Source organism: Mesoplodon bidens (assembly GCF_964165515.1).
Source record: "Mesoplodon bidens genome assembly, chromosome: 12".
Lineage (NCBI taxonomy): Eukaryota > Metazoa > Chordata > Mammalia > Artiodactyla > Ziphiidae > Mesoplodon > Mesoplodon bidens.
The window spans coordinates 7,297,262-7,369,350 of NC_138168.1; the positions used below are offsets into that span (position 1 = coordinate 7,297,262).

General features: G+C 40.9%; 2 protein-coding genes across 3 annotated transcripts; one reads left to right on the forward strand and one right to left on the reverse strand.

Annotated features, from left to right (window-relative positions):
• Positions 1 to 9,132: 9,132 nt before the first annotated feature.
• On the reverse strand, positions 9,133 to 10,212 carry LOC308626203 (protein tyrosine phosphatase type IVA 1-like). Its single transcript, XM_081251065.1, is given in 2 exon segments — positions 9,133 to 9,502; positions 9,504 to 10,212. Coding segments are annotated over 2 exon segments (519 nt in total). The 5' UTR covers positions 9,758 to 10,212; the 3' UTR covers positions 9,133 to 9,237.
• A 7,394-nt stretch (positions 10,213 to 17,606) lies between these two features.
• On the forward strand, positions 17,607 to 47,412 carry HMGN3 (high mobility group nucleosomal binding domain 3). Of its 2 annotated transcripts, none has more exons than XM_081251220.1 (6): positions 17,607 to 17,797; positions 35,065 to 35,115; positions 41,436 to 41,465; positions 44,840 to 44,890; positions 46,174 to 46,287; positions 46,830 to 47,412. In XM_081251220.1, exons 1-6 carry the CDS (start codon positions 17,783 to 17,785, stop codon positions 46,863 to 46,865), a joined length of 297 nt encoding a protein of 98 aa, XP_081107346.1. In that variant the 5' UTR covers positions 17,607 to 17,782; the 3' UTR covers positions 46,866 to 47,412. The 2 variants fall into 2 exon arrangements, with proteins under 2 accessions (XP_081107346.1, XP_081107347.1); XM_081251221.1 differs by having other exon boundaries at positions 46,174 to 46,246.
• Positions 47,413 to 72,089: the final 24,677 nt, after the last annotated feature.

Here is a 72,089-nt window from a genome sequence, read left to right on the forward strand (position 1 = left end):
CCTTCTTGCCTCTCTGATCTATTCCTCACAATGTTGTCAGAATGATTTTCTAAAACAAATCTTGATCACCCCACCTCGTTCAATGCTTTCAACAGCCCTCAGAATAAAGCCAAAATGCCTAACACTCTACAAATCATTCATGACCTGGTCCTAGTTCCCATCACCTCATGTAACAACTTTCAACTCTGTCTGCACTTCAGCAATACTGGCCTTCATGTCACTGAACCACCCTCTCACCACAGGGACTTTGCACATGCCGTTCTGCCTGGAAGCCTCTTCTCTGCCTTCTTCGCTTGTTTAAATGTTATTTCTTCAGACTTTTGTTTAGTCATTCCTTCCTCAAAGAATCCTTTTCTGTTATCCCCAGTTTCATCAAATCTGCCTTTAATAAACTGTGATATCACCATACCCTCCCTTCAATGGCACTCATCACAGTGGTAATTTTATATTTATTTGTGCTATAAGTTCTATAGTCTCTAAGTTTTATGTCTATTTTTTCACCAGTGTCTCCCAAGTATCTAGCATAAATCTGGCCCATAGTAAGTGCTCAATGAACATATTAAATGAATGCATAATTGATAAATTAATTATTTTAAAGAACTCAAAAGATAGAGTAGTTCAAAGAAGTAAAAAAAAAAATCAGTGACAACCATACCATAATAGTGGGCAAAGGCTTGATGAGGCAAAATTAAGACTACATATATACAGTACCAAATGTAAGGTAGATAGATAGTGGGAAGCAGCCACATAGCACAGGGAGATCAGCTCGGTGCTTTGTGACCACCTAGAGGTGTGGGATAGGGAGGGTGGGAGGGAGGGAGGTGCAAGAGGGAAGGGATGTGGGAACAGATGTATATGTATGACTGATTCACTTTGTTATAAAGCAGAAACTAATAAAAAAATTAAATTAATGAAGAAAAAAAAGACTACTATAACAAGTATAAACTATAAAAACAAGCATTATGACTCAAGACCTTGAGTTTTCTATTAAATTGTATTCCAGTGATCTTATTTTAAAGTCCAATTAAACAACTGTGTTTGCTTCAGAGTTGCCATATTGTGGCCTTAGAATGCTATCATGTGTAGTAAGTGCTACAACTGTTCCAACTATAGTAACTCTTTGGTACTACGCATCACATCCTAGGGACCTGCAGTGCCTTGGGGACATCATTGTGAACCACAATCATCACAGCACAACTCGGCGGTCACGGACAACATGAGCTTGCTTTCAGGGATCAGTGAAAAATGCTGCAGCAGTATTTTGCCTCCCAGCCTTCTGCTGTGTCTGGGCTGACGACAGAGCCCTGTCGTACAAGCAGGCATGCAGAAGTAGCTCTCACAGCCTTAGGGGGTGAAGGCAGCCACTAACCTCCACCCACATAAAACGGCCTTCGTGGCACTTACAGCACAAGCGTTTAACGCTGTCCACTCTGAGGACAGCACTAATTAATGAAAAGCATGACAGGTTTTAGTCAGAAGTTTGAGACTTCGTCCTGCCTCCGTCTTTAACCAGTTGCATGACCTTGGAAAATGAATTTGACCTCTTTAGACCTCTGTAGAATGTTAAACCAGATAAGTAGTTGAACAATTTTCACTACTAAGCTCTCCCGCTAATAATTTTTAACCATGGACCTTGTGCTCCAAAATATTCTGTCTAGAAAAATCACTTAGTGAGCAATAATTAAGCATTTCATTTTTTTTGTTTTTTTAAACATTCTGACAAACCTCTAACGGGGATTAGAAACTGTGGTAACACAAACGTGTGAAGCAGTGGAAGGCAGAGGGCAAGGTAGGTGATTGGGCTAGAAGGACATGTCAATTTCATCAGGTAATTAAGCGACAATTTGATGCCCTGTTTTCATGGAACAAAGACCTCTAAAACTGTGTACATTAGCAGGAAAAAAGCCCAGCAAGAGTATGATTTCGTCCAGGTATTTTGAAATATTGAAAATAGCTCACGACACCCATAACTACTTTTCTAATTATTTAAAGATCCCAGGCTGGACCTCACTGCCCAGGGTGATCTCTGAAGTCTCCAGGAAAAGTGTGCTCCAAAATGAATTTTTACTAAATGTGATTTGGGATCGCTGACTTCTGTAATCAACTTAGGGAAAATTTTTTTATAGGGGGACATTTATCCCTTGTACATATACTATTACATATAAGAAGTCAAAATATTTTAAATTATACAATTCAAGGGGAAATATGTCTTTCTTGCAAATATTCATTTTATAAATATTTTCTATCAGCGGTGTAAATTCATTTACATTGTGCATTCTCAGTGGGAGCACTATTGCACCAAACAGGACAAAACTCGTTCCTTGGGGAATGTTAAAAAAAAATCTTAATATTAAAATGGCATGTGGCCCTCCAAAGCTCAGCCCTACCTAACAAAACCTTATTCTTAATATTTAATTCCTCTTGTTGCGTTTTTGGTTTTTAGGAGTATCACATAAGCAGCATTGACATTGAACTCGTGGAAGGTATACAAAATGTATGATGAATCAGTGCTACAAAACTATGGCTAATGGAAGGCTGTGAATTGAGGACTTTCTCTTGTTCCACTGTTCAGTCTCACATTATGAGAGGTGGTCTCTGCATGACCATGGGCTGCTGATGGCATGGTGAATGTCATTTATGTTTGTTCCTCATGGTTTTGTATGTGAGTTGGACTTTGAGAATTAAATAAAAATAGTCTCTCTTTTATTATTTAACTTGACAAAAATTATATGATACACTTTTAGTTATGTCAAGTGCTAGAAAGAAAAATATGAACAATATTGGATGAATATCTAGCAGCTAAAATTAAAAGTTATATTCTCATATCAAGCAAGAGTCTGAAGTTAATTTTACACAGCACAGAGAAAGATAGCCATTATTTTATAATAACTTTGAATGGAGTATAATCTATAAAAACATTGGATCACTATGCTGTACACCTGAAATTAATACAATATTGTAAATCAACTATACTTCAATTTAAAAAACCTTAAATATAAAAAAATATAAAGTTTACTAGATAAGAAATTAATTTTTTCAATAGTTTTACTTCTGCTGGAAAAATAACGCTTTTGAGTGATTTTTTAAAATAGTCAGTTACATTGTTATTATTATATATATAATATATTATGTATATATATTTATTTATATACTTAAGTAAAATTTTTATATTTTATATTTATTTATATATTTATGTATATAATTAGGATTTGCCCCCCTCTCTGGAATTTAGTTCCTTTAGACGTCTTTGCACTCAGCAACGATTTGTCTTTTTAAAATGATTTTCTTAGCTTATCTAATTTTTTTCTATTTAAAGATGGAAGTGATTGTTTGTCACAACTTTCTACATCCTATCTGGAGCAGAATGCCATTTATTTTAATTTTGCCATTTTGATAAAGGGAAAAACAATAGTATCCAGGGATTTTATGTTCGATTTAAACCTTTAAGGCAGGAGGGGAATGCCAGTGTCTGACATGAGGATTACTTCTCCAGCCTAAAGATGGAGACACACTAGTCAGGTTACTCTGAAGGGGGTCTCAGGGCAGGGAAGTAGCCAAAATGAAATACTTAGAAATGGGTCACAACACTGGGGACAGTGCTAGTGCTCAGATTGTGGACCAAAAGCTCTTCAAATCCTTCTTATGTAAAGTCACTTGATCCTCACCTTCTAACTAAAATTTCACATGGTTTCCTTTTAGGGCCAAAAGCAGATGTGAAGCCTCTTTAGAGCCTTTTCTCTTTGGTCTAGCAAGAGATGTTAGTCAAAAGAGTATAAAATGCCACACTAGATTAAAGATCTAGAAAGGGGTTTCTAATGTCCTTGTAGAGATGCCCTGTGTAGAGCACAGGTTATAAAGGCCCAGAGTTAGACAGAGGAGGTATCTTTCTGAAGTTGTGGGTTCTGATATGTGATCATTTCCCTGAAGTGAGGGGTTCTTGTAGAACAAGTAAAGAAAGTGACAAGTTAGCCAAAAACTGAGTTAAAAAAAATCTGAATAGAAAAAAATATATAATAATTTTGCCATATAAATAAGATTTGATTTATTTATAACCTCATTCATCCTAACTCTTTAAAATACTTCTTTGGAAACCACTGATCAGTGCTCAAAGCTTCCCTTCAAGTACAAAAGCATAAGTAAATCTCTCTAAGCTCCTTTCCCTTGTCTTTTGGGAAACAGAAGCCAAATGAAACTCACAATTTGTTCAGGGTCTGAAATACAAAAAGTGTTTCTGAACTTAACCAAAATGTTCAAGGCTTTCCCCATCATTAAGAGAAGCCTAAAAGCTTGTTTTACTGTATCTAGTATTATATGGTTGGACCTGAGATTAAGGAACTGTCCTGGCATCTTGTCCCCCTGACAGCCAAAGTGATGTATGGTGTGTGACAGCTGGCCATGGTGAAGGTCACTCTGGCTCTGGTACCTCAGTTTTGCAGAACTTTGTAAGTTAGGATGCACAGTATCCAGTCTTCATGAGGTAGACAGTTAAAGCAAAACCCATTGGGGTCTTTGGGAAGCTGCCAGGCATAGCCCAACACCTCTATGTTTCAATTTGCCCATTAATTAATAATCTCAAGGCTTAACGAATAATCTTAAGGCCTAATAATTATATCTAGACAACATCTGGCTATTGTTAATTGCCAATGGAATTAACTGAAAGTAAATAAATGGGAAGCCTACCAAGCACTTGGGAGAAGTATGTTGTCAAAGAAACTGCAAACTGTTTAATCTCCAAAGCAATCATTGGGCACTCCAACCCATACCAGGAAGAAGCGGGATACCAAAGTTTAGCAGCTCCTAAACAGTATGAACTCTTCAGTGCCACTTCATACTGGCCCTGGAGGACGTAGCACAAGGAAGACCTTTCCAGAGGGCAGAGTAGGGGAACAGCTTGGGAAAGTGGGCATGGGAGATCGTCCTGGAGGAGACCCTGCCATCCAGGTTGCCAGATAAGCTCATCAAGGAACTTAGTGCTAGAGAATGAGCCTTGTCTACACAGTCTCAGTGTATCAGGTGTTGGGGGAGCAGGTAACTTGGCTACATCAGGACCTGATGGAGAGGACTGAATAGCTCCTGGAGGTCCTGGACTTTCAGCTGGACATTGTAAATGGAAGAGATGGATGGGATTTGAGAAGTTTCTCCCTTGGCCAGAAGGTGAATCTGTTCTATGTATGAAAAAAAAAGATTGGGCACGGATATTTGGGTGGCCAAAGGAGGGCACTGTGGCTGAGAAGCCAGTGTATTAGTTTTCTTTTTTTATTTTTATTGGAATATAGTTGCTTTGCAATATTGTGTTAGTTTCTGCTGTACAGCAAAGTGAATCAGTTACATGTATACATATAACTACTATTTTTTAGATTTCCTTCCCATTTGGGTCACCACAGATCATTGAGTAGAGTTCCCTGTGTTATACAGTAGTTTCTCATTATTTAACTATTTTATACATAGGAGAGTATATGTCAATCCCAATCTACCAATTTGTCCCACCCTGCCCCCCTCTCCCCCCTTCTGCCCTTGGTAACCATACGTTTGTTTTCTACATCTGTGACTCAGTTTCTGGTTTGCAAATAAGTTCATCTGTACCATTTTTCTAGATTCCATGTATAAGCAATATTATATGATATTTGTTTTTCTCTTTCTGACTTACTTTACTCTGTATGACAATCTCTAGGTCCATCCGCATCTCTGCAAATGGCACTATTTCGTTCCTTTTTATGGCTGCTATAACAAATTACCATAAATTTAGTGGCTTAAGACAACAAGAAATTATGATCTTATATTTCTACAGGTCAGAAGTTGAACATGTCTCGCTACTGGGCTAAGGTGTTCCCTTGTCTTTTCCAGTTTCTAGAAGCCAACTGCATTCCCTGGCTCATGGTCCCCTTTTCTTCAAAGCCAGAAGTGGTGGGTTGAGTCTTTTTTTATATGGAATCTCTCTGACCTGCCTTCTGACCACAGCCAGGAAAAGTCCTCTGCTTTTAAGAGTCAATGTGATTAGATTGGGCCCACTTGGATAATCCAGGAGAATCTCCCCAACTCAAGGTTCTTACTGCAAAGTCTTTTTTCCACGAAAAATAACATATGCACAGGAATACTCTGAGAATTAGGATGTGGATATGTCTGGGGGACAATTATTCTGCCTGCCATAGGCATATCCCTCAATGTCTGCTTTCCACTTCTTCAGAAGTAGCACCTCCATGTTATTCCCTGAAAGCAGGGAACATCTCTGCCCAGAGTGAAGACCACGCTGCCCAGTTTCCTCTGATATGTTTGATGTGACTGAATCTACCACGGGATGGAAGTGGAAGTGGTATATGCTGCTTCCTGAAGTTGCCTTAAAGAAAGAGGGCCTGTCTTTCCCTTTCTCTTTTTCCTTCCTGCTGGGCAAAATGCACACATGAGGAGGGAAGCTGGATCAGGCATCTTGGAATGTGACAGAGAAGTTGCATAATGAGGATGACAGAGTCATGGGGTCCCCAGGGGTCATGAGCTACCATATCAACCGTGTGTTATTAACGCAAGGGGGAAATTAACTTCCATCTTCTTAGCTTCTGTTACCAGGGGGTTTGGATGCTGGGTCAAACCTGCTCCTATCAAATAAACAGGGTGCAAAGACATTGCCAATCCAAAGTATAGAAAACAAGATAAATGGATAGGAAATGAGGAGAAGGGATTTGAAATTTCTCCAGGTTCTGGCCAGCTAAAGAAGGAGAAGTCATGAGTATGACAAAAACAAAACAAAACCTCAAGGAAAAAGTGTCACTAAAGGAACACAACAGAAGTACAGGGTTCAAATGCAGCTACACTGTGGGAGCTTCTGATCAGTGTCTTTCTCTGCGAACTTTGAAAGAGTTAAATTTTAGCTTTAAAAGTTAAAACCTTACCAGTTTTCACTGGGGGATTAAAGAACCCCCAAATCTCAATGGTTTAAAACAACAAAGGCTTATTTCTCACTCACTGTACATGTTCAGTGTGGCACAGCAGGGAGCACCACTCATTTTAATAATTCAGGGACTCAGGCTGAGAAAGACTCATCTTAACATGCGCCTCTTTGCTTGTGGTGGCAGGAAAAAGGGAGTATGGTGAACCACATACTGGCTCTTAAAAATGGTGCTCAGGGGGCTTCCCTGGTGACGCAGTGGTTGAGAATCTGCCTGCTAATGAAGAGGACACGGGTTTGAGCCCTGGTCTGGGAGGATCCCACATGCCGCAGAGCAACTAGGCCCGTGAGCCACAACTACTGATCCTGCGCATCTGGAGCCTGTGCTCCGCAGCAAGAGAGGCCCACACACCGCGATGAAGAGTGGCCCCCACTTGCCACAACTAGAGAAAGCCCTCGCGCAGAAATGAAGACCCAACACAGCAAAAATAAATAAATAAAGGATTTCATTTCTTTCTAAAAAAAAAAGTGGTGTTCAGCAAAGCAGCACTATTCACAGTAGCCAGGAGGTGGAAGCAACCTGAATGTCCATTGATGGATGAATGAATAAACAAAATGTAGGATACTCAGGTGGTGGAATACTATTCAGCCTTTTAAAGGAAGGCTATCCTATCACATGCTACAACATGGATGAACCTTGAGGACATTATGCTAAGTAAAAGAGGCAGTCACAAAAGACAGATACTGTAGGATTGATTCCACTTACCTGAGTTAGCTAGAGAAGTCAAATTTACAGAGACAGAAAGTAGAATGGTGGTTGCCAGGGGCTGGGGGGAGGGGAGGATGACGAGTTGCTGTTTAATGTGTAGTTTCAGTTCTGCAAGATGAAAAAGTTCTGGAGGGGCTTCCCTGGTGGCGCAGTGGATGAGAGTCCGCCTGCCAATGCAGGGGACACGGGTTCGTGCCCCGGTCTGGGAGGATCCCACGTGCCGCGGAGCGGCTGGGCCCGTGAGCCATGGCTGCTGAGCCTACGCGTCCGGAGCCTGTGCTCCGCAACGGGAGAGGCCACAGCAGTGAGAGGCCCGCGTACCACAAAAAAATAAATAAGTAAGAAGAATGTGAAACACAAGGCAGTCACTGGCCTATTACAATTCTGATATTAGCCTAGGTTGAAGGTTTAGGCCCCCCGACCGGAAGGGTGAGGAATTTTCCCTGAAGAGGCTCCATCTGGGTTTCCTAGGAGGGGGGTCTCCATGGGCCTTGGATTTTCCCTTTAGGAGACTCCTCCTTTTCCGTTATTATCCTTCTTGGCCTTGTCTGAAGTAGGCACTGAAAAATACAGAGCCTGCCCTCCGTATCTGTGGGTTCCACATCCGTGGATATGGAGAGCCATAAGTCCTACACCATTTAATACAAGGGACTTGAGCATCCGTGGGGTTCGATATCTGTGGAGGTCCTGGAACCAGTCACCCAGTGGATACCCAGGAAAGACCTTACCTGCCTTAGAGGTTGAGCCACCTTCTCAGCTCACTTCTTGCTCATCTCTGATAGGGAATCCAAGGGTCATTTTAAGTCTCAAATAGCCACGATCACATTTAATCCAAGTTGGTGCCTCTTCTAACAGTAAAACAGGTTTTTAAACTTAAACTTGTTTGACTTCTTACCTACACCCATGTTTCCTTTCTAGACATATTCCTCTGCCATATTTCTCTGCTCTCTTGCCCCAGTGCCTGTCTCTCTCCCTCTTTCCCTGCCCCCCTCCCTAATTGTAGGTTCCTTGAGCCTAGCAGTGAGAGCAACATATCTTCCCCTGAACGGCGTTTAAGTCATTTTGAGCCATTTGGTCCAACTGAAGGGACTTTCAGGCCACCACACCCTAATCCACGTTCAGTGATCTGATCTTCACTGCAAAGCTGGGTTTTTTTTTTTTTTTTTTTCATAGTTCCTGGGATTTTAGTTCGACATGATACTAAAAACAACAAGAATTGTGCTGGGTATTTTGGCACCTAGTCTTTCTAAATTTCTTATATACTGATAAGAATCTGGCATGGAAACAGATTTAAAGACATGAATGACTCCATACTGCATGATTTCAGGAAAACTCAATTGGTACAAACGATAAGCACATTTTAAATGCTGAACAGCAAGAATCCTTTGCTAAGTGTCCAAGTAGGTTGATCTTAACCCAAACATAGAGGGTGCAATTCTGCCAGCCTTGTGGCCTGGTAAAACTGCGTTTCAACACTCCTATGGAAGCTTCATCAGACTTCACCAAGCCAACATGCTGGCTAACATGTACGACAAATCCTGTCCTGTCTAGGTTCCACTTCCAAGCAATGGCATCAGGCACCCCAGTTTTATTGAATGCAACAGTTGTTTCTATGACCATTAGAGTCTTTGAAGCGCAGCCGCATTTTAGGACGATACTTCTCCAAATACAAAAGTTGCTTGCTGTTAAAAGCTCCTCGCCACTTTTGTCTGATGAACTGTACTGCATCTTCGTATTTCATTCCACCTTCAATTAATGCTAGGGCGACAAGCACTGGAGCTCTCCCAAGGCCTGCAACACAATGAACGGCAATACAACAACCAGGGTCTTCACGAAACTTAATTTTCACAAGACAACCAATCATCAACAATCTGGTTAGATGGTGGTGCGCCATCATCAAAAGGCCAATCGAGAACATGGATGCCTTCTTTCTCCACAAGACTAGTGTCGTACGTTGCTTCACATACTCTTACTACTGTGGTAACTCCGTACTTCTTAAGTTCCTCTATAAATTTGTTTAAGGTCGCATTAGTTGGATTGTGTGTAATAAGAAATCTCATGTTCTTGTAAGTGATTTCCACAGGAGCTGGGCGGTTCATTCGAGCCATGTTAATTTAGTTAAAAAACACTCAGTAGGGTTATGAAAGAATTTAAAAGACTGAATACAGAAATGACTCAAAGAAACTGAGTCTACTTCAATATACTCCACTTGAAATTCTCAGTGCTTTTGAGTATGAAGTTGGGAGTAATGGGAAATGAAATGAACCTCCTGACAAGAAGCAGCAATTCTTCAATCCAGTAATACTGAGGCAAGAGAAAGGAAGTGCACTGAGGTTTACCCCATCCAGGTCAGAACTCTTGTAAAGAATGCTCTGTGGATTTCAATTCAACACTTCTGTGTCCAGGTTCACCACTCTTATGGGGGCTTCTTGGTGGAGTAGTAATGAATTTCTACAGTTCACTTGTCTGCATAGAGGTCGTGCTGTGCCTGGCAGTAATCTCCACTGCCCTTCAGAAACTCCATAAATGTGTGACCAAGAACACCACAGAACTGCCTCTCTCCAGCCTGTTCTCTTGGTGTAGGCTTGGTTATCCCAACAAAGGTCCACTCTTGTAGCTTCACTCTCAGGGCACCGAATGCCCAAAGCTGGGTTTTAATAGGCTTCGTTGCTCGAAGTATAGATTTTATTTTTAAATTTTTTGGCTGCATTGGGTCTTCGTTGCTGTGCACAGGCTTTCTCTAGTTGTGGTGGGCGGGGGCTACTCTTCATTGTGGAGCACAGGCTCTAGGCACACGGGCTTCAGTAGCTGTGGCTCGCGTGTTCTAGAGTGCAGGCTCAGTAGTTGTGGCACATGTGCTTAGCTGCTCCACGGCATGTGGGATCTTCCTGGACCAGGGTTCAAACCCATGTCCCCTGCATTGGCAGGAGGATTCTTAACTACTGCGCCACCAGGGAAGTCCCCAAAGTATCAGGTTTATCTTTTATTTTTTGGGTTGAGAAGCAATTGCCTTTCCAACCTTGTAAGTCCCTGAATTTGTAAACTCTCTCATCTCTGTTAGTCATCCTTACCAACTGAGCAATCTTCTCCCAACATATTTCTTTCTTGTAATATCTTGCCAAATAGCAACCAATAGCAACCAAGTAAAGAGTAATAATAATAATTTGGTTTCAATCTCTTCCCTAAAGTTAGGTGTGTCTCTTACCTTCCAGCTTACTGTCGGCAACACTTTCAAATGTTTCCCCACTAAAAAACATGGATTTCCAGTCCTCCCATCTTCAGGAATAATTTCCTTGACTCCCTCTGACCGGCTGTTAAGCCAGTGCCACATATTTTGGGGTTTATTTTATTATTAAAGCAGCAGCTCATGCTTAGGGTCCAAGTTCTGTGTCATTTCAGGATAAGATAGATAATCCGGTGGTGACAAAATTTCCCCCAAATATCAACAGCTTAAATAAGAGGTTTCTTTTCTCTTGTACCCCGTGTCCATTGGAAGGGTCTTCAGATGACTTTGTTCACAGTGGTCACTCAGGGACACACATGGCCAGTCTCTGTCTCAACATCTGCTGCCATAAGCAGAGCTCCAGGGGGAAGAGAAGGCACCTCTTAGAGCTGGAAATATTTGGTAAGAAGCAAGAATAGAAGCTCTATAGCTCTGAGCTCAAATGCAAGGAACAGAACCCACTGTATCTAATTTAAGGAGGAAGAGAGAGATTCAAAGATTCAATGGCTCATGGATAGTTGGGAGGACTAAAGAAATAGCCTGTAGGTTGAACTTCCAGAAAACTCTCCCAAGGTCTCACCCCAGAACCGGGTCATCAAAGGAGCTGTGCTTCTCCTGCAATCAGGAATCCACTAGCGTTAGGACCCCTGGAGAATGAAAACTCTCTCTCAGTCAGGAAGCCACCATTGCCACCAGTTCCAGACCAGGCTACACCTGCCACAGTCTATGTCCACAGGATGGATGCAGGGAAGCCTGCCCCTCAAAACCCACAAAGCTGTGCCTGGCATCTCTGCTGATATTGTCACAGGAAAACAAAAAGCAGCAGACATGACAGACAGAGCTAAGTGTGGCCTTCTCCTAGTCTCCACTTTCTAAATCTCTTGCTAGTGCATCTGATTGGCCAAATCCAAATCCCACCCGGAACCCAGGCTGCAGTGGGCTCTAGGTATGGTTTTTAGACTCTAGCATCTACAGTCCAGGGAGGCACACCGCAGCAAAGACAAAGTTGAGCAACAAGGCAACACATCCATCCCTTAACACACGGCAGCAAGCCACAGGGTGGCACATGCCACACCAACAATAAAACTTGTTTATAATTTTTACCCCTGCCTACTTTAAAGTTATGTTAAGAGGTTTACACTAAACATCCAAAATCAGGCCCCTAGGGATTCAGGCAAAGTTAAATTTTTTCTGTGCTCTCCTTTACAATCCATGGGGGAAGATATACACTTTCATCAAACAAAATATGTTAAGGACTGTGCTTCAGGCTTTTGTGCATCCCCATAGTTTATCGTCTCCAATTCTCACACCAATTCTTCCAGGTCATGTATCAGTGAGGGACTGTATTCAGCTTCATGTCACAGACACCCAGCTCCAGTGGCTTGAACAAGCAAGGTGCTTATTTTCCATATGTAATAAGCAGTCTGGAAGGGAGCAATCCAGGGCCAGTACAGGGACCCGGACGCCTCTCTGCTCTTCTGTCCTAAACTTGTGGCCTTCATCCTCACAGACATGAGATAGCTGTCTTACTTCCAGACATTACCAGCAACTTCCAGAATGGAAAGGGGAGGACCGAAGGCAGAAGGCAGCTGCGGGGCTGGGTCCGCCCTGTTATAGGTGACGTTTACACGACAACCTCATGACTCCCGCACACATCTCATTTCCAAAACAGTGTCACGTGGCTACCTCTCCCTCTGCCAGGGAACTGGAGGATGAAAGGTTCTGTTTTGTTTTGGCCAGAGCGATTACCAAAATCAGAATTCTGTTAATAAGGAAGAAAACCAGAGTGAATATTAGGCAGGTAACTAGCAGCGTCTGCCTCAGATAAACGTTATTCTCGTCATTGTACAACAAGGAAACCCGGGTTCAAAGAGGCTGAGCAATGTGATCATAGCTTGGGATTTGAATTCAGGCCTTATGATTGCAACATCAGGGCTTTTTGATAAGAATTTATTTATTGGGGACAGGAATTTTGTTTGTTTGTTTGTTTGTTTTTTGCAGTACGCGGGTCTCTCACTGTTGTGGCCTCTCCCGTTGCGGAGCACAGGCTCCGGACGCGCAGGCTCAGCGGCCATGGCTCACGGGCCCAGCCGCTCCGCGGCATTTGGGATCTTCCTGGACCGGGGCACGAACCCGTGTCCCCTGCATCGGCAGGCGGACTCTCAACCACTGCGCCACCAGGGAAGCCCGGGGGCAGGAATTTTTTATGAGAGCACAGTGGATTTACAATGTTGTGTTAGTTTCAAGCGTATAGCAAAGTGATTCAGTTATACATATATATATATATATGTACCCACACACTTTTTCGTTCTTTTCCCTTATAGGTTATTACAAGATATTGAGTATAGTTCCCTGTGCTATACAGTAGGTCCTTGTTGGTTTTCTATTTTATATATAATAGTATGTATCTGTTAATACCAAACTCCTGATTTATCTCTCCCCTGCCCCATCTCCCCTTTGGTAACCATAAGTTTGTTATCTGTGTCTGTGAAAGAATTTATTTTTAAAATAGTTAAAACAACAAAAATTTTGACCTCTTACCTTTATTCAGAAAGCAAACAAACAAAAAGAAACCATTTGCTAAAGATTCTGGACAGCAGCAGTGGGAGGAGGAATTAGAAGGGGGGAAAGGACGAGACTTTCTGTGGGAACAGCACAATCTCATGCTTAAACAATGACAACAAAAACCCTCCGTGCTTAAAAGCAGCCTTAAAGATTATGGAACATTTTCAGGCTAGTTTCCCACTGCTGGGTAAAAATTGATTGCCTTGTGGTTAGAATTCATTCTGACCCGGCAAAGTCATTTTATTGCTTCTATTAACTCTTACCTAGTGCTTGAGAATTAAAGCAGCTCTTAACAAACCTAACCTGAAAATCATCTCCAATTGTTATATGGTGTTTTCCAGAATGATTCATTTGATTCTCATTTCCCTAAACCTGGCTATTTTTGCTGTTGTTGTTGTTTGGTGTTTTTTGCTATCATTGAGAAAAGGAAATGGTTTGATCTGCCCTGAAAGGCAGGTCCTCTGTGAATAGTGACAGGGATGGGGCTATTGGATGTTTCCTACCAGCTCCCAGGGATCCTGAGGTTTGAAGGAAATGCAGAAGACATCAGAAATGGGTGCCAAGATCCCAGCTGAGAGGGGAGGGGTGGGCCTGCTTGAGAGTGCATCGCCCTGGCCATAGTGTGCAAGAACGTACAACCCCAACTGGTCTTGGGCACCTGACAGCCTGTGGCTTCTCCCTTAAGGGAATGGGATGTGTCCTTACTTTGCTGTGTCCTTGCCTTGAACCTTGGGGATTCCCCTCCCTTAACTTTCACCACCTTGAACCTGGTCAGCTCTTGGCGCTGGCCATGCGGACAATCCAGCCAAAAAGGATGGCCGAACAAATGTAGCCCAATCCCTGGTTCTAGCTACAGTGCATGGCTAATTCCTGCCCAAATAGTCATTTGGGAACTACAAAGAGCAAATTAATTACACTCCTGTGAGTTTAAGCAGCAGCAACAAGAAGAAGGAGAGGTAAATAACACAGAGATTGGATCTGAAAAGGACCAGGGGTGGGAAAACGGTGTAAAACACACTTGGGGTAAAGAATCTGCACACAGATTAAATGTGATTGAAGGCTGGGAAAAACAAAAAAGGGGTTCCTCTTGGAAGATCACAGAACGCCCTGGCCCTCCTTGCTAATGCAGTTACAAGGTGTGCTTGTCCAATCATTGAAATAATAGAGCCTTCAAAGGATGTGGCTTGTGGGGTTTTGCTCAGCTTGGGTTCCCTTTGAGGATGGGGGGCCAGGGAATTTAATGCTGCCAAGGGCTGAGGAGCTGCCTAGCGCTGCCTGGGAAGCTGGGAGGAGGTGCTTTTCTAAGGATCTCGGGGTGGGACGTTTTTAATCTTGCAACTAGCGAAGAAGGTGAGTAGTACCTGGCAAAACTGGAATTGGGGAAGGATGGAGCCCAAGCAAATTCTAGTATAAAAATCACACGAGAAGCTTGTTTCAAACGCAGATTCCCAAGGCCAGCCATAAAAGATTCTGATTCAGTAAGCTGGGGTTAGGGTCTGGGAATCACAGGCAGTGTCTATGATTTGGGACCAGTGGCTCTCTGTCCCAGTTACTTTGCAAAAACTAAATGTGGTCTCTTCAAAAGTTAGCACTCAATCCAATTAGAGACTTGACTGATAAAAATACAAAAAAATAGACTATTCTTTTGCCCCCTCTTGTTCATTCACCTTTGGAGTTCTTTGGCCTATTCACTGAAGAATAGTAACTTACCCAGGAATTACAGAACTATCAGAAGCAACAAAATATGATTCTAGTATTGATTTCTCCACAACTGCCATTACTTAGAGCAAAAGCCTGCTTGTGCCTGCCTGAAAGAGGGAAGGAGGGACATACAGATCAAGAAGGAGGTGATCCCTTCCTTTCAAGATTTCCTTTCGAGATCTGAAGACTAAACACCTTTCTTCCAGAGGAAGAAAGTGCTGGGACCCCCAGAGATCCACAAGATTCATTAGGGCTGTGCAGTAGCTTTAAGGTTTTTTCATCAAGACCCATCCTAAAAATACATTTCAAGACACAACCTACAACACACACACACACACACACACACACACTCCACATACATGTACCTATGTGTGGTATGTGTTTACATGGAAACGTATGGAAAATGGAAACGCTTTATAAAACACGACTTGCCTTTACCGTGTGAAATGCACTCTGATATTTTCTATTCTCTGCCCTTTTTTCTTTTCCCTTCTCCCTCCCCATCTTCCTTAATGATAGTCATGGTACCATAAAATGGTTCCATCTTGCTGTTTGAAAAGTGCTGGGGTCAGTGTAAGATTCCAGCTGTTCTGAGTAGGAACAAAGGGGAGAGGAGTTGGAATCGGAAAAGAGGTTTGTTTACTCATTTTTTCCTTCTTCCTTCTTCAGGAAGTAACTCTCTTCATTTATCCATTGTCTAAATCGGCTAAGACAGCATCCACATCCTGCAGAGAAGACTTTATAGTCTTAGAGGTTGATACATCAAAACAAGAGAAACGCTCCTCGGAATTTACTGATAAACAAAGAAGTCTTTGGGGGCAATATGAGTATCAAAAAAAAGTAATAATGGCAATAGACTGAAGCATGCCAAATATATAAAAATCTGTGAGCTCCTAAAGATATTACAAAAGAGAAAGTCATTGACCACTTCTGGAGTTTTCTAGGATACGAATTCATGACTCTGAAGATTAATAAAGAAAAATGTCAATCATTAAAATTAATTACCTGATAATGTTATTTAATACCTATTTGTAGCCTCTGCGTGACCAAAGTGGATTTGGCCATATTTGTAGCATAAGGTTTCATTAGTGTTTTCCTATAATGTGAACTTTTGCCTTCTAATATGATTATAAAACTAAACATGCCTAATTTTGCTTTTTTAAAAAAATAATTTCATATGAGTGGAATTATTCAGTATGGTCTTTTGTATTTGCCTTCTTTCACATGGCATTTTGTTTTTGACATTCATCCATTCAGGAATATTTTATTCCTCTTTATTAAGCTGAGTAGTATTCTATTGTATGTAGTTACCATAATTTGCTTAACCATTCACTAGTGCTTTTCCTGCATCTATTGAACTGATGGGATTTTTTTCCCTTTATTCCAGCAATACAGTGATTTACATTGACTGATTTTCAGATGTTAAACCAATTTTGCATTCCCAGGATAAACTTAACTGGTCATTCTCTTAAATGTTGTTGGATTTGATTTACTAAAAAGAACTTTTTTTATTGAGGTATACCTGATGTACAATAATATATAGATTCCAGGTATACAACATAGAGGTGATTCACAATTTTTAAAAGTTATATTTCATTTATAGTTACTTGATTTACTAAAATTTTGTTCAAGATTTTTGTGTCTGTGTTTATGAAGGATATTGGTCTGTAGCTCTCTTTACTTTTGTGGTTTTTCACTGGTTTTGGTATCAGGGTAAGCATGATTTCATAAATTCAGAAGTGTTTGCAATGCCTGTTAAACGCCTTGCAGAACTTTGAGAAACATTAAATTATGCATGTTTAAATTGTCAGTTAAATATGTTTCAAAAATAAAATAATCTGTTCTGACCTTCTTCAGTCTTTTCTAATTTCCATAACAAATATGGAAGGTGAACTCTGTTCACCTTCAAGCCTGGTTTGAAGGTGGCTGAATTAGTGAGTGATTTGTAATCAGATTTCAGGAAACTATTCCTAAGCAATTTTAGGGATTATTGTCACTAGAAACCTAGAAGGGGAAACCGAGACCCTTAAAGGTTGCCAGACTCTTCCAGATCAGAGTACCTTCCCACTTTCACAGCGCTCCATCACACAGCATTCATTACAAGCTTTTACAGTAAACTATATAAAGTGCCTGCTGTGTATACATTTACCTTATAAAATTAATGTGTCCATCCTTACTCTTTTTCTTCCTTATGAAGGCCTACTCTTCCTACTGACACAATCCAAAAAGGGAGCGGCAAAACAAAACTACAGGATCCTGTGGCTTGGAGGTTACTAGTTGAACTGGGCATGCTCAGTCGCCAGGCAGGTTCCCCCCCCCCCCCCCCGGTGAAGTGGAAACTACAACAGAGCGTACCGTGCGCACGGAGGTGGGCGTGCCCTCGTGGAATTTAGAACGTTGCCGCAGCCAATGGGGCCTCGCGGCCGGCTGCCGGGGCTCCTCATTGGAGGAGCGGGGAGGCAAGCGAGTAGAGGGCCCCTGGAGGGAGCCGCGGAGGTTCAGGTCCCGGAGGCCGGGCTACGCCGAGCCTTGCGCGTGAACAGCTGCGGCGGGGGCAGCCTCCAGCGGCGGTGCCAGCATCCAGCGGCGGTGCCAGCAGTTCCAGCCCGTTGCTTTACTTTTTAGCTTCACCAACGTAGTCATTATGCCGAAGAGAAAGGTAAGTCTTACCAAAAAACATTTCAAAGGCCTTCAAATTGTGCTAACAGCAAATGTTGTCATTGCAATGGATGGCGTGCAGTGCACTCGGTAGTAACTCGGCGGTTGCGAATCTCTTTGCTTCTTCAGTGCTTGTTTTCAGTTGCCTGTTGCAGACATTGCGCCCTCCCTCTGTCCCCGTCGATCTCTGAATGTTACTTTCTTGCCGGCGACCCGGCTTCCCTTCTTTTTGAACTCATTGTAGCCGGAATGGTTTCCACCTCGAAGAAGAAGCAAAAGCGCTTTTCACCCCCGCTTCCAGGAGGGGAGTTTCCTCTTTACAAACTGCCAGGTTGCGGTTAGTGTGGAGGAAAAGCAGCACGGGGTGGGGAACAAGTCCACGCATAGGGAGATCGAAAATGAATCCAATAAGTCGGGCAGATGTCGGGGTTATTCCCATGTGGGCCGTGCCCACGCCGGTGCGCCGCGATGGCTCTGAGGCTACAGGAGAGGGAAAGCCATGTTTAAAATAGCACTCACTCCCCTGCTCGCCTGCGCTGCAGACCCGTATGTACCAACTCCAGTGTCAGGCAGGGCTGGGGACGGCGCAGGCGGGGCCAGGGTGGCTGGACTTGCCCGCAGTTGGCGGCGGCAGCCGCGGAGTTGGCCACAAGCAGGACGGGACGCCGCCGGGGGCGCGCGCACCGTGGCTGCAAAGGGCAGGGGCCACCGGGTCCGATGCGGGGACGCAAACTCACACTCGGTCCCGGAAGACGGGGTCCGCTTGCTCCCGCGCCCCTAGGTGCGTAGGGGGCACTGGGGTCACTCCTGGCGGACTATTATGTCCCCTTCCGCACAGGCCCCGGACACCAAGTAACTCGCACTGGGACGCACGTTTCCCTCGGAGTCGGGCTGCGACTTGTCATTGTCCCAGGGAGGAAGGGAAGGCTTTCCTCCCACCCCGAGGAAAAACCGCTGTGTAGCGGCTGTTTCTAAGAAGACGCCTTGCCCTCGTGTTTCCAACGCTGTTAACCAGTGAGAGTATTAAATGTGAAGCAAAAGGGCAAATAATATTCTGCGTTATCCGTTAAAGATGGTGGAATGATTTGTGTGTGTGTAAATGACTGAATTTTTAAAATATTGAAGCTTTAAAAATACAGAAGCTTTTGCCTTTTTATCTGTCTTTACTAAGAATTTGGTGGAAACTTGTCTCCATTTTAAAAAAAGCATTATAATTAAAAGTTTCAAAAAAATCTTAGAGTTTATTCTGCGCATACTATGTGCCTCATAGTGTGGGCAGAGTTTGATTAAACATCTCGTTTAACCTTGACAGGGGTATTCCATGGAACTGGGGATTTGAGACAGGAATTACCCGAGGGACTCACCAACCAATAGCTAGTCCCAGAGATTTAATTACATGCTGCAGGTCTAGAGGCTTTATTTTCAGACATTATTTACTCATTCTCTTCATTTAGTGGTGGGTGTGTCAAGGGGAGTTTGAAATGCAAAGAGACTCCCAGCCTAAGAAGATGGATGGCATATTGAGTACTAATACTTTAGGTTCATTATTTAAACTTATTTTTTATGAAAGTATTGTTTTTGCATTACTAAAACGAGGATATTAGAATGAGACCACAATTTTCAGCATTTTATCTTTGGTTTAATGATGAAGCTGGGAATTCTAGTAGAGTCACCAAGAAATGGGTTGCTGAGTACAGTTGATGCCATCTCCTTTCTTGGGAATTATTAACAAATTTAGACAAATAGTAGGTTAGCGCGGTGCACAAATTCTTTATTATAATGGATCCTGATGTGCCGGAATCCTTGTTGTCCAAGGGTCAAGAGTTGGTGAAACCATTACTCTTACTTTTCCTCATTGCTCACCTCTCTTAGGGAAATAGAAGGGAAGAAAAGAAGAGCAGTAGAGGAACTGGCTTTTAACTATTGTTTTATTTTCCTAGAAGGCAGGGAAGAAGCTAGCCATAAAGAAGCTAGCCAGGCATCCTGGGACTAGGGGAAGACCTGGGTGCAGGCACCTGTGTGTCATCCTAGGGACATCAGAGGGTTTTCAGAGGTGGGAAAGCTCTCCTTGATTAATAGAAATGCTCTTCATTTCTACCCATGGCCAAAAGACCTGGACTGGTACCTAGACAGGAGCAGCCACAAATTAAACGTGGCTTCCATGGCCATCCCATCTACAGGGCAAACCTTGGAGCCGCCTCATGGAACCCTGGAGTTCACGGAAACTTACATAGGAACCAATAGTCATTAGGTAAAGGCTGCCTAGGTGCAAAGAAGAGAACTGGAGACAATCTGTGCGTTGCTCTGCAGGATCTGTGAAGCTGGGGTATCATGTACATACTACTCCACGATATTTTTCTTGGCTGCAGCACTGCCTGTTGTACATTATAAGTTTCGAAAGTGTCCCCACAATACTTTTTTTTCTTTTTTTAACCGTCTTGGCCCCTTTTTTCAACTTTTCCCAGAAATCAAGAAATGTTATTTAACGAGCACTGTTGAGGCTGCAGAGGAAGAAACGGCACTAATAAAGTCAGTAGAAACATCTGGAATCCTAGCACTGCTTGCGTGCCATAGGGATATAAAGTTTACCCTCATAGAGCTTCTGTTTAATTCAATGAGGTGATAAGGGTAGTGGCCACAAAACAATTGAATTATATTAAGCCTGTATATATGTCCCAGAATACATAGTATAGATTCTAAAAGCTGTAGGATAGCTAAAGAAAGAAGGTTGAACTGGGGCCAGTCTTGAGAGTGTGTGTTGGTGGGGGGCGGTTTCAAATATACAAAGAGAAAAGCAGGCATTTTCTGTTTTCAGGCATTTGGATGCCTCTTCTGATTGTATCTCAACATGACCAGGCCTCAGGTATATACTGTACCTCGAAGGCCACAGTATCCACATTAATATAAAACATTCTTATGACATTTCTTTTCTTTAAATATTTTATTTTTTATTGTTTTTGTTTTAATTTTTATACAATTTTAAAAGGTTACTTTCCATTTACAGTTATTACCAAAAAAATTGGCTATATTCTCCGTGTTGTACAATACATCCTTGAGTCTGTCTTAGCTTTGTGAGTTTTATCTATATCTTCGTGTGTGATAGTCATAACTACATGAAACCAAATGGTTTTTATCACTGCGGTAGTATTTTTTGAAGCAGTATAGCCCTCAGTGGTCACGAGTTCTTCAGTTAGCGTTCCATCCCTTCCCAAGTTGGTGAGATTTAAATAAAGTTGAGTTTCCTCTATTCATTACCTAATGGGTGGTGGGTCACCAGCCACTAATTCCTGGACTCAGGTGGTGGTGGCACAGTGAATGACTGAGTTCTAGACTGTTCTGGTCAGACATCCACGAATGCTTACAGTGATCACGCTGTTATGTCATGACCTGATGGTCTACAAAGAGACCTCAGCCAGCAAGTCCTAGAGCCATGGTCCTGGCATGAGTAGCAAACACATTTTCACATCCTTCTTTTTATTTTTCCACTTCTTCATCACTGGAACTATTGGAAGTGTCTAGTGTATCACATCAGAAATTTTCTCTAATGAGGCAGTTTTCCAGGAATTTGTGATGTAAACACAAGTCTCTCTTTACAGTTAAAATAAAGGTTTAAGAAAGAAAAGTCTGTCTGCCTCTAGCTTTGAGATTTGAAATTACGTTTTATCTCTTTTCATAAAGTGGAAAGGCCCAGTAGTGCTGGGCTTGGCACGCGGGATGCTTAACTAACAATACTCAAGGTTTCTGACTAATCTTTCAAAGGAATATGACATATTATAACACCAGAGACAGACTCTGTAAATGAAAATAGAGATAAATTTGACTACATAAAAATGAATATGTCAGTATGGCAAAGAAAAGAAAACCCTGTTAACAAAATTTTAAAACTTATGAACAACTGGGGAAAAAATATTTGTACCACGTATCACTGAAAAAAGTGTGCTACTTTAGAAAGATAAAGAGGCTCACATGTCCTATATCCTTATAAGAAAATAACAGACTCAATAGATGAAAATGTTTAGTTTTACTAAAACTCAAAGAATTGTATATTATTAAGAATAATGAGATGTGAGTTTTTAAAACGAGTCTGGTTTAAAGAAAAGATTGAAAGTGTTACTGCCCAGTGCTTAGTGACACTGACACTTCAGCAACTCTCAAGCAATGTGGATGGGGGTATAATTTCATTAAAAAAAAAAAAAGCTTTATTGAGGTATGATGTACTTACCATAAAATCTGTTCATCTATTCAAAGTATACAAATCAACAATTTTTAATAAATTTATAGAGTTGTGTAACATTCCTATAATCCAGTTTTAAACCACTTCTGTCACTCCAGAAAGGTCTCTCCCATTGTTTGCAGACAGTCCCTACTCCCACCCCAGTCCTAGACAACCACTAACCTACTGTCTCCATAGATTGGCTTTTTCTGGAAATTTTACATAAAAGGAATCACACAGTATGTAGTCCGTTACGTCTGGTTTCTTTCACTCAGCATAGTGTTTTTGAGGTCCACCCATGGGGTAGCATGTATCCGTACCTCATTCCTTTTTAGTGCCCAATCCACTGTGTGGATATTCGACTTTTTGTTTATCCTTTCACAAGTTGGTGGACATTTGGATTGTTTCAATTTGGGGTTATTATAAATAATGCTGTTGTGAATATTTGTATGTAAGTCTGCACGGACATATTTTCATTTCTCTTGGGAAGTTTCCTAAGGGTGGAACTGGTGGGTGGTAGGAAAGTCTGTCTTTAAGAAACTTCCAAACTGTTTTCCAAAGTAATTGTATCATCAGTGAATGAGGGTTCCAGTTTTTCCACATCTGTGCCCATAGCTGGTATTGTCAGGGTTTTTTGCTTATAGCCTTCTAATTAGTCTAATTTACATTTCCATAATAAGGAATGATGATGAGCATCTTTTCATGTGTTTACTAGCATAATGGATATCCTAGGTGAAACATCTATTCAAATATTTTGCCCATTTTGAAATTGGATTGTTCATCTTATTATTGAGTTGTAAGTGTTCTTTATATATTCTGGACACAAGTCCTTTATCAGATACATGATTTATAGATCTTTTTCTTCAGTCTGTGGCTTTTAAAGAAATTTTGTCTTGATGTCTTTCAAAGAACAGAAGCTTTTTAATTTTGATGGAATCCATTTAGTGTCCTGTCTAATACATCTTTGCCTAATCTAAGGCCACAGATATTTACTTCTAGAAGTTTTATAATTTTAGCTCTGATATTTAGGTTTATGATCCATTTTGAATTAAATTTGTGTATAGTATGAGATAAGGGTTTCACTTCTTTTGTGTGTGTGTGTGTTTGTGTGTGCGCGCGCATGCGCAATGTGGATACCTACCTGTCTCAGCACCAACTGTTAAAAAGACCATCTTTTTCCCACTGAATTGCCTAGGCACCTTCGTTGAAAATTAGTTCATCATAATGTAAAGGTTCGATTTCTATCCTCTGAGTTGTGTTGCATTATCTATAGGTTTGTCCATATGTCAATACCACATTATCTTGATTACTGTGGTTTTATAGTAAGATTTGGTACTGGTAATGTCAGTTCCTCACTTTGTTCTTCCTTTTCAAAATTGTTTTGGCTCTTACATCCTTTGCACTTCCATATAAATTTTCAAATCAACTTGTAAATTTCTACAACATGCCTGCCATGATTTTGTTAGGGATCAAATTGAATCTGTAAGTCAGTTTGGAGAGAACTGCCTTCTTAGCCATATGGAGTTACCCAGTCTGAATGTGAAAGGGCCTGATATGTAGTATGCCATCCATAAATACTTGCTGAATTTAATTGCACCAATATTGATATGAAACCTGTATTTGAGTAAAGGCTCCAAAATGCCAGGGCTATACATTTTATTCATTCCTTCACTCACTTCATGTTAAATAAACATTTATCAAGCATCACCTTTATGCAAAGTACCATCACCTTGGGAAAGTAAGTGAATTATTGTTTTTTCCAACCCTTTTGAAGTGAATGAGTAAAGGCCCTATTTTTAAGGATCTTTCAGTCTGACAGGGTACGTAATATACATATGTCAGTATTCATAATTCAGGGCAAGAAGTGATAATGAGCCACAAGAAAAACTATGAGCTCTGAGCATTCAAAAGTTTGGTCAGACTCTGTGTCCAAAGAAAAAACACTGGCAGAAAGTTGTTTGGTTAAAAGGGTTGGGGATTATAGCTTCTTTTTTTTAAATCACAAGAGGATCAGTGCTAGTTTGTTAATAAAGGTGATCTCTGAAGTCTTGCTTTCTTTGAAGTAGAAGGAAGTTAAAATCAAGGCCGGTTACAACATTTGGGGTTAGATTGTGTACGGTAGCTACCCTCACTCATTAGTAAAGATTCAGTGACTTCTTGGCCCCTATGCTTTTCTGTAACCACCCTCTTGTGTTTAAAAGGTGGTTGTCTGGGACCATGTTTCTAAGCTGACACATGTTATTTGATTGATTACCTAATTTTGAATTAACTTTGTAATCCTTCTAATTCTACTTGACCATGAAGTCTTTGGTGGCTCTGTGGTCTTTTTTTAATCCCCCTACATCTCCTCGCACAGGTACTGTAGCTGTTTGCTGAACGAGTGCATGAATGAATTGTTTTCAAGGGAAGAAGGTAGTAACTTTAATTATTTCATATCCTTGTTGGGGAGATATAGTCCAATACAGCCTGGCTTTACTGTTTACCAGCTGTGTAATTTAGGGCAGGTTACTTAACTCCTCCCTAAGCTTCTGAGTTCCCAATTCTCTGAGACTCGGTTTCCTCGTCTGCAAAACTGGGCTAAAAATATGTTCTACCTCGTTGGGTCGTTGGAGGCATTAAATGAGAAGGTGAATGCACAGTTCTTAGCACAGGGCCTGGCGTGTGTGAGACGGTCAATGGATGTTCATTATTGTGGTGCTGATATTTTTAATTATTAAGAGAACTACAGTGAAATAACAGGCTTCTAATAGGCCAAGCTTCCATTTTGTAGGACCAGTGGTGCACAGATCTCACCCTGTATGTCCAGTTAACTGCAATTATAGGAGTAGGTAGTGTTTTTGAAAGAACATAAGCTTTCATCTGGTGCATTTTTACATGGTTGATTTTTCTCACAGAAAAAAATTATGCTTAAAAATATTGCCACATAACATTAAAATTCCCTTGGCAAATCAGTTATCAAGTGATCCTCTTTTCCTATATTTTTTCCCCTAAAGCACTGCCTTTGTTTACACCAACGTTAAATAGATTCCACTTTCCTGCAGGGTACAATTTGGAAATGGTGACTGAAGTAAACACCGTTTAATCTGTCTGCTTTCACAGTACCTGATATGTTGAAATACGATGTTAGTCTCCTGAGTAATTTAAAAATCAGTGCTGAAGATAACGAACCAAATCAAAATGTTGAATATTTTCTCCCGCTGGCTGCTTATTTATTGTACATTTAACTGTGTTCTTGGAAGAGTTCAGTGGAATCATGTATGGGTTCCTGGTCAAGGTATTTATTGAGTCCAGTATTTTTATATCTTGTGAGCATGTCCATAAACAGGGCCATTTATATATGCCCAAGGCAAATGCATGTTCAGTCCCAGAAAGTAAATGATATGCATAATCAGAAGTAGGGAGATATAGAAAAAGGTTTTAAATCTCAAAATTGGCTCCAAAATTTAATATTTTAAGAAGAACTTATATCCGTAACAATATATACACATATTTATTCCCATTAAAATTTAAAGAGCTACCACTTATTGAATACCTGGCTGTACCGGACCTGAGCTTTGTGCTTTATAGTCGTTAGAATAAAATAAAAATATGTGAAGTTGTTAGAAATAAACCTGTGTGGCAAGTACTGTGGTGTAATTTCATATTATTTCATTTTATTCTCCCCGCAGTTCTGCGAGGCTGTGCTCATCTCACAGTAAATAACATGTAGGTGGCTTTCTATGACTCAGTCACTGTTCCCAGCACTTTGCATTAATGAGCTGAATTGTCCAACCACCCGGTCAGGTGTGTGCTCTCCACACTGACATCTTCAGAGGTAGCGGGTGGCCGAGCCGGGAGTGCAGTCCTGGCTGTGTGGCTCCAGAGCCTGTGCTCTGAACCACCGAGCCCTGTGGCCGGCCCCATCCTCATCCACAGTGAGAAGACTGGGATTTAGTGCGATGAAGGCATTTCCCCTGGGTCACACAGCTGGGAAGGGACCTAGCCAGGAATGCTACCCCAGCCCTCTTTTACTCAAGCTTTTTCTCCTAACCATGACACCACAGTACTTCCCGTAAATATTTATTTCTAATGGCCTCGTGTATTTTTATTTAAAATCAAGGTGCCCAATGAATGAAACAGGGAAGATTCAGGAGTTATGTAAATATGTGAGTGTCCATCCGTTTAAAATATTGTCTTTATTAAGATATAGGCTGATGCCGTTGTTTCTAGGTACCAGTCATAGGAAGGTACCCCACAAGTCATTATTATCTGTGATCACACCCTAAGGCTGCCCTCAGGGTCCAGGCCTCTGGCTTCTGAAAGATGTACGTTATCATGAAGCCTTCTGGGTGTTTCAGGAACTAATGGACTGTAGGGTCATATACAAGGTATATATATGACGTTTCCCCATCCAAGCCTTGGTATCTGAGTATTGAGGGTCTAAAACTTCATATTTTCTCAAATTCCACCATGAACTGCTGGATTTACTATTTCTAAGATGTATTGTCTTCGTTAATTTGTTATATTTCAAATAATAGGGGTATTCCCCTGTGACCAGAAGCATGTAAACACACTTGAAAATTATACAATATATTGAAAGGTTATAATGTAAATGTTAAGCCACCATTGCTTATGCCTTGGATTTTAAAAATGAGCAGGTGTTTTGTTTTAGCAGGTGTTAAAAGCCTCATAGTTTAGCAAAGCTGTTGGACCTAGAACTGGATGGATTTTTATTTCAGAGTCCTGGATTACCAAATGATTCATGTTTAATTACAAAAGTTATTTTTAAAAGATATAAAGTGATATTATTTTAAAATTATATCTTTATTATTCTGACCCCATACAAAGGTAAATACAAAGTTTGCCCAAAGAGATTTTTTTTTTTCTTTTCTTTCGTTCTCTCTCTTTGTTTTTTCTTCTTTGGGTACAAGCTGTGGCTTTTTACAGTACAGTACTGGACAGAATTTGTTAAATTCTACTTCATGGGAAGTTGTGAGTCTTGGGCCTGGTGTATGTAGGAGGTAAACATACCAAAGGCTTGAGGTGATCAACGTGTGAAGCTTTAAAGACTTCTTCTGAAGTTACATATATATGCCACATAATACAGTTTTTAACTGTATCTTTTCTATCTACTTCTCATTGCTTTCCTTTATCGCTTCTCTTAATTAAAATTTTTAATTTTACTGTTCCCCCTTTGAGTGGTCACATGTCCATCACATCAGAGCTGGCTGATTCATTTTGCAAAAATATAAGGAACATCATAACTGTGTTTATCATTTAGTAGAAATAAACTCATATCTGAGCAAATAGGAAAATAAAGTAACTGTCTGATAACATCCCTTTAAAATGCCTGGTGTAAAAGTTGGAAGACTGGGGTCTAGTGTGGTCTCCACAACTCTTTATTGGGGGAAAGTCACTTGACCTCTTCGAGTCTCTATTCTTCATCTGTAAAATGGGAATATTAAGACAGTCCCTGTGTATCTCAGTGCTACTGAGAGGATCAAATACAGCAACAAGGTGAAAGTATACAGAGAAATGTAAAGTACCATTAAAAATGATAGAACTGATTTGGTGTGTTGCCTTTTGCGGTTTGCAGGCCTCTCACTGTTGTGGCCTCTCCCGTTGCGGAGCACAGGCTCCAAACGCGCAGGCTCAGCGGCCATGGCTCACGGGCCCAGCCGCTCCATGGCATGTGGGATCTTCCCGGACCGGGGCACGAACCCGTGTCCCCTGCATCGGCAGGCGGACTCTCAACCACTGCGCCACCAGGGGAAGCCCTTAAGGCTTATTTTAAAGAAGCAAGGCAGTATTGGAGGATCCTAAACATATACTTAACAGCATGAATGAAAAACAGCCATGCTGATGTTAAACAATGGTCCTTGTGACTTTGAATAAAATTTTCAGTGTCTGTTTCATATGTCAAATTCAAATATGTGAATATTTGAGTTTAAGGGAAGTACCTGTTATTTGGAAAACTTCATAAGAATTTCCTGGACAGTGCCCCCATTTGTGGAGGGAAATTAATCAAGTAGTTGTGTTTATGTGTTAATTTTAGCAGAAAAGTAAAGAGTTAGTTGTGGACACATTTCAGTCTTTCTCTGGGTGGGTTGTTTGGATTTTTGTCCTAGAATGGTTTTCCTCCTCTAACCAGCTTACTATTGGACTGCCTTCTTTTCTCCAGCCTTAGGTTTATAACAGAAAATGTAAATTGATTTAAAAAGAAAATGTAAAGAAAAATAATAATAATTTATAAACATATTGACCAGCAAGTGAGAGAAAAATCCCCTCAAAGTAATACATTCCCCAGGTGAAAAGAAGTGGTTGTTGGTTTATTTGCAGTGTTACGTCTACTCCCAGCTTTCGTGCATCAGCATGGATAACCCAGGAGTTGAGACTGGATTTGTTCTATGCCTGCTGGCAGATGGTTACTTGAATTTCATACGTACTCTAGGCTCTCAACAAATTCACTTAAGTTATAAGCAGTAGCCCTTGTCACTTAAAATCTTAGAAGGAAAACTCTGAGAGCCTACACTTACCAGTAAAGACTATTTGGAACTTTAATACAAGGTCCAGTACTCTTTGCTGAGAACCCTGAGCCCTCCTCTTCCATCTCCTGTGGCTGAGAAACATGGCACCAGGGGGTACTAGCCTTTTGTTCCTAGCTTCCTGCCACACCCTCAATATTTTTCTCTGTAGTGACAAATGTGGAGGCTAAGGCCATGTAGTGCTGTTCCCAAGCAACTGTTGAAGGCCATAAGGATTTTCTCATCTTCTCTGATACCTTCCTGAGTTTGGAGAGAGAAAACTGGGTTCACCACCCCCACAAGAGCCCCTGTGTAAGGTGGTAACCACTGCTACCAGGGGAAGGAGAAGCAGGAGAAGCTCAACAGTTGGTAATTTGTCCTGTTGATTCCTATGGATGGTCTACAGAATGAAAATTCCAATTTTCTTTTCTTGGTTTCCTGAGAAGGGCTGCTACTGCAGTTATCTTAAGGAAACACTGTTGTGTCCCCTTCAGTGCATTTTCGTGTCTTCAGATGCAGGACCCAGGCATCTTTGTGAGATGGGAGAATGGAGACGGTGCAGTTGGTCAGCTGCTGAAGGAAGCTGAGCTCCCTCTGCCCGTCTCTCATCCTACACTCACCCAAGAGGGACAGTTCTGAATTCGCGTTTGTAATGCTCTTGGCTTCCTGTCTTACCCAGCTCCAGATTCCTTCATATCAGCACAAATGAAATGACTATGAATTATATGTCTTGAACAGAAAAGGAAGAGGCAGTGCGTGGACCAGACTTATAAGCCATTTAAGAAATACAGAAAACACTGGGACTTCCCTGGCGGTCCAGTGGTTAAGACTCCACACTTCCATTGCAGAGGGCATGGATTTGATCCCTGGTTGGGGAAGTAAGATCCTGCACGCCGCATGGCATAGCCAAAAAAAATAATAAAAATAAAAATAAATAAATAAGAAAATAACTGTTTAAAAAAAAGGAAATCAGAAAGCACTAATAGTCATGGAATTTGTGTGAGGAGTAGATGTGGCACTGCCAGCTGGGCTTTGCTTCCACTCCCCTACCCCCTGAATATTGGTAATATTTTAGGGGGTTTTAAGTACAGAAAAATTCAGGAAATAATATAACATACCTATTTACCCATCACTCAGAATTCACACATTTGAACTTTTTTTTATCCTATTTGCTTCAGATCTTTCTAAAAATAAAATGTTACAGATAAAGTTCAAGTTCGGAACACCCCCTTGGTTCCCTTCCCTTGTCAGCCTCCCTGGAGAGAAGCATGATCATGAATTTGGTGTGTATCCTTCCAGTCCATGATTTTATACGTTTATGATGTATATGTCATATATAAATCCATAATATTGATTTGTTTTAAAATTTGTAAAAGTGGAATCATAAACCTGTACTGTTCTGTGTCTTCTGTTACTTGACATTATAATGAATGAATATAATTTCTTTAGGTGTATTATGATAACTAATATATTTGGGCTTTTTTAATGACTTATTTTGTGGTTTCTATTTATTATGTGTTTTCCTTTGGTTTGCTCTTTTCTCTCCTGCCTTTGATTGTAAAATTTGCCTTATTCCACTTCTCCTGATTTTTAAGTTTATAGATCTTATTTATTTTCTTAAAATTTTTAATGCCTGTCTTTAAATTTTGTTTTAACAGAGTCTAAAATGACTCTGTGTCAGTATCATTCTCCAGAACAAAACCAGGACCCTCCCATGCTGGGGGTGAGGATGATTTGTTCCCCCTCCTCTCATCTTTTGCGGTTGTTATTGTCTAGAATTGTGCCATCCAATATGGCAGCCATTAACTGCATGAGTCTATTAGCCAATGAGAAAGAATGAGCTGAATTTTTAAAATTTTAGTTGTAATCAATTTAAATTTAAGAACTGGTATTAGATTCAGTTACTGGAAAATTTTAAATATGTTTGCAACAACCTGGATGTGTGAAACTACTATAAACTTTATGATCTCTAACATATTTAGAGGGTCAGGTACTCCTGGTGAAAACTTAACATTTGAATGGAGGTGTGCTGTAAGTGTAAAATACATGCCAGGTTTTGAAGATTTAGTACCAAGAAACTTTGTGAAATATCTCATTAATAATTTGGATATTGATAACATGTTGAAATGATAAAACTTTAGATATGTTCAGTTATATAAAATGTGTTATTACAATTAATTTCACCCATGGCTTTTAACTTGCTTCATGTGGCTGTTAGAAAATCTAAAATTATGTGTTATAATTCTATAGGGCAGCACTAGTCTAGGATTTCTACTGAAATATTTGTAAACACACAAAAAATACATACTAGTATCTACAGGTAATAATTAGATTGGCCAATATATTTTATACATTTTTTCTTACATATTTTCCTTTCATCTTAATTCACTTTTCTTATCACTGAATTTGACTATTTAGTACTGGATCCCTGTTGGAAGAAAGGCTCTGTTGGTAGTAAACTCTCTTAGTATTTGTATTCTGATATGTCTTTATTTTGCCTTCACTCTAGAATGATAGCTGGGTATAGGATTCTAGGCTGACAGTTTTCCTCAACTCCTTGAACATTGCTTTGTAGTTTCTTATAATTTATAGATGCTTGAGAAGTAATTCTTTGAAAATAATTCATCTTTTAATTCTGATAACTTTTAAAGATTTTTCTCATTTTCCTTGACCTTCTGTAGTTTTATTATGTCTCATTGTATTTGTTTGCTTTGTTTTGTTTCCAGTTTGTCCCTTGGTGTGCGTTTTCCATCTGGAGACTCATGACTTCAGTCTGGGAAAGTTCTCACCCATTATGCCTTTGCCTTCCTACTAGTTAGTATCTCTGTTCTCTGCTTCTGAATGTCTATGAGATACATGTGGAACCTTGCAGTTAGCCACCATGTCTCCTAACCTCTCTTTTGTATTATCTCTTTATTTCTCTTTCCTGCATTCTGGGCTAATTCCTCAGCAGTCCATGACAATTCATTATTTCTTCTACTGTCCCTGGTCTAGAGTTTATGTTTTGAGTTTTTTTATTTCAAGGAGCCTACTTTAATTTTCAGAACTTGTAATTTTAAAAAGTTCAACTACCTGTTGGTTTTTGCCAAATTTCATGCTCTTGGCTGATTTTGTGTCTCCATTGGGTCACCAGGTGTTCAGTGATCCACCTGCCTGCCACCTTGCCCTCAGCTCATCTCTCAGTGGTGAGAGACTCCGACTCCCCCAGAATCCCTGCTGTGCCTTCCATCAGGCCACCACGTGTGTCCCCCACCCCTTGCTGGCTCTCAGCTCAGTCCCCATCTACTTGGGTGCTGAAGGAGCCTCAGATATGTGCATGAGGTCTTTCTGTTAGACCGTGGTTCTCTGCCCTCTTGACCCTTCTGGGTTCCAACTGGATTAGCATAAGCCTGCCCTGTCTGGGGGGGTGGGGCAAGAACCCCTCTGCCTGGGGATTCCCCACATCCCGTCTAACTCACTTCCCTTCCCGTCAGCCCACAAGGTGGTTGAAGTACATCTGAGATCATCTGTGTACACCCCCAAGCCTCATTTCTCCCTTTTCTTTGTTTTTATTCCTCAAGATCCCTTGGGACAAAACCTTCGGGCTTCTCTTTTAATCCCTTCATACCATGATCTCCTCTCTCTGCAGCCTCATGGCTAAGTGTTAATGGTGGACAGTGTGTGTGATAAGACAGCCCGAAACGGTATGTCTTTCCAAAGTCGTGTACCTGTTACTCTGTGTAACAAAAACAGACGACAAGGTCGCAGGGACTCTGGATGTGAGATGTGCTCAACCTCAAGGCCCTGTTGAATATGATATATCCTGTTTGATAATTCAGAAGGCTTATATATTTTGTTGTATAACATCTGTATAGCGATTCAGTCTGTGAAATGCTCTCGCCAACATCTGGCTGGATCGTAAGCATGACCCTCTGAGTTAGATGTCATTATCATCTATCAGATGAAGAGAGTGAGCCACAGTGATCAAGTCACTGCCCCAGATCACACATCTCCTAGGTAGAGAGCCACGACTGAAGCCAGTGTCTTGACCTGCATGTGTGCCACAGTACCCCGCTGACCCCAGGGTGAAGATCACTTGGGCTGTTCCTGACTTGCAGTTTTCTATGTGCTTGTTCATAGAATGCTCTTACGGAGAGGTTGAACTTTGCTGGAGTTGTATCTCTTCCCATCTCCAGTCTTAGGTTCATTCGTTCATGCATCTGCAAGTATTAACATTTTCAGTTAGACCTGCTTTTTTGGTGGGGTCTTTCCAAGTTTCTCTTTTTCAATAATTTGCGTCCAATACAAACATTGTTAGGTCAGTGTTTAGAGAGTGATCTTTCGGTCATGTTGCTATCACAGACCCACTGCCTAGAAGAATATTGAACCTAATGTCACTAGCATCAGTTTAAGAACATTTTTTTAATGTCATTTAACATCAGTAGTAGCTGTGTGCTGCTTCTTTAAAAGCCTATCAGTTACAGCTGGAGGGTACCCCAGATTGAATCAACTGAGTGGCCTGATAAGTAAGAAGGAGAGCCCAGCACTTTAGACAACAGAGGATCTGGTTTGTGGCCAGAAGGGTCAAGTTTGTAACCGTGGAAATGAGCAAAGCCAAATGGCTCACCTAAGGATTCAATTTTCTAAGATTTTTCTGTCTCTAACTCAGCTGGCTGATATAGCATGAGATCTGTGAGCCAGACATTCTTTGCAAGAGAGTGGGGACAGAAAAGAGAAGTTCTGGGACTCTACCCCACCCCCCCCCACCAGTCCAGTGGTTAAGACTCTGAGCTTCCACTGCAGGGGGCACGGGTTTGATCCCTGGTTGGGGAACTAGCATCCTGCATGCCGAGCAGCATGGCCAAAAAATAATAAATAAATAAATAAATAAATAAATAATAAATAGAAATTTGCACCAAGAAATTTAACACAATTAAAAAAATAAAAGAAAGAAAAGAGAAGCTTTGTTTTCCTTGATGATAGAGAAGATTCCATGGATGAGGGAAAAATAATTGGTTGATTTGGGAAACAGGAGAGAGCTCCATGGATCTGGGAGGTTCTGAAGAGAGATGAATCGGTAGACGGTGGGTAACAGTGGGTGACAGGCAGCCCCAGGGAAGAAGAGAAGGCTTATTGTGTCTTGAAGCAAAGCTTTTGTCTTTCTCAAAGTCTTTATCTACTTCTGACCTGTGTTCTACATATTACTTTATAATCTAAGTGTTTATTTTCTTTGGCCGTGCTGTGCGACTTGTGGGATCTTAGTTCCCTGACCAGGGATCGAACCCGGGCCCTTGGCACTGAAAGCACAGAGTCCTAACCACTGGACCGCCAGGGAATTCTCCTATAATCTAAGTGTTTAAATTTAGCCTTAACTTTATGTGGACTTTCCATGTATTCACATAGCCTAACTATTTTTAATCGCATTGCCTTAGTAATTATATCATTATATTTCTCTGTTATTTACTGATCATGTGAGTTGTTTCTAGTTGTTTCATATTAGAAACAGTACCAACAAAACCGTATTTTTACAAAGTCTCTTTCTTTGAGTCTTCGTGCCAAAATTGGAATTACTAGGTCATTATATGATTAGTCCTAAGTGTCTTTTTCATGTTGCCAGGCTGTTCTCTGAAAATATTATATTAATTTACAGTGTCACCAACCCCAGCAAACAGTGGGTTTTAGGAGCTTTGAATGTTTTTCTCATTTTATCAGATGAGGCATTACCGCATAGCTGCTTTATTTTCCTAAGCCAAACATTTGTGCCAAATGTTGTTTGCTCTTTGTATGTTTTCACCCTGGGAACTCCGTTCCTATCTTGTGTTAAATAGTTTTAATTTTCTAATTAGTTGAATAGTTTTTATCTTATTTATTGTCTTTAACCAATAAAAATATATTGGGATCATTGATGTGTCTCATAAATCTAAGTGTATTTCCCCCGTTGGGAGTCAGGTTTGAGCTGTCGCGAGAGTGGGAGGGTGCCCCCCCCCGGGGGGGGATGGATCAAAATCGGGAAAGAAGTCGCCTGGCGTGGCCGGGCACTGGGCCGTCCTACCGAGGCTGGGAGTGTGGGAGAGAGCCTGGAGCTGACGATGGAAAAATAGGAACTCACGATAAATGTATCAAGTCGTATCAAGAAATGGGCTAGAAATCAAAGCTAGGCGAGTATGGGGTGAAAGTACGCTTTTGCGCTTGGCTTAGGTTTTCCCTGCTCTCGCCTTAGGGAAACAAAGTGACTGGAACATGTGTTGGGTCCCAGGCACCCCTGCTGCTGACTGCTGGGTCCCTGTTCTTTACCGGGCAGCAAGAGATCAATGAAAATTCCTTAGAGTGAATGTGCATTGAGAACAGGGGCTCAGATCAGTTCTTGCAATACTTCCTGGTATAATCTTAAAGCAGTTATGCAGATAAATGCAGTGTGTGTGTGTGTGTGTGTGTGTGTGTGTGTGTGTGTGTGTGTGAGAAACATATCCTCTTACAAACTTACTTTTCCCTGCAGAATATCATTGGCTTATGTGGTCTTTTAATATCCATTGTCCGATTTAAATACAATTCACCGAAATTCTTTCTTTCTAGTCTCCAGAGAATCCAGAGGGCAAGGATGGATCCAAAGTAACTAAACAGGAGGTAAGTGTATCTTTGACATCCTGTATTTAATTATTAACTGGAATTTTTAATATCGTTATGGTGGTCTACATCTGAATGAATACTCTTCGAAACCAGATTGTTGAGACGACATAAACCAGAGATAAAAGTGTGGCTGTGTAGCCTCCCTTAGCCTGGATAGATTTCAGTTAGGGGCACTCATGAGGCATTTTCCACTTGCTATGTTGTTTATGTTTCTACCTGTTGGCGCTGCTGTCTGTTAAAAGGGATACTGAGAATTCCTTCTGGGCAAAGAGCGAGATAATAGGTAAATTCATCAAGGAGAACAAAGTCGGCCTTTCACAGCAAGGAAATGAAAGACTTGATTTAATAAATTCTCTGCTCCAGTGAGTGAACTATAGATTACTTTTTGGGTTCTGAATATTTGCCTAAAAGGAGTCATCGCTAAAGTCAAAAACTATGAAGGATACATAAAATGTCAAAATATTAAAGTTTTTTTTAATCAGGAAAATTCTTAGGGCTTGGGATAGTTAGACAATAAGTCAAAGAAGCTCTGTATAAAATACAGAAATCTCCAGAAAGCTAGGAAGAGATGCTTGCATTTGACCTTCCGTGGTCATATCATGAACTTCTGAAAGGAGATGAGCTAAAAAAGCAGCAAGTGAGATGGTAACTGTGATGACAGCCATTCCCTTTTGCACAGAGCTTTACAGTGTGTGGAAAAACTGCAGCTCCTAATCCTTGAACTTATAAACTAAAAGGGGTCATGGGAGAGACAAAAACAATATCTAGTTACGGATTCTTTGATTGGGTGACTCATACTGTGTTAATAATTCAGAGGTTGTCATGAGAGTAAAACCCCTACACACGATTTGTACAGGGAAGTTCATTCTGCTGAATGGAAAATCTTTAACGGAATCTGTAAAGAAATCATTTAAAAGCAAAACAAACAGAACTGCCGATAGCCAAGTCCCCACCATCCATTTACCCAGTATTCAATGTCTAACATAGAGTTTGGGAGGTGAAGTTGGTGATCCAGAGTCACTAAACAAATGCTTAGAACCAACCGAAAAATGTTATCATACCAAAGTTCAAATGCTTGAATTTTCTTGAAAATGGCAAAATACAATTTGTAGGACAGTTGGCTAAGTGTAATACTCCCTTAATGTTTTTCGATTTGGGCACAAAATGCATTTGGGTTTCTCCTTGGGGACTGCTATTTAAGTTGATTTGACAGTCAGAAAACCTAGAGGGCCTCCCTGGTGGCGCAGTGGTTGAGAGTCCGCCTGCCGATGCAGGGGATACGGGTTCGTGCCCCGGTCTGGGAGGATCCCATATGCCGCGGAGCGGCTGGGCCCGTGAGCCATGGCCGCTGGGCCTGCGCATCCGGAGCCTGTGCTCCGCAACGGGAGAGGCCACAACAGTGAGAGGCCTGCATACCGCAAAAAAAAAGAAAAAAAAAAAAAAAAAAAGAAAACCTAGAAACTATTACACACAGCAGGTCTTGGATAGTGAAAACAGCCTTTCCCTCCCTTCCACACTAAAAACCATCAAGCTGGTTGGAATATATGTAAAAGATTTTTGCTTGTACAACTGTCTTATGCATATTCTTTTACCTCAGAATTTTTATTACTTATATTTTTACATTATTACTTCTAATATTTTATCTGATTACATGTATTATCTTATTGCTAACAAAAGTCTTTCCTAGAAAAGACTCTTTTCCTGTCCTCTAAGCCAACACCAGATTAAAACTTGTGATTTGCCTTCAGGACACCAACATAGTTGTTTGAAAAGGGAAAAGGTCAGTTAGTTGGTGGTGCTTTGGGGTAAGAACTGTCTGACCGTATACTGATTGATTTTTTTCCCCCAGTGAATTGACTGAATTTTCCAGTTATGTCATGAGTGTGCACAGCCTAGGCTGCAGCCAGTAGATATCAGTTACAAAGGGGGATCCCCTTTCGAAAATCCTCTTCCACTCCATGATATTTAAAGGGCATAGTGCAGAGTATAGTATCTGGACAATAAATGACCAAAACAATATGCTACCGTCGTTACGCTGGGCAGTTTTCAAAGCCCTTTCACCTCCATTGTTTGATCTGATCCTTAAAATAACCGTGGAATGAGGGCAGAGAGCCTTTCAGCATTTTCAGGGAGACATTCCAACCAAAGCAAACAAAAAATGTAGGGAGCACTTGAATGCACCTGGCTGCACAGATTCCACAGTGAACCAAAGGAGCAAAACTCTCTGCCTTCATGGAGCTTCCATTGTAGTAGGGGGAAAGAGACAGCAAATAAAAAGCGACTGAAAATTTGCTATGAAGACAAAGAAAGCAATGAGAGGGAGTAATTTATGTCAGAGAAGCGCTGTTTCGGTCAACACGTAGGAGTTATTATCCCCATTTGAAGAGAGCAAACAAGGCGCGCAGAGAAAGACATGATTTTCCCCAGGTGTCACGACTTGTAAACTGCAGAATCAGGGAAGACGTCTGCGTCTTCTGACTCAGAATCCCCTATCCTCAAGCCCCTTTTGGGGTCATCATAAAAATCTGGTCATGGGACTTCCCTGGCGTTCCAGTGGTTAAGACTCCACACTCCCGATGCAGGGGGCATGGGTTCGATCCCTGGTGGGGGAAGTAAGATCCCACATGCCGCAGGACACAGCCAAAAAAAAAAAAAAAAATCTGATGCCCCAGTGCCTTTTCTCTGTCTTCATTCTCCAGCCAAGGCCCTGATACACATCTTGCCCCACTTCCCCGTTTTGCAAAGAAGGGAAATTCTAATTAGCTCGTCATTCGTTTTTGAAAGTTAAAAGCAACTTGACTTGTGGGCTTTGCTTGGAAGTACATGGTGAAGCTCAGAAGCATTAAGAAATCTCATAAAAATAAATATGCTTCTGAATTCCAATGGAATGGCCCATATGTTTCAAGCAAAGTCCAGTATTCAGCAAAGTCCAGTGATTCTACTTGCATCTAGCTCTCCCAGGGAATTTTGTCATATTGAGATTAGACTTCTACATTGCTTTTGCAACCAGGACATTAAAGTGAAAGACTTCACGTCTTTCATAGTAGCCTTCACCGTAATTTTCTCCAACCCGGGGAATTACCATGTAACCAATAAAATGCTTACTGAATAATACCATAGTGCCCAGCACCTGTGTACCACAGTGACAAACCCTCACATTGTTCCTGTAACTTTTAGCGATCTGTCATTCTAAAAACCTTCCTCTTTTCCCGTAGAACTGCTCTTTTGGCCACTTTTCCTGAGGACTCACAGTCAACAGATGGAGAGAAATTCTCTCTTTTTTTTTTTAAATCGAAGTATAGTTGATTTACAGTATTGTGTTAGTTTCAGGTGCATACAAAGTGATTCGGTTATACACATATATGTGTATATCTGTATTCTTTTTTTAAATTCATTTCCATTGTAGTTTATTACAAGATATTGAATATAGTTCCCTGTGTGCTACAGTAAATCCTTGTTGTTTCTCAGGAGAAATTCTTATTATCTTTTTATTCATAGTAGTTCTGCCCCAAAGCCTGAGTCTTAAACGAATACTTTGAATTCTAGTGTTTGAAAGAGGGAAAAAGAGCAGTCTGGTCTATTTTATATTTGGTATATATGGTCCAATCATTTATAGATTTGAAGGCTTGTGAAAGCTGATGAAACGTTCCAGGAAGGTGTATACACTTGGTGCATAATCAGTACTGCTGACTGTGAGTGAAGCTTCGTTTCAGCCTCCTGTGTCTGCCGTGAGAAAGGAAATCTCTTAGGATGGCTACCGAAAAGGAACGTTTAAGAGAAGTCTCTTTTTTTTTAGCATAGAAAGAAGAGCTGGTAAATTTTAGCAGGAAGTCATAAAATCATTTTACAGTAAAACATGTGGTTTTTAGAGACGGCTTGGTTTAGACAGCCTAGAAAGGCAAACTCTGTTTTTGCATTAATTTCCTAGGCTTTTTATTTTGAAACTCTTGTACTGGACCTGAAGTATGAAAAGGTAGCGAGTCTTTTGGATCGGAACAGCTTGCAGGCCCTGCAGAGCAGGGCTTGGTTGGAAGTCTCTCTGGAAATCCCGGGGAGGGGGTGGCGGATGGGCGTTGGGGACCAGGGTTGGGAGTGGCTCTGACATCCCTCTGCTCTTCAGTGTGTTTGCGTCTTTGCCTGGAGAGGGAGGGAGGGGAGCAACAGCCCCGAGTCGGGGGATTTTCCAGAGGATTTGGCTTCGCTTCAATGAGACCTTATTCAGGACAGCTCGTTGGTGGATAGGGAAGCCCTTAGAAGTAATGGTTAGCCTGTTGGCCCCTTTTCAGGCTCCACACTGGATGGTAAGTGAGGAGGGGCCTTGACATTGCACCCTGCAAGCTCACACTTGCATGTCTGGCGCTTACCACTCCATTTACCTCCACGTTTTACTGAGGGCTCCCACTACAGAAGTGCAAGACAAGGGGGTTCTGTGCAGATGGGGTCCAGATAGGAGACAGGGGAGGGAAGGCCAACCGGGCACACGCAGGGGGGCACCAAGTGGGGAGGGATTCAGACAAGACCTGTTCAACCCCCTTTAGTAGAGAGGCCGCCGATTTTCCTCTCAGAGGGCATCTTTCTGAGCCCCCTTCTGCCGGCTGCACTTTCCTCTTGAGGCAGTGTGGGCGGTTCTTGAAGCCACACAGAAGCGTTAAGCTGAGCTCTGGTTGGTAATTGGAGGATGCTCCTTTGCTCCAACATGCTCAGAAAGCACACTGAAGGAGCACAGGTTCCCCACTTGCTGCCCGGTTTAAGTGATAATGCTGCCTCTTCGGGGATACCCAACACGTGCAATTAACCAGCCTGGGAAAGGCGCTACAGGATTTGGGTTCTGGTTCCCAGAATGGTTAGTGGTTCCAATTATCCCATGATAATCCAGCAGACGCCGTGGTGATCCCCATGGAGCATCTGGTCCAGGCCCCGCCTCCCACACTGTGCACCCCTTACCCCTGCAGTGACGTGTCACAGCCCACACGTAGCCTGCACAGTCTCCCCGACTCGGCACGTTCTGCCTGCCAGCCTGAAGTCCAGCTCAGCTTTGCACACGACCCCAGGGTTAAAATTATTCCAGAAGGCTCTGGCCCTTCATTTCCTTCTGCAGTTTAAAGAAAGATGACTTTAGCTTCCGCTAGCTATTTTCAGCGAGAAAGTTCTTCCATGTGGAGACGGCAAGAAGCATTTCTTTGACTTTGGCCTTGACCAGCTGACCTAGCCTGACAAGAGAATTCCATGATTCCTAGCAATCCTGAGCCAGGCTCCTGCTGACCCCCTTAAAAGATTATTTGAGACATTTCAGCTATTGTAATGAGGCAAAGTCTGCATAAGGCAGCAAATTAGGGGAAAGCTTGAGTTTATTTTTTTCAGCCAGTATTCTTGCATATCCACTGTATGTTAGGTGGTACACTGTTCTACTGGAGATAGAGCAGTGAACAAAACAGACAGAAAGTGTGGAGTATTTGCTTCTGGAACACTTTTAAAGAAAGGCAGTTGTACTTTTAGAAAGTGAAATCCCTCGGGGAGCCGTCTTTTGCTGGTGGGAAGTAGAATATCAATTCTGTATGCGTTTTTCTGAAATGCCTAGAACAGTTCTGCTCTTACAAATTTTCTTTGCCATGTCGTTTGTTGTTAACTTGCACCATCCTTGAAGAAAAGATTTCCTTGAACAATACCAACCTCAACCCAGTTTCTCTAAATTTGTAAACTTCTAAATGAAAAGATGAGGTTATTAAAAAGATTATTTACATCTTTCAATGTGTGCATTTCATAGATAAATCAATGTGTTTATTTTGTTACAGGTAAAAGGAAGTCTTGCTTGTTAACTGCCTAAGATTTGTAGTCATTCTCTTTTCTAATGTAGTAACCAGGGAGGGGACTCCTGCTATTTCGGTTTCTGCACAATTATATAAGCCTCTTTTAGTATTAATTTATAAGCTTTAGTTCCATTTGTAAGGAACAAGAGTCAGACTGGACTGGTTCTTAAATAGCACCTCAGTGCTCCTGTGGCCAGTTTTATCACAGAAGTTTGGGTCGGAGCCTAAATGTGTCTTCTTGGCCTTTTCCTTGTCCGCCCCACCCTCTACTGCAAAAGGCCATTTCTTTGAACCGTGAGCCTACACCTCTTTAGGAACAGTTCTTCTGGAATATTCCAGTGCCCAGGGCACTTGGGGGTATGTTTCACTGTGCTCACCTGGGGAGGGTAATGGGACTCATGCATTCTATTCTTTCAACAAAGTAAGACAGTAAGAATGAATTTTTAAAACTCAACTTGGTTGTGTATAATCACCAAAAAATATGTCTTTTTGTTTTCCTTTCCTTTGTAGCCCACCAGACGGTCTGCCAGGTTGTCAGCGGTGAGTACTTTGGACCCCATTGTTGTTAGCTCTTTTTTTTTTTTTAATGTATTTATTTATTTATTTATTTGGCTGTGTTGGGTCTTCGTTTCTGTGCGAGGGCTTTCTCTAGTTGTGGCAAGCGGGGGCCACTCTTCATCGCGGTGCGCGGGCCTCTCACTTTCACGGCCTCTGTTGTTGCGGAGCACAGGCTCCAGACGCGCAGGCTCAGCGGCCATGGCTCACGGGCCCAGCCACTCCGCGGCACGTGGGATCTTCCCAGACCGGGGCTCAAACCCGTGTCCCCTGCATTGGCAGGCAGATTCTCAACCACTACGCCACCAGGGAAGCCCTGTTAGCTCTTATGAATACACGTTCCCTCGGTCCAGAGCAAAGCAGCAGAAGGAAGATGAAGGTGGTATTTCCCTTGAGCTTTTTTTATTTCCTTTTTAGAAATAACCTGGGTCAGAATTTCTAGCAACTTTGACCGGTGTTGCCAGCAACTCACTTGATCAGACACGTTGGTGAAAAACAGTGGCCAGCCCGTTTAGCAAGCATACAAAGCCCAGGAAGCTGTTTGATACCACTGGATCCCTGAGATGAAGAATTACATTAGCAAAGTCCTAGCCTTCCATTGTATTCCTTAGTCAGGACGTTTTGAAGGTTGTCTGAATCCATAGGCTCTAGCCTCACTTCAGAACTAGAGAATTTGAAAAAGCAACGATTTCCACTCTGCCACCTGGGGTCTCCCTCTGTGGGCCAGGCCCAGGGAAAGGACAAGGGTTAAGATCATTAAAGCTGGGACTGGCTGGTGTGAGCAAGCCTTGGCCAGGAGTGTGCCTCAGCCCTCCTCACCACGCTGTGCTCCCGGCTGGCTCCAGTACTCCTCCCTGCCGCCCTGCTCATGCACCAGTACTCCTTCTGCCAAGACAGGGCAGCCTGCCTCTCTGGCGGAGGACTTGGGTTACTTTATGTGCACTGCCCGCTGACACGCAGAGGGAAAGGCATGGACCTCTTGGCTGATGGCACGTATCCTGATACGAGATAGCCTGGGAGCTGCAAGCTACTGTGACCTTCAGGGAAGCATGGATTTCCTCCTCAGCCCACACCTGTGCCTGGCACAGTGTAGGGAATCCAAGCTGAAATGGATATTGGAAACTTGTTTCTGAGTTTAAAAAAAAAAATACTGGTTTCCGGCTTTTCTTCTCAATATATTTTTGCTAAACTTGTTTCACAGATTAAAAAAATATATAGCAGTTTCTGGCTTTTCTTCTCAATATATTTTTGCTAAACTTGTTTCACACATTGAAAGAAAAAAAAAAAGCAGGTATTGGGACCATTCACAGGTTCAGAAGTATAGCCAGGTTTGGGTTGGCTGAGCCAGTGTTTCACAGGAGTCCCAACCTAGGAAGCAATGTCAGAGGTACCAGGAAGGTTAAGACCTGGGAGGTGTGGTCGTGTGTGTACCCAGTTAACCCAGATTCTGCCAAAACCCCTCAAAGGTGGTGTGCTTGTCCAGTGGTATAATTTTCACTGTGGTTGAGAAGTTAAGTTTTAACTCCTTTGTAGATTTCACTGTAGATTATACTGAAAGCCATTGTATTCCATGGATATCTAGCCTTTCAAGGGGGTAGATCATGTAAGTCAAAAGCCAAAATTTAAAATAAGGCCTTTCCTGAGCACCAGGGACCAGCAATATAATACCTTCCACTGACATCGTTGCCCGTGGTGCTGACGCAGAGCCTCCTTGGAAGCCTCATCATTTCCTGTCCCATCAAAACACGAATGCTGAGTTTGGGGGAAAGGTCTGTCTTAACAGAAAATAATATGAAATGACATTATTTGCTGTAAACTGAGAAAAGTAGGACATGTTAATACACTACATCAAAGCCCAAAATAAAATTTTTTTAATCCTGAAAACTTAGGAGCCATGCAAGCTGATAGATGTGGGGAAGAAAGTACAAATTTACAGTGGTCAGAAGGTTAAGGTAAATAGTCCCTACTTTTCAAGCTCCACTTTCTTTTTCTTTTCTTTTTCTTTTTTTTTTTGCGGTACGCGGGCCTCTCACTGTTGTGGCCTCTCCCGTTGCGGAGCACAGGCTCCGGACGCGCAGGCCCAGTGGCCATGGCTCACGGGCCCAGCCGCTCCGCGGCATGTGGGATCTTCCCGGACCGGGGCACGAACCCGCGTCCCCTGCCTCGGCAGGCGGACTCCCAACCACTGCGCCACCAGGGAAGCCCTCCACTTTCTTTTTTTATTTGAGAGGTCGTGTCCAATGGTCAGTCTTCCAGAACTGAGCTGACCGCAGTTTCAGTTTATGCCCTTGATGGAAAGGGCCAGGTTCTGTATGAGCCTGAACCTCTGGAAGTATTGGGGAGGAACAGGTGTTTTTTCTCCACGGGGCGGGCAGAGAGGGACTCCGGGCAGAGTTTTCTATTTAAAAACCATTCTCCCTGGTGCCAGGAAAGAAGTGTAATTTTTTCCCAACTCAACGAGAGACATATTTGCCCTAAGATAGCTATAGAAAACCACAGGTTTACACTTCCGCTGTATCTCCATGTGCCCATCTCAGACCCCTGGGAAGCAGCCGGGCTGAAGCCCTGTGTGACGGGGCCTGGGGCCACGGGACAGGTGGGCTCTGTTCCCAGGAGTGGGGAGAGCCACACGAGGCAAGAGAAAAAGAGTTGCCCGCTGGGCTCTTTGGCTAATAGGGTCTGTGAAAGATCTTGAACTTTGGGAGCTAACAGTGGACATTGTATCATTATAATTGTGTTCTTAATAACAAGCTCTAGGGACAAATGAGCCCAGGGTCTGGATGGGCAGGAGAGTCTCCTCACCTTGAGCTGGCCTTGGAAGAAGAAAGTAGGGAGAAGCTCAAGCTTCAACAAGCGCTTGAAACCTGCATCGGAGGTGGGAGGATTTGAAACTGGCTTTGGAACACTTCACGGGCAGCTCTCTTATTCGCGATGGGCTTTTGCCTCTGATGGTGCTAGGATTTCTAGACTGTTCGGAATGCCGGTGTCACTGAATTCACCGAGTCATTTGGCCAAGGGCCTGAGTCGTTCCTCTTGCTGCTGTGTTGTGATAAAAGGAAGTACAGAGACATGGGACACAGAAGCTTAAATCTCTCTTCCCGGAGAGCTGTTCTGGCCCGGGGAATAGTGAGTTGGCTTTCAGATCTCACCTGCCATTCACTTGAGAACCCAGGATGAAAATAGTTATGAAATGCGGAGGTCTTTTTGCTGCTACCTGATGCTGAAAATAGGACGACATATTTTTTTTGAAATGAACATCACAGTCAAAATGGACTGTCTTTAGCAGTCTTGTTGCTGTTCCTTTTGGTGCTGAGGGTTGTCTTTTTTCAGTATTTGTATAACTTAATTTATCTTTGCAGAAACCTGCTCCCCCCAAACCTGAACCTAAACCAAGAAAAACATCTGCTAAGGTAAGAGGTGCTCCCCCGCCCCGCTTTGGCTTTTTCAGCAGTGAATACATTATAATCCCATATCCCAGAGTCATCTGAGGCACGGTCACATTTTATGATCCAGGCTCAATGTACGGACTAGAAAACTTCCCCCAGCTACAGACAGGCTTTCTCCGAAGGCAGAAAGCCTTTATGTTTCACTGGGCGTGTGTTTTCCGTTTGGTCCGTAAAGCGAAGGAGGTCAGAGCGTGTTGGTGTGAGAAGCCTCATGTCCAAGGCGGGGTGTGGTAGCTGCCACGAGAACACGCCGTTCAGATGGGGCTCAGAAGGGGTGAGCCCGGGCCTGGGCGACACTGCTGCCAACAGCTGGAGGCGTGGGGAGGGGCTTCTGACGTCACGTAACTGATCTGAGGAGGTCAGTCTGAGGACTAATAATAATCCTATAATAATCAATACTAGCAAATAATTAATACCAGCAAACAGTTACATGGTGCTTATGCTATGCATAGATCCTCACATCAGCCCTACCGAAGTAGGTACACGTATCCCGTTTGGCAGATGAGGAAACTGTGGCACAGAATTATTAAGAAATTTACCCCAAAATGGCTTTTCTGTACCCTGCCCTTCAGAGCATCGTCCCTTGCTGTGAATGTTTTGAAACGATGTGTATGTATCATGGTGTGAGTAGGCAGTTCGGAAGCAGAACTCATTTCTGTGGCTTGGTTATTTTTATTTTTTTACTTTTTGGCCGCGCCGTACAGCTTGTGGGATCTTAGTTCCCCGACCAGGGATCGAACCCGTGCCCCCTGCCGTGGAAGCGCAGAGTCTTAACCACTGGACCGCCAGGGAAGTCCCAGCTTGGTCTTAAAATCAGGAACTTTTCTTCCTCTGGGCCTTCCTTTTAAGCGCTTTCTCAGCTTTCTTGTCACTTAAGCCCCAGGTCCCCATGCGCAGTGTTTCTCTTGCTGGGTCTGCCCTGGCTTCACCACGTCCCATGTCCCCCTGCTGCAACTTCCCCACGGCAAAGCCACTTCTCACTTGAGCAAGAGACGGTGCTCACCAAAGACACACACGAGGGGAAATCAAAGTCCAGTGGATTTTCTAAGCTGCCTGTTACATGTTCATGGAGCCTCCGTGTCACCCACTCAGAGCTCAGGGGAACCGGGTTTCCATTTTCCCCTAAAAGCCACCACATTGGCCTTGCTTGTGTTTCCCCCTGTGCTTGGACGGAGGCTGGCTGAGTTTACACAACATCACACCGTGTCTAACACGCTCTGTTTCCCTGTGCTTTGATCCCCTGTTAGAAAGAACTGGCAACAAAGGTTAACAAAGGTGCTAAAGGGAAGGAGGAGGAAAAGCAAGAAGCTGGAAAGGAAGGTACTGCACCATCTGAAAACGGTGACACTAAAGCTGAAGAGGTACTTTCCCTAAACACCTCCCGCTGATTGAATCAGTGTCTTGAAAGCAATTGCTCGATCCTTCAGCCGGCGACCGCATGTTCATAACGTCTCTCTTTATTGCCTGTAATGTTATTGCAGATCCACATCTCTCGCTCAACTGTTAATGTCTCAGCCTCCAGAGGTACCCCACCCAGCACACTGTCAGTAAAGGGGCAGATTGAAACAGTGAGAGTTAAGGGTACAGTAGAAAATTCCGCACGTTTGCAGTGACTAGCATCAGATAGTAGTGTGGTGTTCTTTTTATCGTGAACCGAGGGAGCTCACAGGTAAAGCTTCCGTGGTCGTTTGCAAAGCAGAAAGCAATAAAGGCAGCCAAGTGTTTGTGTCCTATTTTCCTGCCTTGTCTGTTTTACACCCAGAGTTGAAGTCGGTTTTGCAGTAGAGCTGCTAAAAAACAGATGTTCCAAAGTGTGTGTGTGTCGGTGGGGTAGAATCTTCTTTGGCTTATAGTTGTTTTAATAGTAACTCTATCTTTTTTGTCTTCCGTTCTTTCTTCACAGGCACAGAAAACTGAATCTGTAAACGAGGGAGAATGAATTGTCATGAAAATTGGGGTTGATTTTATGTACCTCTTGGGACAACTTTTAAAAGCTATTTTTACCGAGTATTTTGTAAATGCTAATTTTTTAGGACTCTACTAGTTGGCATACAAAAATATATAAGGATGGACATTTTACCTTCTCGTAGTCATGCTTTTTGGAAATTCCTGTCATCCTTGAGTAAAATAAATACCAGTTTAATATTGGAAGCTGTCTGTAAAATTAATTCAGCGTTCCATGCACTTGCTTTAAAAATTTAGTCCTGTGCATACTGTGGTGTTTTTACTGTGCGTATTTGAATTTTTTCATGCAGTTTTTCTAGAGCAATAATCAGTGGTGCTTTTGTACCTAAGTTTTATGTGATTTTAATGAAACATGGATAGTTGTGGCCACCTGCTGACTATTTGTGGTTTAAAATAAAAGGTTTTCCTGCCTGCAAAATACCTGCCTCTAAGTAGTGTCTTTGCTAAATGTAGGCAGTGTTTCATTTTATTGTTGCAGAAGATGTAAAGAATTTCTACAGTCTGTTCTGCGATGGTCTCTCTAATAAGTCAAATAGAATTGTTTCTTAATTTTCTGCCCTTTAAAAATGTTATTTTAATAAAATCATCTATGAGTGCCAGCGTAGAAGAATTACGTCTAATATCCTTTACACCAGCAGTGGCCCGCCATGGTCACCATATAATAAAACTTAATACAACACTATTTTATTGAAGTCCTTATAAATAGGATAGCGTTCTGCTAAAGCAGAATGGTGAAAAACCATAAACTTGGACTCATCCTTGAAGATGTTCCCACCTTCAAAATAATACTAAGTTACACATTCGTATTAAAATACTTTCCCGTTGGTTGAGGACTTCACAGCTTTGAAAGCACTTTATACCCATGTGACCACATTTCAGCCTTGTGTCAGCATAGGAAAGGACTTGGCCTAGGTATTGTCAGAAAGAAATAGGAGAGTATGTGACTTACTTCAGGCCCACAGGAAAGAGAAAAATCGGGACTTGAACCTGGTCTTGTGAATAGCGTTCCTTAAGTCTGTTTGGGCTGCTATAACACAATACTGCAGACTGGGCACCTTATAAACAGCAGAAATTTCTTGCTCACGGTTCTGGAGGCTGGGAGTCTTGAGATCAGGTGTCAACAAAGTCACGTGAGGACCCTCTTCAGGTCTCAGTCTTCTCCCTGTGTCCTCACATCGGGGAAGGGGCTGGGGATCTCTCTCTTTTATAAGATCACTAATGCCATTCATGAGGCTCCAGCCTCATGACTTAAGCTCTTCCCAGAGACCTCACCTCCTACTACCATCACCTTTGGGAGTTAGGATTTCAAAGTACGAACTTTGAGAGGACACATTCAGGCCATAGCAGTGTCCTTCTGTTTCTGGAAGGACAGTGGAGCATAGAAGCTGTTGTATAAATGTAATTTTGTTTGTCTGTTTGCATTCCTGAAGAAGTTGGGTAACTGCATGAACACCCCAGAAAAGCTGAAATCTGCAGATTCGTCTTAGATGAAGGTTTGAATCTTTTAAAATGGAGAATAGTAATTGCCTGTGCTGCTCAGGGACTCTTGCAAAAAGGCTGTTGTTTCTCAGGGCCTTCCGTGCATTTCTCTTCTTATCAACAAAAACAATTTCCCTCCTCCAGTGTATATTTTGGGGCTCAGAACTTAAACCTGTGTCATTGTCCCAAGTTTGTCATTAATCTACTGCAGATATCAACCATGTTATATACAGAATAATCTCGTTTATAGTTTCTTTGGCTTCTGATTATGAAATGTACCTTAACTCACGAGTGTTAGATATGCCAAAAACCACTTTTGCCCCAAAGAAAAATAGCTGGTATCCTGTGAACACTTTAAAAAATATTTTCAATGTGCAGTAAGCATGCAGTTGAAGTACATTGCTGGCTAGCTTCCAATTCAGAAGTGGAATACAAACTTAATAGGTTCACTTTTTTAAAAGTTACAAAAGTGCTACAGGTGATTTTTTTGTGATTTTTTTTTAAAACATCAGACATTACAAAGGTATATAAGGTGAAAGTCAGAATCCTTCTTTCCCCCATTCCTATCTCCCAGAAGTAATCACTGCCCACCGTTTTCTCTATTTTACTATGTACATATGTGTGTATATGTGCATATACATGCACTTGTATGCACACGTGTATATATGTGCATATCATTTTTAAATACTATACATTCAGTTTTGAATTTAATTCAACCAATAAATTGTATTTGGAGATAAAGATTATCTCTAATATTGCAATGCTGCCAGCGGTACTGCAGTAAACATTCTTATACACAAAGCTTTGCCTACTTAACATCTTTCTACTCAATTAAATAATTTCCTAAAAGTGGTATGTCTGAATCAAAGGGAACGTACATTTGATGTTTTAAGTATTGCTCAAAAAAGTGATGCCCATCCACTTCCATCAACAGCATGTGAATGCCAACTCTTCCTGCCTTTGTCAGCACCCTTATTTTGGTCAGTCTCATAAATGAAAAATAATGCCTTACTGTTTTAATTTTCAATTTATTTTATTACTAGTAAAATTGAGCTTTTCATAGTTTAATGTCATTTGAATTTCATCTGTAAATTGTGATATTTTTATATTTTTATATTGGGGAATCAGTGTGTTTTAAATCATTATTATTTACAGTGACCACTGATGCCATTACTTTTAATTCAGACACACAAAGATCAGTGGTCTGTAGGCCACTGGTATATGTCTCTTAAAGCTTATGGGTATTATCCCTGCCACATTGACAAAGCAAGGGAATACTATAGAGCAGACAGCTACCAAAATAGCCCAGAAGCCCCACATTGGTTCCCGAGAACTTGAAGACCTGAAGGGTACACTGCCAAGGGTAATGGATACACTGCCTGCAAATACATAGAAGGTTTGGGAATCCCATCCACTGCCACATTGCCTACCCCTTTGGTGGATGTATTCAAGTTAGAAAAATATGTGTTCTCCAAAATACCTGTCTGCTAATCTGCTATGAATCTACAGTGACTTTGAGTCAAATGCCCGGTAGTTGAGCAATGCACTGCTTGTCCAGTCATAAGTGGTAGTCCTAAAATTCTCCCTGAGGGTGGCCCATGGATTGTGGTGGAGGAAGAGTGGGCTTTGACAAGCTTATGGTTACCAGGGGGAAAGGGCTGGGGAGACGGATAGATTGGGAGTTTGGGATTGACATGTACACACTATTTAAAATAGATAACCAGGGCTTCCTGGTGGTGCAATGGTTAAGAATCCACCTGCCAATGCAGGGGGCACGGGTTCGAGCCCGGGTCCAGGAAGATCCCACATGCCGCAGAGCAACTAAGCCCGTGCACTACAACTACTGAGCCTGCACTCTAGAGCCTGCGAGCCACAACTACTGAGCCCACATGCCACAACTACTGAAGCCCACATGCCTAGAGCCTGTGCTCCACAATAAGAGAAGCCACCACAATGAGAAGCCCGCACACCACAACAAAGAGTAGCCCCCGCTCGCCACAACTAGAGAAAGCCTGCACGCAGCAACGAAGACCCAATGCAGCCAAAAATAAATAAATAAAGTAAATAAATTTTAAAAAAATCTCAACAAAAAAATAAATAATAAAAAAAATAAAAATGATAACCAACAAGGACCTACTGTATAACACAGGGAGCTTGGCTCAATATTCTGTAATAACCTAAATGGGAAAAGAATTAAGAGAAAGAATGGATACTTGTAGGGGTATCCATACTGAATCACTTTGCTGTACACCTGTAACTAACACATCATTGTTAATCAACTTTACTCCAATATAAAATAAAAATTAAAAAAAGAAGAGTGGGCTTTGAGAAGCAAGTGATTCTGAAATTCTCACTTTTACGTTCTGTGAAAAGATAGTGTGAAATAAAGTCAAGATACATTGGCCCAACAGTAGGTGAACTGTTTCATAAAGTCTTGAATGTACATTTACATAATTGAGGAGTTTGAAACAAGGTTATGAAACTAAGATTTTTTTCCCTGTCCCCAAATTTTAGGAGACGTTACTCTTAGCTAGAGTACAAGTATTGTCCCTCAGGTTGCCAGTCCCAGCAGACGCAGGGAGGCCATCTCAACATTTAGCTGTCACCTATGCTAACGTGTCTCTTTGAACGCTTCTCTCTTAATCGTGAGTTCTAAACTTCCATTATTATTTTCTATTGTTTTTTTAGAACATTGATATAAATATCTTGCAATAATTTTAATGATTAAGATAATAATAAATAGGCACAATTTATTTAATGTCCTGTAATAAGCACTTTTCATAAATTAATTTGGGAGAAAATCTGTGAATTCCATAATTATTTTAATCTAATGCTCCTATGCCTCGGTAAAAATAAGCCTGTTTTTCCAATGCCAAATAGAGGGTCAGGCTCTTTTAAAACTGCAAAAGGAACTTGTGATTATATATCTCTCCCTTGTGAGAGAGAAAAAAGTGAAAGCCTAGTTTTAGAATTATATTTACATGTAAACTTCATGACCTTGAATTAGGCAGTGGTTTCTTAGGTGTGACACCAAAAGCGCAAGCAACCAAATAAACAATAGATAAATTGAACATCAAATTAAAAACTTCAAGAAAGTAAAGGGACAGTCCGCAGAATGGGGAAAAATACTTGCAAAATCTGATAAGGGCCTAGTCCAGAACATATAAGGAACTCTTACAATCCAACAATAAACAATTAAAAATTTTAAATGGGCAAAGGATTTGAATAGACTTTTCTCCAGAAACATATATCAATAGTCAATATACAAATGAAAGCATGCTGAAAATTATTAGTCATTAGGGAAATGCAAATCAAACCCATAAAGAGACAACACTTTACATTCATTACGATGACTACTTTTAAAAAATGGAAAATAAGTGTTGGAAAGGACATGGAGAAATGGAAGCCTTCACTTATTGCTGGTGAGAAAATGGTGCAGCATCTTTGGAGAACAGTTTGGAAACTCCTCAGTTAAACAGAGTTACCAAATGAACCAGCAATTCTACTCCTAGGTATATACCCAAGAGAATTGAAAACATATTCACTCAAAAACTTGTGCATGAATGTTTATAGCAGTATTTTTTACTTTCCCAAAAGTGGAAACAATCCAGATGTCCATTCACTGATGAATGGATAAACAAAATGTAGTACATCTCCGTGGAATATTATTCAAACATAAAAAAGAATGAAGTACTGACACATAGGATGAACATACCTATGTATATTCCTACCACAAGGATGAACCTTGAGAACATGCTAAGTAAAAGAAGGCAGTCACGAAAACCACTTGTTATGTGATTACATGCATAGGTACTCTTATTATATGATTACATGCATAGATAATGTCCAAAATTGGCAAATTCATAATGGCAGAAAGTAGATTCATGGTGGCCAGTAGGTAGGGGGAGGGGAGAGTGGGAAGTGACTGTTACTGGGAACTGAGTTTCTTCTGGGGGGATAATGAAAAGGTTCTGGAATTAGTGGTGATGGTTGGACATCCTTGTAACTATACTAAAAACTACTGACTTGTACACTTTTAAAAATGACATTTTCAAAGCTACTGAAAGCACAGGACTTAGAATCAGGAGGCCTGGGTTTAAATCTCAGCGCCATTTGTCACTAATTGTGTGAACCCAGTAAGGTCATTTAACTTCTGCCTCTGTTTCTCATCATTAAAATAGAGATAACAAAGCTGTTAGGGTTGCATGAGATAGTCACTGTGGAATCACGTACTGCCGTGCCTAAAATGCAGTAGGTTTTCCATATATGCCAACTGAATTGAAATTGGATGAATACAAATAGGGCTTGTAGGCCTTGCGTATAGATTATGTATGTCTGTCATAGGCAGTCAATCTTGGGTCAGTGAGTCTCCTTTGTGGCAAAGAAAGATTGTGCTTCATGTCAAAGGCAATATAATATAATGGTTAAGCTTGTAAACTGAAACCATGCTGCCTAGGTTCAAATCCTTTCTTTGTCTTTTACTGGCTATATGACCATGGACAGATTACTTAGCCTATACTCTGCATATCTTAGAGTTCCCGTCTATAAATGAGAATAAAAATAGTACGTACTTCATAGGGTGTTAAATGGTGCGAGATAAGTGTTCAGGAAGTATTATGAGTCAAACCATGGAGCAGGTGAGATGTTAGCCCCTAGAGGGCAGCGAGCATTGTCTCATTCACCTTTGTGATACATGGTAGAGACACAATAAATATTTGTTGAACTGAATATGGTCTTCAATAAACAGGGAAGAACCAAGCCCAGGGTTATACCATTGCTCTATTTGTCTCCAAATTAAGCTAATTGGACAGTGTAACTCAAACAAATCACAATTCACGCTTGTATTCCTCGGAATTAATGCAAAAATTAAACCATCTTGATTTCGTTTAGTTTGTATTTAAAGCTAAAGCCTTTTAAAACACCAATACCATAATTTTAAGAACATCTTTCTGTTGGTTGTGGTACTATTCTTAGGACAATACTAGTTCGACCTGTGTACTCAAGTATTTACTTTTAATTTAGACCCAACTTCACTTTTCTAGAAAAATTACACCTTGTTCTATAATACCTTTCTTTCTAGATCACAAATTACTTAATAATTGAACAGGGAATATTCATTTAGAGATAAATACACCTGGACCTAGGTTGATGGGTCTCACTGAGTTCCTTGAAGCCAAGTCATGAACTCTGAAGATGGGAAGAACCCCTGAGGTCATCTTGTTCCCCTCTGAGGGAGTTTAGATTCCCTTTTACAGCAGGACAAACAAAGAGTTTTTCAGACTTATTGAATTCCTCCAGTCATGAAGTTATCACCCAAACAGCCCTGAGAGTTACAAAGTACTTTCTTATTCTTGAGCTGAGAACTGTATCCTTGTAGCTGCCAACTCTTGCTGCCCGGTCTCCTGGGCTCAGGCACATATAGAACGAACGGATTCTTCATCTAGTGATCCTTCAAATGGCTGAAGATACCTGTCACATCCTCTTGGAAACAGAAACCCATCTATAAAAATAAGACATAGATCTCTTCTAAAAACGTAATGTAGGCCTTCCCTGGTGGCGCAGTGGTTGAGAGTCCGCCTGCCGATGCAGGGGACGCGGGTTCGTGCCCCGGTCCGGGAAGATCCCACGTGCTGCGGAGCGGCTGGGCCCGTGAGCCATGGCCGCTGAGCCTGCACGTCCAGAGCCTGTGCTCCGCAATGGAAGAGGCCACAACAGTGAGAGACCCACGTACCGCAAAAAAAATAAAATAAATTAATTAATTAATGTATTTAAATTAGTCTCATAAATTCAGACTGGTTGAGAAATGAGAGAAGAGTTTCAAAACAATCACATTACACTGAGCTATGTGAAATGCCTATCTTATTTTCTCTTTGGACCTTCAAAAACAGCAGTTTCACATGGTTCAACCAATCCTTATCCTCAGTTTTTCCCCCTTGTGAAAATTTGATTAGTGTATCTTCTGTGTATTCATCCTGATCTGTAATAACTATGTTTGCAGGGCAAAGAACACTTCAGGATTGCACCAAAGTCTGTCTTCCACATTCATGTATTCATCAAAAATATACTGAACATCTAAATGCTGGGCATTTTGCAAGGCATTGGGGATGCAGTGGTTAGAAGGTCAGTGTCCTGCTCATATGGAACTTAGAGTCTAGCGGGGAAGCCAACATTATTAGTTACTTAGTAACACAAATAAATGTGTATTTATAAGAGCCATTACCAAACCCTAACATTTTCCACAGTAAAACCTGCATATAATTACTCTAATGGATTTCATGTTGAGAACAGATTTTAGCCACAAACACACACACATAAAACTAAGTAAGTTAACTTATTGAATAGCATTTTTTAAATATTATTTACCTGGTTGCTATAGAGAGCCTGTGAAAAATGACTCTTTGGGCTTGGCATAAATGTTTAGTTGTACTTCCAGGAAATAATTGGTCTTGAGTACTTCTTGTGGCTCTTCCACTGATGTCTTTTTGGACTAGAAGACTCCAGTCTGTCACACAAATGACCTGTGGAATTGGAGTGACTTGAAAGGTAAAACAGAATTTGGGGAGAGTAGAGGATGGGAGGAAGGAAGCCTCAGAGATGGGACTGACCTTTATAGGTATCTTATGTAGTTTTGTTCTTAGAGCCAAGTCTCCTTTGAATTCCAGAAGAATTGCTTTTTTTTTTTCCTGTGAAATTTTTAAGGTCTTCTCGTAGTAGGATCTATATCAGGATAAGGTAAAATTTTACAATATGCATTCATTCTTTTTGTTTTGTTTTGTTTGTTTTTTAAACTTTTTCTTTGTTGCTGCTATTAAGTACATTGATTTTTTAAATTTAATTTTTGGTTTTGGCTGCATTGGGTCTTCGTTGCTCGTATGGGCTTTCTCTTGTTGCGGTGAGCAGGGGCTATTCTTCGTTGTGGTGTGAGGGCTTCTCATTGTGGTGGCTTCTCTTGTTGCAGAGCACGGGCTCTAGGCACACGGGCTTCAGTAGTTGTGGCACTCGGGCTCAGTAGTTGTGGCTCATGGGCTCTAGAGTGCAGGCTCAGTAGTTGTGGCACACAGGCTTAGTTGCTCCGCAGCATGTGGGATCTTCCCGGACCAGGGATCGAACCCATGTCCCCTGCATTGGAAGGCAGATTCTTAACCACTGCATCACCAAGGAAGTCCCTGCATTCATTCTTTTTGATGGAACTCAACTTCAGTAATTGGTAATGAACAATACTCTTTAAAACTGGTGTACTTAGCATATACAAAGCCCCCATGAACTGCATTTAACCAGTGACTGTTGAGCAACTACTGTGTTCTAGTACTTTGCTAAAGAATTGATAACAATCCCAAGAAGAGATGTAATTTGGGGCTTCATTCTTATGAGTCCAGACAGGCCTTTGGCCATATGAACTTCTAGGTTGTTTTTTTGGTTTTTGGTTGTTTTTTTTTTTACAATGAATTGAATACTGATTCATCAAATTGTATAAAATCCTCAGTTAATCAATAGCTAGTGAGTGGCTACACTGTACCCATGATGGAGAGAAACAAGTGGACATTTGACTGATCTTTTCTGTCACAATGAGTTGCTTTGCCTCTTGCATTCTTAGAGCACCTTCTTGACCTGTATTTTATACTGATTCCATTCTGTCTGCTATTGTAATATCATGTTCCCTTGTCTGTTTCTTCAAGTAGAATTTGAGCCTCTAGAGGCAAGGAATTTGAAGATGAAGGCAAGTCCTTCATCTATTCTCCAAAGCATTCTTACATTCTTGTGCCTGGTGCATAGGAGTTACTCAATGAATGTTTATTACATGTTTAGGTGAACTAAATTAAAAGTCCAAGTTGTTTAGCCAACTCTGTGAAAGCACTACTGACCTTGAAGGGAAGCAAGACTAAAATGCATAAAAGCAAAGACTCCAGAGTAAAAAATCAAGTATGAAACGTGTGCAGTTCAGTCTAAAAAGTCTCTAGGAGATCAGAGCAGGGAACCATGTTGAGCATCTGTGGAAGGATTATAGTGGAGAAAGCACCTATGCTCCCAATGTTTGAAGGAGGTCTGGATGAGTCCAAGAGTAGCAGGAGGACTTGTCAGACAGGGAACAACCTTTTTAAAGGCTGGAGGGAAGTATGTGTGGTCAAATATACCTGGAGTAGATTCATCTCCCAAAACCATGTTTTGGATACCTGAGCAAATAGATTCACTGTTTCCTGCTTCCCTTTCTTCTGTAAAATGATAGGTCAGATTTGCTTAATGGCTTTTTAAACCATTTTTCAAAGCAATAAGATACCAATAATTCTTTTCTGACGGTGGTGGAGGCAACTGCAAGAGAGGTATGACCCACTCTCGTGGCCATCACCTCGCCTCTTTGGGCAGCTCCTAAGGCTCGTTGGCTGAACCCATGGGACACAATCTGAAGACGCCTGCACCAAGGGACTTCTAAAGGCCTCGGTGAGAGGTTGGCTCCTCTCAGCTATCAATGTACACAGTATGTGTGGGAAGATGGCAAGACACCATGACTGCAGAACAGGGTTGCTGGTGGGAAGCAGCAGGAACTGGGTGGGGCCTGGTGCACAGTAGGCACTCGGGAGATGTTATGTCAGTGTTTGTGGGAATGTGCTGTTATAGGCTGCGAATGTGACATCCACACCGTCAGAGAGGCCTTGAATGGTGGTCACCAGTGCTTAGCCTTGAAACATAGAGCCACCTGAGATTCTTCCACAGGGGCAAGACAGAATGAGAGTGCAGTTCAGGGAAAAAGCACCTGACAACTAACTGGATTCCTCACCTAACTCATATTTTCCCTTTAATTAGAATGTAGTCTGGATATTGCATATGAGGGAACTATAGCTAGTTTTCTAAGGTGAAATATGGTATTGCAGTTATTCTTAGAAAATGTGTACTAAAGTTTTTCTTTAGGGATGAAGGTTTGTAAGAGCTACAACTTATTTTCAAACAATTCAGATCTAGAAATATATCTATATCTAGATCTGAATTGTTTGAAAATAAGTATTATACATACTGTATCTATTATACATATAATGTATATGTATATATAATAATGTATATTTAACATATATAATGTATATATAATATGTGTATATACACCCATTTGTACACATATATTTATCTGCATAGATACTGCAAATATGGCAAAATGTTAATTATTGGATCTAGTGGTGGGAATACAGGTGTTCCTTATATTGTAATAATAATCATACATATTTGGAGAGTACTTACTCTCTGCCAGACTATGCAGTAAAGAATTTGGCCTTTGTCTCCAGCTCCTGAAGGGGAACCTTTAAACCCTTGAAATTTCCCAAGTGGTAGGAGTATCTTTGTTATTCAGGGTGGGCCCCTGGGCCATGGGGTTTCAGTCCAAATTGGGAGTGGGGAGACTGGAGACCAGGTTCCACCACATGGGCAATCAATCCATCAAACATGCCTATGTAATGAAGCCCCAGTAAAAACTCTGCACACCAAAGCCCTGGTGAACACCTCAGGCTAGTAATACTCCCTGTGTATTATCAGACATCAGTACTAGGACTTTAACGCTTCCTGAGGACAATGAAAGCTTTGCCTTTGGAACCCTCCTAGACTCTTCCATATGTGGCTCTTCCTTTAGCAGGTTCTAATTTGTAACCCTTTCCTGTCATAAACTGTAACCACGAGTATAATTGACTTAAGTGAAGTCTGTCCCATTACCAAACCTGGGGTTGGCTTTGAGAACCCCCTGAACCCGCAGTTGTTTGGAGGTGAGGTTGGTGTCAGAAGTGAAGATAGCCCTGGGGACTGTGCCCTTAGACTTTGCAGTTTGGCTACCTAGGGCACAGGCATTCTCCTTTGTATTTTTGTATGAATATTTATTATTCCTAACATGAGCATTAATGAGTTGTGATAGACACTACTATTTGCCTATTTTATAGATTAGAAAAACTTAGGAACAGATAACTCTCTTGCCCAAGGTTATACAGTGAGTAAATGGTGAAACTAAGCATTTAATCCTTGCCAGGCTGCACCAGAGTTTGTGCATCTTGCTGATAAGGAAACAAGCTTATTATCTCAGGGATATAAAATTCCAGAATTCTGAAAAGAATTCCCAAGTCGGTAGGTCTAAGTTGGGTCCTGTCTCCTCCATTCTCTAACTGCAGTTCTGTACAAAAATAATGGGGCAGAATGAAGACCCTGAGGCATAACAAGACACCAACCCCTGAAAGAAAGATTCAGTGGTGTTTGATACTACACACTTTGTTTTCTAAGGTCATTAAGTGGACTAATTAATTTTGTAAAGAAGTCCAAGAGTCCTAACAGAATGGGCTTTCTCATAAACTTTTCCATTGTCCAAGTAACAAGACCTCCACATTCTCTAACCATCCCAGTTAATAGGAGGCTTGCTATAAAATGTCAGTGGCATGGAAAAAATGCTTTAAAAGAGAGAGCAGTCCCACACCTCTCTCTACTAATTGCTGGTTGACAATAATCCAAATCAAAATGGCATGTGCTTCAGAATTTAAAAATCAGGGTGGTAAAAATTTCAATAACCTAAAGAAATTATATGAGGGAAGAAGATCTATCCAACAAGCTCTGAATACTCTTCTTTTGCAGAATTCAAAACACTTCAATAGGAAAGGTTTAATTTTAACAGGCCACAAATGTCAAGACTTTGCAAACGTGTTGGTAATCTTGTAAACCAACTAGCTGAATGTGCATTAATTTTAATCAAATCATCACAAAAGCTTCCAGATAGATGGTACTATATAGATGCAAGCAAAAAGTGTGAATGACCCTCTGCAGTAGTCATGAAGTTGGGCATTTGCTCTTTGAATATGTGCGTTGATGTGTGAGCAATGCCCTGACACAGGTTGTGAGGGTGCTATTCTTCCCTGGCCATCCCCCAAAAAGCCTGGAGGTAAGTGATTCACTAGTGGGAGGAAAATTCAGCAATGCTAAGAGCACATAAAAACAAGAGAAATCCAAGAGATTAAACCTCTGGTGCTGCTTTATTCTGCTAACATGAGCCTAGTGGCCAAAAGAATCTCTAAGACATTTTAGTTTGGGCTCTTCTGTGGAATTCCATAAGTGGCTTATATTTCATCTAAAAAAACAGAAAAAAAAAAACCCCACAACTTCAAACATTGTGTTTTGAGATAATGCTTTGCTCTGATCTGTACTATCCTCATTTTCCAATTTTTTTCAATGATTAAAAAAAAAATTGGTTCCAGAACATAATTAGGCATAGTCCTAAAACCTTATGTAGGAAAAAGAAGAAACCAACCCCCCCCCAAAAAAAAAGAAAGAAAGAAAAAAACAACCACCAAAGGAAAATGGGAAATTGTGTATACATGTTTCCTCATCTATATAATAAGAATAATAAAATAAAAGTGTCAATCTCATAGGGCTGTTATGAGGATTAAATTAATTAATATCTTTAAAGTGCTTAGAACAGTGCCAGGCATGTAGTAAGCTATATAACTTCATTTCATAAAAAATTTTAAACACAAGAAATTTTGCAGGCACAAGTGGAATAAAGTGAGTGACCATCAGAAAAGCTGCCTTTGTCTTCCTTATAAGTAATTAGGTGCAGGAGGCAGTTCTGTAGGCAGAGAGAATTGAGGTACAGTGGGAGAGGCGTGTTTCCAGCAAGTCTTAGCTAAGTGTGTTATCCCTGGGTTTATTTTCATTATATGAGTTTTTGATTCCTGCATACTTTGAAGTTCGCCTCAAGGGAAAAAGTTGAATTGGGACCCTTTGTGACTAGAATCTTTGGCCTGGAAGGTTGGCGCCTTCAACTGTTTCTCGTGCCAAGCCTGTGAGATTCTGTTCCTGTTCCAAAAGCTGACAGGAGCTTCCTTGCAAATTTTTCTGAAAGAAATGAATGAGACTAAACTCCACCAGATTTCTGCCTTTATGGACCCTTAACTAGCCTAATTAGCTTGGTGAATTAGCAGTGCGAAGGCCAGAATGCACAGCGCAGCGGGCCCAGCTCGGGGGGTGGAGACACATGAGGCCCCCCAGATCACGAAGCAGGAACCCTCCTGCAGCTGGTCAGGGACACTCAAGACAGGCTGCAGTGAAAAGACTGAAGAAAAACTGCTGCCATGTTTTGGCTGATTCCACAGGAATGTGGATTTTGAACTTTGAGCCATGTGAAATTATATTTATACCCAAAAAGGCTTTGTAATGCCAAACCTAGTGAGCATAAGATATTACATCATTTACACTTCGGGACATAAAAAAAGAAAGACAATTTTAAGGTCATTTTCAGGAGTTCTTTTCCAGCTCCAAAGGGAGGGGAAAAAAGACTGAAAATGGAAAATGGCATTAAGCCGTGGCAGGAGGGACCCAGGTCTAACACAAAGAACTTTCAGGCCTTCAGTTGAATAGTTGTATTCAACCCTATCAGACCCACCCACTTTGTGTAACAAATATTTTTTAACATTCCTTTTACCAAACTAAAGTTCATAGACAATATAACATGCCTACAGGCATTCAAAGCTTAACATCGTTGGTGGGAACGTAAATTGGTGCAGCCACTATGGAGAACAGTATGGAGGTTCCTCAAAAAATTAAAAATTAGGGCTTCCCTGGTGGCGCAGTGGTTGAGAGTCTGCCTGCCGATGCAGGGGACACGGGTTCGTGTCCCGGTCCGGGAAGACCCTACATGCCGCAGAGCGGCTAGGCCCGTGAGCCATGGCCGCTGAGTCTGTGCATCCGGAGCCTGTGCTCCTCAACGGGAGAGGCCACAACAGTGAGAGGCCCGCGTACCGCAAAAAAAAAAAAAAAAAAAAAAAAATTAAAAATTGAACTACCATGTGTTCCCGCATTTCTACTTCTAGGTATTTATCTGAAGGAAACAAAAACAATATCTTGAAAAGATACATGCATCATTATCATGTTCATTGCAGCATTATTTACAATAACCAAGATAAGTGTCCATTGATGGATGAATGGATAAAGAAGATATGGTATATTGGAATAGAATACTATTCAGCCATAAAAAGAATGAAATCTTGCCATTTGTGACAGTGTGGATGGACTTGGAGGGTATTATGCTAAGTGAAATAAGTCAGACAGAGAAAGACGGATACCATAAAAACAAGCAACAACAAGAAGAAAAACCAAGGTCATAGATACAGAGAACAGAACAGATTGGTGGTTGCAGTGGTGTGTGTGTGTGTGTGTGTGTGTGTGTGTGTGTGTGTGTGGATGTGCCAAGGGGTCAAAATGTACAGTCTTCCAGCCAGCTATTAAAAAAGTAAATCATGGGAATATTGTGTACAGTATTGTGACTATAGTTAATTATAGTATATTATAGCATATTTGAAAGTTTCTAAGAGGGTAGATCTTAAAAGTCCTCATCACAAGAAAAAAAAAACACGTCTGTGACTGTGTATGGTGAAGGACATTAACTAGACTTATTGTGGTGACCATGTCGCAATGAATACAAATATAGAATTGTTATGTTGTACACCTGAAACTAACACTGTATGTCAATTATACTCAGTTTTAAAAAACCTCAATAGACTGCTCTAACCATAAAATAAAGAATTTAAATCAAAGCAATTTATAATAAACTGTGTATTTCAATATGTAAATGTTTGGGAGTGACTTCACAAGAAGACAGGTAGATGCATAAAATAAGTTCAGGTCTAAGAAAAGTAAGACATATTCAGTGAGTTAACATATTTCCTTTACATTTGAGACTTTAAAATGGGAGATAAATATGTTTATATGGGAGCATGGAACCACAGTGAGGCGCCAGCTGCGTGTGCATTGGAGACTCAGACACTACAAATGGCGTTGCTGTTGGCCATGTGATTTCCTGAAATGGCGCACAATGCTTGTTAAAGGTTCAAGCTAAGCACAGTGTTTAAAATCGTGCAGAAGTATTCAGAATACTCAGCGTGTATATGTTAAAACAGAGTTAGGTTCTAGGCTTAGAACTTATAAACAGGATTTTTTTTTTAATCTACATGAATGTCCAGGCGGACATGTGAACATCGTGAGAGATGCGGGACGATGCTATGTTGTGCGGGACTGTCACACATTGCAGGATGTCTGTCATTCCTGGTTCCTGCCCAGGAAATGCCAGTCATCCCTCTGGACTGCCCCCCTCCCCCACCTCCCCACTCTGGTCATTGTGACAACTAATAATGACTCCATACCCTCTGAGAGCAGAGTACAGCCAACACTGAGAAATAACCACTCTAGGACCTCGGTCACTGCCCCTGCAAAGTCAGGGTGGGAGTCTGGGTGTGAGGTCAGGCCCCAAGGGGTGGAGTCTGTGTTCTTCTTTGGGGGTAGGATGGAATGGCAAGCTTGAGATCACAGATAAACTTCCTTCTCTATGTTTCTCCGCTCTAACTTTTAAATTTTAATTTACTTTATTGTTTTTAATCAAATGTTTTAAAAGTCAAACAGTCGCTTTTTTTAAAATAATAGATTTTTCTATTGAAGTATAATTTACAATGTTGTGTTAGTTTCAGGTGTACAGCGGAGTGATTCAGCTCTACATATATATGTATATATTTATATATATATATAAACATATATATATTCTTTTTCAGATTCTTTTCCATTATAAGTTATTACAAGATAGTGAGTAGAGTTCCCTGTGCTCTACAGCAGGTCCTTGTTGTTTACCTATTTTATATACAGTAGTGTGTATGTTAAGTCCAAACTCCTAATTTATCCCTGCCCATCCCCCCAACCCCCTAACACCGATGTCCCCTGTGGTAAACACAAGTTTGTTTTCTACGTCTATGAGTCTATTTCTGTTTTGTAAATAAGTCCGTTTGTATCATTTTTTTAGATTCCATATAAAAGTGGTATCATATATTTGTCTTTCTCTGTCTGAAAAGACGAGTAGTCTTAACAGTTCCCTGCTACACATTACCCAAAGCCCTCTCCCCAAAGGCATATCCTCTCAGGTATTTCCTCTCATATTTGCTTCCATAATTCTAAATAATGTGCTTTTCTCCCCCTACAGTTTGATTTTTTAAATCATGATCATCTTAATTACATATGGTATATAATAATATACATTGTAAATTATTAAAGTCATTTGTAACCATAACTATTATCTGTTGGCTTTCAAACAGGGAAAAAAAGCTTTCACACCATATGTACAGCAGGGGACTTCCCTAGTGGTCCAGTGGTTAAGACGCTGTGCTTCAAATGCAGGGGGTCTGGGTTCAATCCCTGGTCGGGGAACTAGGGTCCCATATGTGATTTCTGGTGCAGCCAAAAATCACACTTAAGCAATTTCCATATAGTGTTTTAGAATTTACAAGTGAGTTTGCACAGGCATGGGTTCATATGATCCTTGCAGAAGTTTTGAGAGGGATGTCATTAGGGTCATTCTCATTTAAAAGATAGGAAATTGGAACACAGATAAGTGACATGCCCAAGATCACATGACTGTAAAATACCAGAGACAGGACTAGAACCCAGAATGTTCGCTCTTATTAGGCTGCTGTTTTTAAATTTGCTTCGATAGCTGAGGGGACTATTCTGCTTAGATTCCCTTCTGGCAAAAACTCCTTTAAGGCTCCATTCCCATGGCGCGTTCTTCCTGAAACCTTTGCTAACCCTCCCAGGCAGGTCTTTTCTCTGAGCTTCCCCAGCAGTTTGTTGGTGCCTCCATCTTGGCACTCAACACAGTGACTCAGTAGTTGTCCTTTTCACACTGCCCTAGGCAGCTTCTCCCTCCTCTTTCTGTCCCCAGACCCCAGCAGGTCATCAGGTGGAAGGCGTGGCATCTCTGTACCGGCACCTGTGCTAAGTGCCCGGGTACACAGACGACCAGGACAGAACACATTCCCTGGCTTCCAAGCCTCGGGTTTGGTAAATTCGTGAATGTGTGATGCTCCTCTCTGAAATGGATAGAGGTGCAACGATTTCAGGAGGATAGCTACACAGAGAGTAACATCCTCTCAGATTTGGCTGCTTTGCACCTGAAAACTTAAAACATTAGCCAAGTCAGATTGCAAGAGACACACATGCAAGACAAACTAGATTCACAAGATAATGAAGATCATGGGAGTGGAATTGACAAAAGAGGGGGCCAGTAAAGGCATGTTCTTATAAGAACAAAGATGGAAAATAATTTTTGGTGAATGGAAGTGATTTATAAGTAAGGCCAACTGGAGAAGTTTACATTAATCGAGGTGGGAAACGTTAAATGTATGGATGGATATTTTATCTGGAAGAATATCGAGTAGCTTTAATAATGGAGAAAATATCGTTGGCTTTCTAGGTGGTCAAGGAGAAAGATGGAGAGGAACAATTGAACGTGATAAGCTTAGCGGCAATATGGTAAGAAAGAAGGAGTGAGATTTAGCAATAAATTAGTAATGGACATGAAATTAAAGGGAGTTGATGAAGTTTTCAAGTGCTATTGAGAAATTATGAAGGAAAAGAAAGGAGACAGTTTTGTAGGGGGTGAGTGATTCTTTCACTATCCAGTTGGGTAAGAAGTAATGGTGATGAACACCCAGCAGAAATTCTACTACATAACATACAGGTTATATCCATATCAGACAGGTTATATCCATAAATGCCACTGAAAGGTATTTGAATTTCCAGTCTTGCATTTCCTTTCTTTTTCAACCTAAGAAGGAAAACATCCTCATTAACTTTGTTAAATAACCACAGCTATCAATAAATAACTGTGAAGAGGTAGCCTATTCCTGAAACCAAAGAATAGGTTCTTGGTTTTTACCACTTGCCACACACCCTTGTATGGGCCAAGACCGGTACCTCCTCCCAGCATCCCCTTCCCATGAAGAGACCAGATTTGATATCTATGGTTGGATTAAAAATTGAGGGAGAAGTAAAACTGTCTTTATTCACAGACAACAGGATCCTCTATGTAGAAAATCCTAAGGGAAACAAACAAACACACAAAACTGTTAGAACTAAGGAGAAAAAATAAACTCAATAAGATCTTAGGATGCAAGATCAATATATAAAAATCAATTGTAGTTCTATATACTAACAACGAACAATCCAAAATGTTCTAAAACGGATTTTAGCAATGGTTACAAAACTTGGTACATCAGCCCCCAAAAATCATTGTACACTTAAAATGAGTATTTTTATGGTATGTAAATCACATCTCAATAGTTTTTTAAAAATTGGGGGATGTCAAAAAAGCAATAAAAGATCATTTTTTTCCATAAAAAGAGGATTTTACTCATCATCTACTCTTAATTTCTATGGTGTAATCTTTTGTGTCAGATACTCTAGCCTTGAGGGGTAGAGCCTGGGCTGGGATATTTCTAGGTCATACCCGAAGTTGATGTGTAGAGATGCCAGTGTCATAAACCTCAGCACTGTCAGAAGGGGGCAGGACTTGTTTATTTGGCAGAGCATTGATGAGCCTGATCACAATAAAAACAGACCAAGGACAGTTCTGAGGGGTTAGGACCCATATTCCCTGAGGTTGGGTGGGTCGCACCCTAACAGGACAAGAGGCCCTGGTTGTTTGAAAGAAAACTACCTCCTTAACTTCCAAGACACAGTCAGCTGTTTGGACCAGAACAGGGGTCTTGGCTTTGATAACCAAAGTGACTAGTACAGTCACAGCTCTCAACACTTGACTCTTCACGGCTCCCAGCGTCTTTGCAGACCAAGAAGAAAACACAGTCCTGAATGTCTACAAATGATTCTTGCACAAAACGTCAATGGCACAATTCCCACCAATGGCCCTCTGCCTTAGGCTTTTCAAAGCTCTAGACACTTATAATTCAAATCACATTTGTAAACATAAAACATTCCAGGAACAACTGTAAGAATATTTAATACTTTTATGAAGAATTTGTATTTCCTGTCTAGAAACATCATGAAAACCATCAGTGGAGTAAATTTAGATTCTGGGCTCAGAAGCAAAGTATACAGATTTAATCTCCCATGTTTGGGTGATTAAAATAGACAGGTGCTCAACAAAAAATTCTCTCTCTTTTTTTAATGCAACAATGCAATTCATGAACTGATTCTATGGCATTTAGGCCTATAGCCATTTTTATTTAAGCTTTGTTTTGTTCCCTTTTAATCTTTTGTATTTGAGAAACATTGAGAGACTTATGAAAAATACAGTAATCCTTTGTTATTTGTCATATTTTAGAAGTACTATGTTAGCCAAATACTCTGGTTCAAGGAAAGTTGACTATTTGCAAAGAATAATAGCTATATACACATTCTACACCTTGTCCTAATGTGGTGGAAAGAAGTTTTAGTGAGGAAACTAACACACCTTGTCTGTGGTCACACAGAGCAGCTTATAGATTTGTGGTGCCAGGCACTGTGCTAAACGTTTTGTATACATTCTGACCTTTAATCTTCATAATAAATCTAAGGAGAACCTTGCTCTTGTTTTACAGATAAAGAAAAAGGAATTTAGGAATAATTCTTGCCCAAAGTTGTTACTAAAATTTGTGGGAAGAATCTCATCAGAGTCTACCTGGTTCTAAAATATATCCTTCCTCTCTTCTATGTGGCATCCTGCAATTCTTCTTTGATGAGAAAGGATGCAAGGTTGTCAACATGTCAAGTTCAGCAAGGTTGTCAATGTGAAAATGAATGATAATAATGTCCAGAAAAAGCTAGCTGAATACACTCTATCAGAAAAGCATCATCATCGTTATCGTCATTGATAACAAACATTAGCCATTCCCCCAAAAAGCCACCCGACTTTTATTAATGACATTGAGTTGTGAAAATTCCTCAAACATGGCAAGTCAATGACCACTTTGGATTCAAAATATGGGCTCAATAAGAAGAACAGCAAAAGGAAACAACTCTTGTAGCTTTGATGCAAATCATGCATTAAAAAGTAATTTATTAAAAAAAAGAGGGGGCTACTGAATGAACTTCAGGATGAAATAATGAATGTTAAATTAGGCTTTTTAAATCCCAGAGGAAGTCGCAGAGTAATAAAACAACATACCATGTTGTTTTATTTAAAATTTTCTTCTTTTATATTAGCATTAGTTTTAGAATATCAGTAATTCATCTTTAGCGGGCAACCAAAATAAAATAAATTGATTTTAAAAGAGAGAGTTTTAATAAATTACCTCTGTTCCTGATGCATTTGTATCTCCATCAACCATGTCCTTACAGAGTCCAAGAGCTAAAGAGTAACTTGGGAGTGTGCCCTTTTAGAACCAGGTGAAACAGCAATTATCAATGGAATTGGGTAAGTAGCGGGCCAAATAGCTTTTCCTGAATTAGTGTGTAAAAGGGAATGTGGGAAATTAACTGTGTATAACTAAGTTCCACTTTATTTGCTGCTGGGTGACATATTGCTAGAGCAGGCAGAGGGCCTGAATAGACATTTTTCCAAGGAAGACACAGATGGCCAACCGGCACATGAAAAGGTGCTCAACATCATTAATCATCTGGGAAATGCAAATCAAAACCACAGTGAGATATCACCTCACACCTGTCAGAATGGCTATTATCAAAAAGACGAGAAATAACAAGTGTTGGAGTGGCTGTGGAGAAAAGGGAACCCTTTTGCACTGTTGGTGAGAATGTAAATTGGTACAGCCACTGTGGAAATATAGAGTATTTCCACATATAGAGGTTCCTCAAAAATTAAAAATAAAACTACCATACAATCCATCAATTTCACTTCTTGGTATTTACCCAAAGAAAGCAAAACCACTAATTCGAGAAGATACATGCACCCCTATGTCAATGACCAAGCTATGGAAGCAACCTAAGTGTCCATCAATAGATGAATGGATAAAGAAGATGTGATACACACACACACACAATGGAATATTACTCAGCCATAAAAAGAATGAAATCTTTCCATTTGCAACAACATGGATGGATATATATGGTATTATGCTAAGTGAAATAAGTCAGAGAAAGACAAACACCATATGATATGACTTGCATGTCGAATCTAAAAATAACATAAGCAAACAAGCAAAAGAAAATGAAAACAAGCTCATAGATATAGAGAAAAAACTGGTGGTTGCCAAAGGGTGAGGGGCTGGGCAAAAGAGGTGAAGTGAATTAAGAGGTATAAGCTTCCAATTAGAAAACATATGTTATGAGATATTATACATCATAAGAAATATCATCAGTGGTACTGTAATAAATTTGTATGGGAACACATGGTTACTAGACTTATGATGATCATTTTGTAGTATATTTAAATGTTGAATCACTATATTGGACACTTTAAGCTAACATAATATTGTAGGTCAACTATATTTCAATTTTAAAAAAGGATTTAAAACTTCCAACAAGGTAAATCAGGGAGGAGCGAGTGCCCTAGTAAAGTAGTGGATTCTTTCCACCTTTACAATATGAAATAAAATCCACTTAAACACGTATATCCAGAAAAGCTCTTGAATTTTACTTATTCAGAATCTCTATTGATTTGGGTACTGTTAGATGTTATTGAGATGATGTTTCAGCCCGCAGAACAAGGAATATCTAGGGATCCAACCTCAGATGAAGCCCCATTAATTAATAAATCCAAATCCAAATCTCAGAATTTACTACTAAAAGGTGATAAGGAACCTCTTCCAGAGACAATCAGAATCAGACCTCCAGAGAGCAATAGAAAATAACTTCCATCCACTTAGCCAAGAGCTGGTGTGGCAGAGACATTGCCAAGTCTTTACCAAGCCCATTTTACTTTCTTCCCTCTTGGGCCCCTTTACAGTTAGGCTGGGGCCATGCAAGTTCTGGCCAATGGAAATTAAGAGGTAGTAATGTACAGTACTTGCAGGCCTGGCCACACCTTTTGCAATGACCAGGATATGTGTTGACAGTGGTGGTGTCACAAGATAAAAGGAGCCTGAGCTCCTCCTGAACAATTACCAAGCACGTTAGACCGGGTGATGGGAGCAAGCAATACATTTGTATCAGATTAAACCACTGAGGCATGGTACTGTTTGTTACAGCAGTTAGGCTGAATAATACAGCAAACTGAAACCTTCTGCTAAAGATCTTCTTAACAAAGGCAAAACCAGATCAAGGACACCTAGCCTGTGGACAGAAGCTGGCCAAATTGGATTTGTAGGGGAGTATGAAAAAGGGCATTACTCTTCAAATAGCTAAGTTTCATGACATTTTACCTTCCTTCTTCTCATCAACATCAGACTCTTCTTTTCAAAAAGTCATTCAAGAGTTGCCGTTCCCTTTGCTTTCTTCTGCTTCTCAGGCCAGGGCAGTGAAGCTGAACACAGTACTGGAGAAGGGGAAAAAAGGAGCTAAAAAGGAGTCAGAGAAAAGGGACTCTACCTGAAATTGCTGGACCTTTAAACTCCTTTGATAGTTCCATCCCTGGAAAGGTAGCCCCTTCCATGTGCTGAAATCAGATCACTGGGATCAGCCCTCCTCCGACTGCCTGGGGTGGAAGCAAGCAGTGTGGAAGGGCATCAGGGAAAGAGAGGATTCACGTTCACTGTTCTGGGGACCACTGACCGTCACTGGGACAGACTGCACTGGTGAGGATTGTCTTCTGTGCACAAAAAAATATGAATAGGCTGAACCAGATTTCACCTCCCTAAGAAGAAAGCTCTAAAGCCATTTAAAGCACCATTTATATACAATTGCAGATATGTTTATTGTAGATCACTTTTAGCTGTTCATTAAACCAAATCCCCTGGGGACATTTTATGCCAATGCTTTGGAAATTAGACCTTGTTACTTTATGTAATTGAAAACAATAAAGCTAAGTGCCTGTTATACTCTTCTGTAATTTGAAACAGGGACTCCCAACCTCATGTCCTGTCTCCAGGCCCCTTGATGGCCTCAGAGATAATGATGGGAATCTGTGCATTATTTTCATTATATCCAAAAACCTTACAGAAATGGGAAATTTAACTTTAAGCTGTATGAGCTGTCTGAATTGTCAAGTTTCAGTCTTTTGACTGAGATTACATCAGCTTAGTTCAATAACTGATTATCTCAGAGGATGATTGATAATTATCTCATGCTATTTAGAAACTCTGAATAACAGTCATTTAATGTCTTTGATTAATATAAATGGGTTAATCACCCAATAAAACTTTCATAAAGAACAACTTAAGAAATAAGTTCCATGTAGGAAGAATTATTATCAGTTTAAGAATCTAGCCCCCAAATGGGTATAATCCAAATGTCCATGAATAATATATAAAACATGGTATAGATATACAATGGAATATTATTCAGCCATAAAAAGAATGAAATACTGATATATACTACAACATGAATGAACCTCAGACAAACATTATGCTTAGTGAAAGAAGCCAGTCACAAAAGACCATATATTATATGATTCAATTTATCTGAAATGTGCATCAGGCACAAATCTTTCAAGACAGAAAGTATATTAGTGGTTACCAGGGGCTGGGATGGAGGAGAATGGGGAGTGTCTGTTAACAGATATGAGACTTCTTTTTGGAGTGATGAAAGATTATGGTGACTGTTGCACAACTTTGTATAGTATACATTAAAAGCGCTTAAATGTACACTTAAATGGGTGAATTTTATAGTATATAAGTTGTATCTCACTAAAGCTGTTAACATTTTTCAGAATCACAAATTGAACTTCATAATTTTCCATGTGACTTTACCCCAAATTTGTCTGAATTAATGGACTCTTACAGCCTGAGAGTAAAGTTGGGTTCTGGAGAAAGAAAAACAAAAGCAAACAATAACTGTGTGTCTTGCCTTGGGAGAAAATGCTAGAACCTCAGCTCGGTCTCCCCACTTGCATTAGGTCTTGTCTTGCACCCTGTTCCTTACTCATGGCAGGAGGGTATGAGACAAGAGTGTGGTCCCAGAGAAGCTGTTTCTCCTAATACTCCATCCCCATAAAGGACCCAGGGCTTCATACATCCCTTCCATACAGAGAAAAAGGCCTGTGGCCTTCAACCACACTGAAGCCAATCCTCCTCCTTGACAATTTCCCCTTTTCTCTCTGCAGCCAGTTTTACCTGGCGCTAGATCTGCAAATGTGACCCTTTTTCATTTTCCCCCTTTGAGGCATTTAACAAATTTCTACCAAAGTCATCAAGATACACAACAGCATTCTCCTAATTATGTCATCAGTCAATTGTGAAAATTTCAGAAAATATATAAAAGCATAAAGAAAATACAACCATTACCTAGTAATAACCTTTTATAACATTTCGACATGTTTCTCTCTGAAGTTATATATATATAATTATATATATATATATATATATGTATACATATATATATATAATTTTTTTTACCCAGTTGAGAGCACACTGTAAATTCATTTTTGTAGATTATAGAAATCTTATAACTAGCCGCCTTGTAGGCAGTAACTGCTAAAAAGCCTAGCATCAAACATCTTACAACATTCATGCTGTAGACAAAACTCACTCCTAGATTAATTTTATGCTTTTCTATTCAGATTTCTTCTGTCCTACTTTCCATGTTCTCTTCCTTCTATATTTAATCTTGTTTTATTATATGCATTTCTATGAAACACTCTAAACGCTTTCCAAAATAAATAGTTTTTCCAACATAACCATTTCAAGGGTGCAGTTCAGTAGTATTAAATATATTCACATTGTGATCTTGCAAAACTGAAATTCTAGACCCATTGAATAACAATACCCATTCCCCCCTTCCTCTACCCCCAGGTAATCACCATTCTACTTTCTGTTTCTATGAATTTGACTACTCTAGATACCTCATGTAAATAGAGTGATACAATATTTGTCTTTCTGTGACTGTCTTATTCTGTTTA

Coding starts and splice junctions, on each gene's coding strand:
- HMGN3 (XM_081251220.1), top strand. Junction 44,891..46,173: donor CAAGAAAAACATCTGCTAAG/GTAAGAGGTGCT, acceptor ATCCCCTGTTAG/AAAGAACTGGCAACAAAGGT. Junction 46,288..46,829: donor GTGACACTAAAGCTGAAGAG/GTACTTTCCCTA, acceptor CTTTCTTCACAG/GCACAGAAAACTGAATCTGT.